The sequence below is a fragment of the Zingiber officinale genome, chromosome 3B (genome assembly GCF_018446385.1).
Source record: "Zingiber officinale cultivar Zhangliang chromosome 3B, Zo_v1.1, whole genome shotgun sequence".
Taxonomy (NCBI): domain Eukaryota; kingdom Viridiplantae; phylum Streptophyta; class Magnoliopsida; order Zingiberales; family Zingiberaceae; genus Zingiber; species Zingiber officinale.
Window position 1 is genome coordinate 72,364,245 of NC_055991.1, and position 72,089 is coordinate 72,436,333.

Here is a 72,089-nt window from a genome sequence, read left to right on the forward strand (position 1 = left end):
TCCTTTCTCAATAAGATGAAGTGATGATCTTATCCCCATTTCTTGCAAATCAAGTCATGATTTGAGATTATCTTTTGATTTTCCTTCTATATTCAGCAATGTCCCACAAATAAATTCACATACATTCTTTTCAATATGCATAGGGTCAAGATTGTGATGTATTACGTTATCTTTCCAATATGGTAAATCAAAAAATATACTCAATTTTTTCCAATTGAATGGTAGAGTTGAATTATCATTAACTGTTTTTCCAAAAGTAAATTTCAAAATTTTCAACTCATTTATCACCATGTCTCCTGATAGTATAGGTGGTGGTCTTCCATGCTCTTCTATGCCATCAAAAAATTGAGCATTTTTTCGAAATACATGATCACTATTTAAAAACCTCCGATGACCCATATAACAAAATTTTCCACCATGTTTTAACCACTGTGAATGTGTAAATTGATGACACACTGGGCATGCAAGTTTTCCTTTAGTACTCCATCCAGATAAGTTTGCATATTCCGGGGAAATCACTTATTGTCCATAGTAATGCAGCATGCAATTGAAAATTTTGTTTAGTTGATACATCATATGTTTGAACTCATATCTCCCATAAATCCTTCAGATCTGCAATAAGAAGTTGCAAGTAGATGTCGATGTTATTCCCTAGAGCGGATGGGCCAGGTATCAATAGTGAAAACATAAAGTATGGTTGCTTCATACACATCCATAGTGGAAGATTATATGGCATTAAAATAACTGGCCACGTACTATGTGTCACAGTCATATTTTTGAATGGATTAAATCCATCTGATGCTAAACCAAGCCTTATGTTCCTAGGATCCTTTGTAAATTCTGGGTGCTTATGGTCAAATGTTTGCCAAGATGGAGAGTCAGCTAGATACCGCATGTAACCATCATTTGTACGGGATTCAAAATGCCATCTCATATGAGATGCTGTTTTGGATGACGTGAACAAACGTTGTAATCTAGGCTTTATTGGAAAATACCATAAAACCTTACGTGCGATTTTTCTCTTCTCACTAGTAGGATCATTTTCAGATGTTTCTCATCTAAGCTCACTACATATTTTGCATTGAATTTTGTCTTTATCCAACCTCCAAAACAAAGTGCAATCATTAGGACAAGCATCAAACTTTTCGTAACCAAGTCCTAATTGCTTCATCAATTTTTCTGTTTCATAGTACGACTTATGCAAATCATCCATTGCATTTGGAAATGCTTCTCTCAATAAATTTAAAAGCATATCAAAAATCTTGTTGGTCATTTTCCCTAGACACTTCAAGTGAAACAAACGAATAATAAATGCAAGTTTTGAGAATTTCTTACAACCTGGATATAATTCTTTTTGTGAATCATCAAATAATTTATAGAATTTCTCTGCCTCTCTAGTTGGAATCTCCTTATCATTTTCAAATGTTAATGTGCTGATAATACTATCATTATGCTCTGGAATCCCAAATGTCTCGTAAACTAATCCTTGCATATCATCTACATCCTTTCGAGATTGGACAAAATCAGAGTTTGTAGATGCACTATATGCTATTTCTCCATGAGCTACCCAGTGAGTATATCCTTTGATAAATCCATCAACCTCCAAATGATCATAAGCAACCTCTCTTGAAACAAATATACCAATCTTACACCGCAAACAAGGGCATAAAATCATTCCATTTATGTTAGCATTAGAAAATGCAAATTGTAAGAAACACTTAACTCCATTTCTATACTCTTCAGTTTGTCTCGGTAAAACCATCCAACTCTTATCCATAACAATTCTAAAAAAAAATTTATTCAAATAAATTTAACATTATATATAAATTGAAATAATTTTATCATGATAGAGGTAATGCAAGTGAAATGCATGTCTAGATAGTATAATCTTTATTTCAAAATGTGCTCTGGAAATATTTTATAAAGCAAGGTATATTGTTAGGGAATAGTATATCCTGTGATGCTCAATAGGAAGAATTCAAGGTGAAGTAAAATTGAAGAACCATACATTTTAAAAAATATAATACATTTCCTAATATAATTACCACAACCAAATGAATCAAAAATAAACATATTAAGCCAACTTGATCACTGATATTACTCAAGCATATTGTTAATAAAGTGATATTTTGCTATTTAATGGTATAAGTAAAACAAAACAAAAAAAATTAAGATATAGAAAACCTAAAACTCTATCAAAGAATTCTTATCCTAATTGTTAGAAAGAGAGGGAGAAACAAGAAAGGATTAGTAATAAATCAATTAATGATTTCATCAAAGGATCCATATAATTTGTCCATGATATCCATAATCCTCAATAGCCAAGAACAAGAGAACAGAATAATGATCTAAATATAGCAAACAGATTCAAACAAAAAACATAAATATGACTTCCGATTGGGTAACAAAGATATCCGAAATACAACAAAAGAAATTATTGTCATAGACACAGGAAGATACCATTCATAGAGATAGTAGGAAAAAGGTCAAAACCAACACAAATCAATGCATTAGAGAAAAAAAATGCAATTAAATCAAGATGTTTATATGCACGAATGCAGGTTAGTTAGAACCAAATTCAGAAGATAATAACATTATGATGGTGGATTTAGAATTCTCCTAAAACAAATGAAAAATAGGAGGTCAAGTCATTGAACATGTTTACCAGAATAGGAGAATGCACAAAGGAAGTAGTAAGAAACATAATCCATCCTAAAGTAGTGCACTTCATCTGCCACCGAGGGACGAATAGGTTGGTCTTTCAATTTGTTCTTTCTATGTCAATTGTTTAGTGGTATGCAGTTCATTCTTGCATCTTTTGACTAAAAATAAGTATTAGCTATGCAAGTGGTGGTTGAAGACCATAATCATATAAGAATCATTGACCACCGTGCAAATCATCCATTAAAAAAGAATTAGTCTTTCTTTGTTGCTTGGTCAAAAGTGAGAACTGAAAGATTCAGATCTTTACTCTACTTAACCATAAAAGTAACATTAAGCAAAACAAAACAAAAAAAAATCTGTAAAACCTAGAAACAACAGAGGATTAGAATATATAAACAAACCTAAGAAGATGAAGGCTGGATTCGACGTGTTCCTGGAAAATGCTGCAGAGGTTTGTGTGAGCGATGACTTGCGGCGTGAGAAAGAAATCCGGCTACTTGCACAAACTAGAAATATTGTGCGTCGTGACCGAGAGGTGTGGCTTAGGGAAAAGAGGAAATCTAAGGACAATGAGGTGGTGTGCGAAAAGCAAAACCTGGCCGTGTATGGTGTGAGGAAGAAAGTCCGACACAGGAGAAAGAGGGTTGTGCGATTGGCGATTTGTGGCGTGCGAAGTAGGGAAAAGAGGAGATCGATCGAAGGAGAGCTCGATCGACTTGATCTGGCCGTGTGCGCGTAACAGAGGCTTTGTGCGAAAAGAAACCTAGCGGCGTGAGAGAAAAGTTTGGGACAAGAAAATAATGGAGAAGGTATACGATAGAGAAAAGATTGGCACAGGGTTTTAATTAATATACGTTAACATAACATATACTTATAAATTAAAGTAATTATTCCTATATCAATAATGACACTTCTTTAAAATGTCATAAGAAAGTGTCTAATTTGTTATTTAATTTTTTTTTTTTTGGTTTTCTGATAAATGTCACTATAAGGTATTTATTATGATACTTATAAATAAATGTCGTTAAGATAATGTCAAAATAGGATAATTTTCTTGTAGTGTTGATATCTCTATATCCATGACTTGTGAGACCAAGTCATCGAGTTGACCTACATGCTAGTCTCATCGTATTAACATTGTCCCTGAATGTTAATACTTGACTAGAAATGATTAAGAATAGTGTTCTCTATATCATCTCATTATCGATTCAACCAATAGATTGATATAGATAAGAAGCTTCTACTCAAAGACGTTACTATACTTAGTTATTTGGCACCAATACAAGTAAGTATAATAACCATAAAGAAATGTCTTTATATATATAGGAATATGATACATCGAGTCCATACAACAATCATCACATGATTGGCTCTAGGGCTCTCACTAAGAATCTCCCACTAGAACTAGTGTCAATCAGGGTAGGCTCCAACACCCAATGACCTAGTGTGACCATAGTGCTTTCTCTGTGCCAAAGCCTTGGTCAAGGGATCAGCGATGTTAGCCTCTATGAACTCTTCCAGCTCACAGCACCACCATTCAAGCAAAACACGAACCCAGACTATGATCTATAATCATCTTGGTCAGTTTAGAAACTAGCATCACTGTAACCCTTTATGTCACGCCCCAGAGGAGTCCCTGTCCAAAGAAATTTCGGCAGCATCTCCCCTGCACGGCGGACAATCTGAAACTTCTACATAACACATATACCTCAGCCACAGGCGGCTGGAATGATAACAATAAATAAAAACAATCACCACGCAGTTTATATAGATATTCAGCCTCTGGCTGTCACAACCACGCAGTTAATAATAGTAATCACGAACAATAATACTCTGACTCGAAATCCACCCTACTCAACTACACTCGTAAAGCTCAAATCCGACGAACTCACCTCTTCTGCCGTCCAGGCAGGCATGTAGTAGAATAAATCCAAATCCAAATCCATCAACATAATAAAATCCATACATGTCCATAAGTAAAATAATCCAAAACATAACAAGATCAAAAGAGTCTAGAACAGAAAAGAAAACCAAAAGAAAACCAATCATATCCTCGAGGTCTTCAGGGACCAGCAACTGGAACTCTCTCCTGACAGCATCAACCTGAAAATATCAACAATGGAGGCGGGGTGAGTCCAACACTCAGCAGGTACAATTGATATACAAAGTAGGGAAATAACACCTAGCACTAATCATGCGTACAGTCTCCTGATAAGAAAGATAAAAATGCATCTGAAGTAAACAGGAGAATACTGTACTAACCAGGTCCTGAGTATAAGGTCAAACAGTCCGAGGGATAGGGAAATCCTGTATGCATGTCAAACATAGGTATCCAAACAATATGCAGCATATAAATGCAGCAAACATAAACACAAGCAATAAATGCATCATGCATATGATGCCAATGATGCGTCCTGGTCACCCCTGACGCCAGTCGATCATCTCACACAATAGTGAGGCCGAGTGGGTGGGGCTGTGACAACCGTGCACTCTGTCGTCACTACTCCTGATGAGTGACCGAGTGGATGGGATGCTGTCGGAGTACACCTATCCTCCTACCCCAAATCATAAATGGGGGAGCGCAATGCTCTCAACTCCCGATACACGATAACGGTGAGGAATCCCTGCCGGATAATACGTTGTGTCACACTACCCATGAGCGGACCAACGATGCCTAACAGAGTTCCTGTTGCAACACACTCTGCCTGAATCGACCACTAACCCATGAGTGGTGGTGTGTGCAGATCTATGTAACTGGTGATGTGCTCAACAATAATGGAGCGGACTATCGCACAGCATGCAATCATGCAAATGGTGCATGGCAATAACCATAAAAACATCCTGACCTAATCCATAAATATAGAAAAGTGCACCCTTGGTCAACGGATCATATCGAATCAAAGGTACACAGAAGGTATAAAAAACCTAGGTCCTGAACATGGTGAAGCATGGTATATCACTACCCCCTATAAGCATGTATAAACAAATAAAGTATACATGGGATGCAAATCAAGCAATCAATCAATCATGTATCAGATAATGGGTCGTGACTAACCGAAAGAAATAAAGGAGATAATTAATGCAACTTGTTAAATTCACTACTATGTATATCAAATGACATAAGTCAAAAGTACCCGCCTCCGATAATAGAAAGGTCCAATCCGACTCCGAGATAATCGTCTCGTGTCAAAATCCTGTAATACCAACAGAGATTTATTTATTTAGCTAAAATTCCAGTGAATTTCTAAATAGAATCCTTAAAACTATCTAGGGCAAAAACCCTAAATCATAAATCAACATACCTAATTCAACATATAAACTTAACTCACATCAACCATCATAATAGTCCAACCAACACAGAATCTACTACAAGAATCTGTTATCCTACACCTTACCTAGATTCCCAGCAGAAATGTTGCTGCCGAAGAAAAGTAGCCGCTGTTAGAAAACTGCCGGACCCAAAACAAACCACAGAACACCACCTTGCTGGAATTCTTCCCACGGAACAGATCAATATGGTATCAAGCAATAATATCCTTGATCAGAACAAGAACAAATATCAAGCCATGTGAATCATAGATCTAAACACCAACCTAATTAACAACCTAACCTTACCTTAATCGATTTGTCTCCGAGAAAAATAAGGTAAGGCCGGCTGAAAAAAAATCAAACCCAGGGCACGGGACTGGTGAGGAAGATCCCTGCGATCGCCGACTGCTCAAGCACGAAACAAGGCAGTGGCCAGCAGTGGCGTCGGAGCCGGCTAGGGCACTCGCGATGGCAGTGATGATGTCGACTAGGCAAAGAAACTTGATCGACTCTGAGTTGCGGCCGGCGGTTGCTCTAGGGCACGGCTGGGCGGAGAAAAAAAAAATGAAGAGGCTTCGGGTGTGTGGCTCGGGAGGAAGAAAACGAAGGAGAAGGGGAAGAACCGCCTTGTGCAGCAGTTAGGGCAAGGGAGGAGAATCGGGCGCGCGGCTTGGTGTCGGGGGAGAAGAAGTGAACGGCGACACAATTAAAAACCGAAGAAAAACAAAATAAATAAAGAAAAAGGAATTAAGAAAATTCAACTTTTCTTCATTTAAATGGGGTAACCTAAACAGGCTTTCCCGGAACCCCGTTTTTATCCCCGTTAACTCGTCCGTACGAGCTCCAAAAAATTCCCGGAAAATTTCCAAAAATTCCGAAAAATTCCCTTGTTAATATTCACCTATTTCCGGTATTTTACATTCTCCCCCACTAATAAAAATTTGGTCGCCAAATTTCGTCATCTACCATCAGCAAGAACTAACAACAGATATAGAGTATAAATGCTGAACGGTAAATTAAATCGCATACCTCACATAAAAAGATGGGGATATCGAGCTCGGATAGTATCCTCGAGCTCCCAAGTAGCCTCCTCGTCCGAATGATGCTACCATCCGACTTTAACCAGCCGGATAGTCTTGTTCCGCAACTGACGCTCTTTCCGGTCGAGAATCCATACCGGAACCTCCTCATAAGAAATGTCAGGCTGAACTGGAACTGGAATATCTGCCAGCACATGCGTCAGATCAGGTACGTATCTCCTCAGCATAGATATGTGAAAAACATCGTGGACGCTTGACAGGGACGGTGGTAGTGCTAGTCGGTAAGCTACCGCTCCGATCCTCTCCAATATCTCGAAAGGGCCAATGTACCGCGGAGCTAGCTTACCTCTGAGGCCAAATCTCTTCACCCCTTTCGTGGGTGAAACTCGCAGAAATACATGGTCGCCAACAGAGAACTCTAGTGGTCTGCGTCTCCGATCAGCATAACTCTTCTGACGGTCCTGCGCCTCTGACATCCTCCGTCTGATAGTACGGACCAACTCTGCATCCTGCTGAACTCTATGAGGTCCCATCAACTGGGTCTCTCCAACCTCATCCCAGAGGATGGGTGTCCGACAAGGTCTACCATACAACGCCTCAAACGGTGCCATCTTGATAGCCGAATGCAAGCTGTTGTTGTAGGCAAACTCTACCAACGGCAGATGGTCCTCCCAACTGCCTCCGAAATCCATAACACATGACCTCAGCAGGTCCTCTAAAGTCTGAATGGTCCACTCTGACTGTCCATCTGTCTGTGGATGGAAGGTTGTACTAAAACGGAGCTGTGTGCCCAAGGCCTGCTGCAGACTCTGCCAGAAACGAGACGTGAACCGTGGATCTCTATCCGAAATGATACTCAGTGGAACACCATATAGTCTGATGATCTCCCTACAATACAGATCTGCCAATCGATCCAGGGGATCAGTCCTCCGAATCGCTAAAAAGTGCGCGGATTTGGTTAATCGATCAACGATTAACCAAATCGCGTCATGGCCTCGTCGTGTCCTCGGCAAACCCACCACAAAGTCCATGGTAATGTGATCCCACTTCCACTCAGGAATAGGAATCCGCTGAAGTAATCCTGCAGGTCTCTGGTGTTCAGCCTTCACCTGCTGACAAACAAGACATCTAGCTACGAAATCCGGAATGTCTTTCTTCATGCCGTTCCACCAGTAGGAACGCCTCAAGTCTCGATACATACGGGTCCCGCCTGGATGGATCGTAAATCGAGAGCGATGAGCCTCCTGAAATAGCTCCTGTAAGACCGGATGAGACTGAGGTACGCATAATCTGCCTCGGAAGTTATAATACCCTCCTCGTCCCGTATAAACTCGGTCTGCTGCCCAGAAGCTGTCTGACTGCTAATGAACTGCAAATACTGATCACCAGCCTGGGCCTCTCTGATCCTCATCCTGATCGACGACTGAGCAACCATGGTAACAAGAATACCCTGCTCTGTTGGTCCCTGCTCCTCAATGTCTAACTCAGAGAAACCCTGAATCAAGTCCATAACTGAAACTCGGTGGCAAGCCAAAGTCCCTCTGGACTTCCTGCTGAGTGCATCGGCAACCACATTAGCTTTACCCGGGTGGTAGCTAATGGTACAATCGTAATCCTTCAGGAACTCCATCCATCTCCTCTGTCGGAGATTAAGCTCCTTCTGAGTGAAAATGTATTTGAGACTCTTATGATCCGTGAGAATCTCAAATGTAATGCCATACAGGTGATGACGCCAAATCTTCAATGCATAAATGATGGCGGCTAACTCCAGGTCATGAACTGGGTAGTTCTTCTCATGCTCCTTCAGCTGACGAGAAGCATAAGAGACTACTCTGCCGTGCTGCATCAGAACAGCGCCCAAACCCTGTAGAGAAGCGTCGGTATAGAGTACAAATCCATCCTCTCCAGAAGGTAAAACCAAAACTGGAGCCGACACTAATCTCCGCTTCAGCTCCTGAAAGCTGGTCTCGCAATCCTCTATCCACATGAACTTCACGTCTTTCCTGGTAAGACGTGTCAATGGCAGAGCAATACGCGAGAAACCCTCGACAAAACGTCGGTAATATCTAGCCAATCCCAGAAAACTGCGGATCTCCTGAACTGACTTCGGCTGCTCCCAACCGGTGACAGCCTCGATCTTCTGAGGATCAACTGAAATACCTCTGCTAGAGACCACGTGTCCCAGAAAACCGATTGAAGATAGCCAGAATGCACACTTGCTGAACTTCGCGTACAGCTGATGCCGTCGAAGAATCTCCATAACTGTAAGAAGATGTTGTGCGTGCTCCTCCTCGGAATGCGAATAGACCAATATGTCATCAATATAAACAATAACAAACTGATCCAGATACTCCAGAAAGATGCGGTTCATCAAGTCCATAAACACCGCTGGAGCATTGGTAAGCCCAAATGGCATTACCAAAAACTCATAATGACCGTATCTAGTACGGAACACTGTCTTCTGAATATCTGAGTCTCTGACTCTCAGCTGATGATATCCGGATCGCAGATCAATCTTAGAATACACTGAAGTACCTCTGAGCTAATCAAACAAATCCTCAATTCGTGGTAATGGATATTTATTTCTGACGGTCACTGAATTCAGCTGCCTGTAGTCAATACATAACCTCATGGTACCGTCTTTCTTCTTGACAAATAATACTGGAGAACCCCATGGTGAAACACTAGGGCGTATAAATCCCCTATCCAAAAGCTCCTGGAGTTGAACCTTCAGCTCGTTCAACTCTTTCGGTGCCATACGATACGGAGCTTTCGATGTCGACGAGGTTCCCGGAATCAGCTCAATAGTGAACTCCACTGGCCTTCTGCGAGGCAAACCAGGAAGCTCCTCAGGGAATACATCTGGATACTCTCGAACTACAGAAATGTCAGAGAGTTGTGAACTGCTGCTGTCTTTAGTACTAATCAGAGATAATAGAAAACCATGACAGCCGTGAGACAGCAGCTTCTGCGCCTGAATCACCGAAATAATCGAGATGCCGTCATCTCTTATGCCAGTGAAACTCCACGAGGGTTGGTTCGGAGGCCGGAAGGTGACCACCCTCGTCTGGCAATCAACGGTAGCATGATATACTAACAGCCAATCCATGCCAAGAATGATATCAAACTCGATCATCTCCAATACTAGAAGATCTACCATAAGTATCATGTTGCCAAAGTCTAACGGGCAACCTCTGATCTCCTGGGTGACGTCTAAAGTATCACCGGACGGTAGGGAGACGGTCAACCGCTGCAGTCTAACAGTAGGTAATCTACCAATCTCCCGCATAAAGGTACGGGATATAAAAGAATGCGAACTACCAGTATCAATCAAAATATCAACGAAAAATGTATAAATGAAAATCGTACCGTGGAAAACCGATCCGTCGGCCCGCTGAGCATCCTCTCTGGTAATCGCATGAACACGACCAGTCTCTGGCGGAGGAGGAGGAGGTAATGCTGCCAGCGGCTGCTGCGGCTGGGCAGAAGCCTGCCACTGAGGCGTTGCTGGACCATGTGCTAGAGAAGACTGAGAGGATGGTGACTAATACTGTGCAGCTGGCTGGAACTGAGTCTGGTACTGCCCCTGAGTCGGATAATAAGGTCCTGGAATAGAACTCTGGGGTGCTATGGAAGCACTGGAGTACTCCTGTCCAAGCATGCCAAATGCTGCTGCTGAGGGAGCTGCTCCCTGCTGACGCTGTGAAGATTGGGCTTTCTGCCCTCCTCGATATGCCCCTGACTGACTAGACTGTCCCCTCTGACCTGACCCTCCGGAAGCCGTGTGCTGAGCCTTCAGCTGACAATCTCGGCTCTGGTGCCCCGGCAGTTTGCAATAAAAGCAAACTGACTGTCCCAGAGAGCAAGCTGGGGTGAGGTGATCTCTGGATCCACATCTGAAACAATGAGTATCACTGGGAGGTGGTTGCCGGTTCTGCTGAGAAAACCGGGAACGTCCTGAAGAAGACCGCCCTGACTTCTGAGGCCTACGAGATACCCCAGAAGAACTCTGACCTGACCGTCTGCGACTACTCTGATGCTGTCCTGTCGCCTGTGTCTGCTGGATCTGCCCTGATGTCTGACCCGTATGCTTCCTTTTCCTGTCCGGATATGCTGTCTGCTGAGCTAACTCTATCATCAAAGCTCGATCCAGTGCATCAGAGTAAGATGTGATCCCTAAACCGGCAAGCCGTACATGCAGATAACCATCCAGTCCCTGAATAAACTGCATCATGCGAGTTCTGTCCTCCGCAACTAACTCTGGACAAAACTTAGCCAACCGGTGGAATTCAGTATTATACTCGGTCACTGAGCGGTTGTTCTGCCTAAGACTCATAAAATCCTGTCGGCGAGCCATCTGATAAGATAGTGGAAAGAAGCGGCTCTCAAAAGCCTCTCTGAACCTGGTCCACGTGACGTTGCGCTCACCAATAATAGAACGCTGAGTAATCCACCAGGCATTAGCTTCATCCCGTAAATGGTAGGCAGCCAGCTCTGCTTTCTCCCACTCGGAGCAAGCCATATAGAAGAAAGTATGCTCCATAGTCTCTATCCATGACAGAGCCATACTCGGATCGAGATCTCCACGGAAAAGAGTGAAACGAGTCTTCATCGACTCAGCCAATGCTGGAATCCTAGCTCGTGCAGCGACAATATCAGTGAGCTGTGTCGGGACGGCTGCAGGAACTAGTGAAAACACTGGAGCTGATACTAAAGGTGGTACCGCGGAATAAACCGGAGGAGGAACTCCCGGTGCTGCTGTATATACTGAAGCATAAGCCGTCGGTGGTACTGCCGGGTGAACATAAGTGGCCGCAGCTGGAGGTACGGTAGGTAATGGTACCAGATATGGTGCAGCTGCTGCTACTGTAGGCAGTGGGGGTACAGGTGCCATTGGTGTCGGGTACATTGTAGATCCAAGTGGCGGTGGTACTGAATACGCTGTAGGCTGCGCTGGAGCAGATGCCGGGTACGCCAATGGTACCTCTGATGGTACCGGAACTACTATAGGGATAGGTACGCTCGGCACAACCGAGGTAGGTACCTCTATAGGAGCCGTCGGGGTCTGAGAGCCCAACGTGCCCGCAGCATACTGAGTCTGTCCCTGACTGACAGGCTCACTAACAGTGGGCATCTCTGGCATATCCAGAGATCCCGTGGTCCTCGCACGTGGTCGTCCAGCACCACATCTCGCAGCAATACGAGTAGATCGTCTCATATCTGTTAAATTAAATTACAGATATTACTACAAGTATAAAAATCATAAAATAAACAGCATACCTATTTGCTATCTGGAGATGTTCCATCTCTGTCCAGTCCCCAACTTCTGACCTCAAAATTCTGAACGAGAAAATCGCCGAAAATCCATATAAATCCGAAACGGAAATCCGAAACATAACCGAAATAGATATCCAAAAATCCAGAACACCAAAAGCAGGTATCATAACCCGCTCTGATACTGATACCAAATAAATTGGTATCAGATAAATCCCGAAAAAAATCCAGAACATATAGCAAGTATCGTAACCTCGCTCTGATACCAAATAAATTGTCATGCCCCAGAGGAGTCCCTGTCCGAAGAAATTTCGGCAGCATCTCCCCTGCACGGCGGACAATCTGAAACTTCTACATAACACATATACCTCAGCCACAGGCGGCTGGAATGATAACAATAAATAAAAACAATCACCACACAGTTTATATAGATATTCAGCCTCTGGCTGTCACAACCACACAGTTAATAATAGTAATCACGAACAATAGTACTCTGACTCGAAATCCACCCTACTCAACTACACTCGTAAAGCTCAAATCCGACGAACTCACCTCTTCTGCCGTCCAGGCAGGCATGTAGTAGAATAAATCCAAATCCATCAACATAATAAAATCCATACATGTCCATAAGTAAAATAATCCAAAACATAACAAGATCAAAGCAGTCTAGAACAGAAAAGAAAACCAATCATATCCTCGAGGTCTTCAGGGACCAGCAACTGGAACTCTCTCCTGACAGCATCAACCTAAAAATATCAACAATGGAGGCGGGGTGAGTCCAACACTCAGCAGGTACAATTGATATACAAAGTAGGGAAATAACACCTAGCACTAATCATGCGTATAGTCTCCTGATAAGATAGATAAAAATGCATCTGAAGTAAACAGGAGAATACTGTACTAACCAGGTCCTGAGTATAAAGTCAAACAGTCCGAGGGATAAGGAAATCCTGTATGCATGTCAAACATAGGTATCCAAACAATATGCAGCATATAAATGCAGCAAACACAAACACAAGCAATAAATGCATCATGCATATGATGCCAATGATGCGTCCTGGTCACCCCTGACGCCAGTCGATCATCTCACACAATAGTGAGGCCGAGTGGGTAGGGCTGTGACAACCGTGCACTCTGTCGTCACTACTCCTGATGAGTGACCTAGTGGACGGGATGCTGTCGGAGTACACCTATCCTCCTACCCCAAATCATAAATGGGGGAGCGCAATGCTCTCAACTCCCGATACATGATAACGGGGAGGAATCCCTGCCGGATAACACGTTGTGTCACACTACCCATGAGCGGACCAACGATGCCTAACAGAGTCCCTGCTGCAACACACTCTGCCTGAATCGACCACTAACCCATGAGTGGTGGTGTGTGCAGATCCATGTAACTGGCGATGTGCTCAACAATAATGGAGCGGACTATCGCACAGCATGCAATCATGCAAATGGTGCATGACAATAACAATAAAAACATCCTGACCTAATCCATAAATATAGAAAAGTGCACCCTAGGTCAACGGATCATATTGAATCAAAGGTACACAGAAGGTATAAAAAACCTAGGTCTTGAACATAGTGAAGCATGGTATATCACTACCCCCTATAAGCATGTATAAACAAATAAAGTATACATGGGATGCAAATCAAGCAATCAATTAATCATTTATCAGATAATGGGTAGTGACTAACCGAAAGAAATAAAGGACATAATTAATGCAACTTGTTAAATTCACTACTAGGTATATCAAATGACATAAGTCAAAAGTACCCGCCTCCGATAATAGAAAGGTCCAATCCGACTCCGAGATAATCGTCTCGTGTCAAAATCCTGTAATACCAATAGAGATTTATTTATTTAGCTAAAATTCCAGTGAATTTCTAAATAGAATCCTTAAAACTATCTAGGGCAAAAACCCTAAATCATAAATCAACATACCTAATTCAACATATAAACTTAACTCACATCTACCATCATAATAGTCCAACCAACACAGAATCTACTACAAGAATCTGTTATCCTACACCTTACCTAGATTCCCAGCAGAAATGTTGCTGCCGAAGAAAAGTAGCCGCTATTAGAAAACTGCCGGACCCAAAACAAACCACAGAACACCACCATGCTGGAATTCTTCCCACGGAACAGATCAATATGGTATCAAGCAATAATATCCTTGATCAGAACAAGAACAAATATCAAGCCATGGGAATCATAGATCTAAACACCAACCTAATTAACAACCTAACCTTACCTTAATCGATTTGTCTCCGAGAAAAATGAGGTAAGGCCGGCTGAAAAAAAATCACACCCAGGGCACGGGACTGGTGAGGAAGATCCCTGCGATCGCCGACTACTCAAGCACGAAACAAGGCAGTGGCCAGCAGTGGCGTCGGAGCCGACTAGGGCACTCGCGATGGCAGTGATGATGTCGACTAGGCAAAGAAACTTGATCGACTCGAGTGGCGGGTTGCGGCACGGCTGGGCGGAGAAAAAAAAATGAAGAGGCTTCGGGTGTGTGGCTCGGGAGGAAGAAAACGAAGGAGAAGGGGAAGAACCGCCTTGTGCAGCAGTTAGGGCAAGGGAGGAGAATCGGGCGCGCGGCTTGGTGTCGGGGGAGAAGAAGTGAACGGCGACACAATTAAAAACCGAAGAAAAACAAAATAAATAAAGAAAAAGGAATTAAGAAAATTCAACTTTTCTTTATTTAAATGGGGTAACCTAAACAGGCTTTCCCAGAACCCCGTTTTTATCCCCGTTAACTCGTCCGTACGAGCTCCGAAAAATTTCCGGAAAATTTTCAAAAATTCCGGAAAATTCCCTTGTTAATATTCGCCTATTTCTGGTATTTTACACTTTACAGCTAGTGTTGGGTTTTTCGGGCCGCGAAAACCGCTTTTTCGCGTCGCGAAAACCCCGAAAGCCCCATCACCGGATCCGTGCGAAGTAAAAATAAAACAAAATTCGAGTACGAGATTACTAAAGCCTAGATCTATACTAGGAGAAGAGCCTTTTACATTTGATGCACGCCCTTCGCGAAACCCGCTCATCCAAGGTGCCGGATCTCAAGATTGTCAAAGTAGACAATCCTCTACACGTATCCACACTAACAAAAGAGGGAGAAAACCAAACTAAAGTGTGCTAGCACCTTAGTAGGGTTCAGCCAAGGTAGGATAAGAGGGAGAGAAGAAAGAGCTCAAGGAGGAAGAAGATAGAATGAATATAATTGAATGAAAAATTCATTCACTTTCATTTTGAGTGGCCGACCACAATTGTAACTCCCTTACAATTAATGTGGCCGGCCACATTAAATGGAAAGGGGTTTGTAACCTCCATGATGTAGCACACACATGTGCTTGCTTTGATGATATGGCACATCATCATTAGTCCTCCTATTGTCAACTCACAAATGAGGTGGAAAATGGTCAAGTCAAACTTGACCTTTCATCTTCCTTCTCAAGTCAAGTCAAACTTGACCAAATCTCTCTCACGGTTGATCTAATCTAACAATTTGATTCAAACCAACTTAATATAATGAATCTAATTCATTTAATTAAATTGATTCAATGAGTCATAATCTAAATTAGACTCATTGAACACATGAATCAACTTGAGTCCAACTCAATTAGCGTAACTTGGATTACTCTTAATCCAATTTGGTTCAATACATGAACCTAATCCTCTTGGTTCATCACTGTAACCCTTTACAGCTAGATCATCATTGCATCCATATATCAAGAAATATTCTTTAGTCCTTCTTAAGTACTTAAGAATATTCTTGACCGCTATCCAGTGACTTTCACCTGGATCTGACTGGTATCTGCTCGTCATGCTCAAAGCATACGAGACATCAGGACGAGTACATAGCATGGCGTACATGATAGATCCTATGGCTGAGGCATAAGGGATCTGATCCATGCGGTCTCTCTCCTCTCTAGAAGAGGGGCCTTGAGTTTTCGAAAGACTCACGCCATGTGACATCGGCAGAAATCCCTTCTTGGAGTTCTGCATGGCAAACCGAAGGAGTACCTTGTCAATATATGTACTCTGACTTAGGCCAAGCAATCTCTTAGATCTATCTCTATATATCTGTATCCCTAGAATGCGGGATGCTTCACCTAAATCCTTCATTGAGAAACATGTCCCTAGCCAAGTCTTGACAGACTGTAGCAAAGGGATGTCTTTCCCAATGAGCAGTATGTCATCCACATACAATATGAGGAAGACAACTATGTCCCCTACAACCTTCTTGTAGACACAAGGCTCATCTTCATTCTTGATGAAATCAAACTGTTTGATTGCATCATTGAATCAAAGATTCCAACTCCGAGAAGCTTGCTTTAGTCCATAAATGGACCTATGCAGTTTGCATACTCTACTAGTATGATGTGGATCTACAAAACCCTCAGGTTGTGACATGTATGTTGGTTGCTACTCGGAAAACCTATAGGTTCCACTGTACAAAAATTTTGCACAAAGATCTGAACCTTTTCCTAGCTACCATGTGTTCTTTTAAATTAAATTTTGGATCGCATGCGGAACTTAACACGTTTGATCCAAAACTTAATCTATTTGTTCTTTTAGGTTTTGACTTGGATCTCCTGCGGAACTTAACACGTTCGACCCAAGTCTCCTTAAGTTATTAATTCCATTAAATATTAATTTCCATAAAAGGTTCCCAGTACTGACGTGGCGAGGCACATGGCCTTCTTGGATATGGGAGCAACCACCACCGACTAGACAAAACCTTTAATAGAAAGATAATATTTAATTTCCTAAAATAACTTTAGGTTAACCAAAGAGAACAATCAAATCACAAGGAAAAGAAAGAAACAAAAGAACACAACATCGAAAAACATATTCGAAATACTAGAACGTAAGCCTCTTGTATTTGGTATTATTTCCATAAATAACTAGTATGATGCGGAAAGAAAAAATACTAGTTATACCTTTTAGAAAGACCTCTTGATCTTCTACCGTATTCCTCTTCTAACCTCGGACGTTGTGTGGGCAACGATCTTCCGAGATGAGAATCCACCAAAGCACCTTCTTCTCCTTTCTTCAAGTTTCGGCCAAGCACAAAGCTTCCAAAAGATGAAGATCTTTTTCCACCAACCAAGCTCCAAGGGATACAAGCTTTCTCTCCTTCTTCTTCTTCTTCTCCAAGTAGTATCCGGCCACCACAAGAGCTCCAAGCAAATAGAGAAGGTTCGGCCACCACCAAGAGGAAGAGAGGAAGAGAGGTTGGCCGGCCACAACACCAAGGAAAAGAGGGAGAGAAATAATAGAGGTTGTTCACCATGAAGCCTTCTCTACCCCCTCTTTTATAATCCTTGGTCTTGGCAAATAAGGAAATTTAATTAAAAACTTCCTTAATTCTTTTGCCATGAAAAGAAAAATTTTATTTAATTAAAAACAATTTTCCTTTCCTCAATTTACATGGCCAGCCACACCAAAGCTACAAACAAGGAGAGTTTTAATTAATTAAAACTTCCTAATTTGTCTCCATAAATTTATAAAATTTCTCCAATAATTTAATCCCTTCATGATTGGTTTATAAAAAGGAAATTTAATAAATTAAAATCTTTCTTTTAAACATGTGGATAAAAAGAAAGTTATCTCTATAAATTAAAATCTCTTTTAATCTACAAATAAGGAAAGATATCAAATCTTTTCTTAATCTTTTGTAGAAACTATTTAATTTTAAACTCTCTTTTAAATCATGAACATAATTAAAAGGAAAGTTTTCTTAAAATTTAAAATCCTCCTTTAATCAACAAATAAGGAAAGATTTCAAATTTTAAACTCTCTTTAAACATGTAGATGATTTACAAATAAAGAAAGTTTTTACCAAAATTAAAACCATCTTTTATACTACAAATAAGGAAAGAGATTAATCTCTTCTCTTAATCTTTGTAGAAAGCTATAAAAGGAAATTTTAATTTTTAAACTCTCTTTTAAAATCATGATATCCACATAAGAAATAATTTTAATAAAAATCCTATTTAATATTCTAGTGGCCGGCCACCTAAGCTTGGGACCCATGCTTTGGCCGGCCACCTACATGGCTCATCCACTTGGACTTGGCCGGCCCTAGCTTGGGTTCCAAGCTAGCTTGGCCGGCCCCATTGGATGGGTAAGAAGGTGGGTATGCGGTGGGTATAAATCTCAATATACTAGAGGCTACGATAGGGACCGAGAGAAGGAATTGGTTTTGGTCTCCCGATGAAATTAAGCATCCTGTGTTCGCCCCGAACACACAACTTAATTTCATCAACAATAATTCATTCCACTAAAGAACTATTATTGAACTACTGCACCAATCCCAAATTACATTTTGGGCTCCTTCTTATTATGAGTGTGTTAGTCTCCCTGTGTTTAAGATAACAAATGTCCACTAATTAAGTAAGTTACTAACAACTCGCTTAATTAATATCTAGCTCCAAGAGTAGTACCACTCAACTTCATCGTCATGTCGGACTAAGTCCACCTACAGGGTTTAACATGACAATCCTTATGAGCTCCTCTTGGGGGCATTCTCAACCTAGATCACTAGGACACAGTTTCCTTCTATAGTCAACAACACACACTATAAGTGATATCATTTCCCAACTTATCGGGCTTATTGATTCATCGAACTAAATCTCACCCATTGATAAATTAAAGAAATAAATATCAAATATATGTGCTTGTTATTATATTAGGATTAAGAGCACACACTTCCATAATAACTGAGGTCTTTGTTTCTTTATAAAGTCAGTATAAAAGAAACGACCTCTAATGGTCCTACTCAATACACTCTAAGTGTACTAGTGTAATTATATAGTTAAGATAAACTAATACCTAATTACACTACGACCTTCCAATGGTTTGTTCCTTTCCATTATGGTCGTGAGCTACTGTTTATAATTTATAAGGTACTGATAGCATGATCCTCTTTGTGTGACACCACACACCATGTTATCTACAATATAAATTAATTGAACAACTACATTTATCATAAATGTAGATATTTGACCAATGTGATTCTTATTTCTAGATAAATGTTTATACCAAAAGCTAGGCTTTTAGTATACACTCTAACAATCTCCCACTTATACTAAAAGACTAAGCTGCCATATCTGCTGCCATACATCTGATTCTCAACCCTTCAACATGTCCATCAAAAGCTCTCGCCTTAAGGACCTTAGTGAAAAGATCTATAGGTCATCATCTGATGCATTCTAGGCGGCAACAACTTCTCCTCGTTTATACGATTTCTCGTATTGGGTGGTACTTGTGCTCTATTGTGTTTACTTTCCTTATAGAATTATGGTTTCTTCGAGTTTGCTACTACACCAACATTATTACAATAAATTTGTAATAATCTTTGGACAAACCAGAAATCATATCTAAGTCTATCTTGAGGTTATTGAGTCATTCAGCTTTTATGACTACCTCAAAGGCTTGCCATATACTAAGCTTCTATGATAGAGTCCAGAAAAACACATATGCTTATCACTCCTCCATAGTTATGACTTTACCTCCTAAAATAAACACAAAACCCCGAGGTTGACTTATTATTGTCCCTATCCGATTGGAAGTCAAAATCCATGCAACCCACAAGGACCAAATTAACTGCCTTGTAAGCTAGCATATAATCTCTAGTACCTCTAAGGTACTTCAATATATGCTTTACTGCAATCCACTGTCCTTGTCCAGGGTTACTTTGATATCTGCTAACTATGCCCTTGGCAAAACAGATTTCTTATCTCGTACATAGCATACATTAGGCTTCCGACAGCCGAAGCATAAAGAACTGCCTTTATTTCCTTTATCTCCTTTGATGTCTACAGAGACATATCTTTAGATAAAGTTACTCCATCCTGAAAAGGTAAGAAACCTTTCTTGGAGTTTTGCATGCTTAAAATGAGCAAGGATTTTTCTGATATATAAAGCTTGGGATAAGTAAAATATTCTTTTCTCACTTATTACTTTGATCTTAAGAATATATACATTCTCCCAAGTCCTTTATATCGAATTGTTTGAACAACTATACCCTTACTTCTGACAACATTTTGATATTGTTTCCAACTACCAAAAATGTTATCTACGTATAGTACAAAAAATACCACCACGCTTTCATCACACCTTTTGTATACACAAGACTTATCCGGTTACTAAATTCATAGATCTGGATTACTTTGATAAACCGGATGTTCCAAGACCTTGAAGCTTTACTTCAGTCCATAGACTGATTGTGTTTGCACACAAGATGCTCTTAGCCCTTTGCAATGAACCCTTCTGGTTGCTTTATATGGATGCTTTCTTCAAGACTTCCATTAAGGAATGCTGTCTTGACATCCACTTGTCAAATAGATAAAAGAATCCGGATAGACTTAAGCATGGCTACCAGTGAAAAAGTTTCCTTTTTCATCAAGCCTTGCTTTGAAAGTTACTACCTTCCTGTCTATCCCTCTTTTCCTATTATAGACCTTTTTACACCCAACGGCTTTTACACCATTTGGTGATTCTACAAGCTTCCAGATTTTATTAGAATACATATATTCTAATTCTGTTATTCATTACTCTTTGCCAAGATGCTGCATCTTTATCTTGGAGTACTTCATCATATGACCGGAGATCAGGTTCATGTCCTCCAGGAATCGAATCCAAAAACTCTCCCAAAACATGAACCTATTTAGGTTGCCTAACAACCCTCCCACTACGACAAGGCACTTTCTTCAATTGTGTATCATTTGTGATACGTGTTGCAGTTTTCTTGTGGTATCTCATCTTGTACAGTTGGTACTAGGTTAGACATGTCCTTTATTATTTCCTTAAGAACAAATTTACTTATGAGCACGTGGTTCATTATATAGTCCTTTTCTAAAAAAATAGTCATTGATGCTAACAATGACCTTCTGATTTTTAAGACTATAAACCTACTTTTGTTTATCTAGGATAACTTACAAACAAGTGAACTCCTATCCAACTTATCATTGTCTCTCTTTAACATATGTGCTGGATTACCCGAATCCGAATATGCTTCAAAATAGGTTTTTACCTATTCAGCAATTCTATATGAGTAGAAAGTTCTAACTTGGAAGGTACTATGTTCACTTTCGTTTTCAGAGTTTATCCTTAAAACAAATTTGGTAATTTTCTTAATAACTCATCATCTATCTAATTATTCCATAAGAGTTCTTTTCCTTCTTTCTACTACACCATTCTGTTGGGGTGTACCAGATGCAGTTAGTTAGGATTGAAATCCAACTTCTGATAAGTGACTCCTAAAATCTCTCAAGAGGTACTTGCCACTACGATCTTCCATAGTGACTTTGTACTTTATTCCTCCGCATCAACCTTGTACTCTTTGAACTAATCAAAGTACTTAGTCTTGCGGTACATTAAGTAAATTTATTTGTATCTTGAATAGTTGTCTATAAATTAGACAAAATATTCAATACTACCTCTTGTCTGGATAGTCATAGGATCACACAAATCAGAATGAACCGATTTCAACATATCTTTGACTCCATACCCCTTGGACTTAAAAGCTTCTTGGTTATTTTCCTTCCAAGTAAGACTCGTAGGTTGGAAAGATTTCCACTACCAATGAACCCAAAAGTTCATCAGCTACCAATGAATCCTACTCAAGTATAACCTAGCTTTAGATGCCAAAGATATAATTGGTTCAATTCCGAAGGTTGCTTTCTCTTAAAATTAGAAGATGTGTTACTAATTTCCATTTGTTGCATCGTGGGAGTTATTGGATTATAAATTGTCAACCATCATACCAGAATAGATAACTTCCCTATTTTTCTTGATAACAACTTTGTTATCAAAATAGACACAATATCTATAATAGTTTAGAAACTGAAATCAGGTTCTTTCTAAACTTGGTACGTAAAGACAATTACTTAAAAACCATATTTTATTCTTATCAAAGGATAAACATCTCCCACTGCAACAGCTACTACTTTTACAGTAGTACCCATGTGGACGGTGATTTACCTTTCATTTAGTTATCGGGTTTCCTGGAACCCTGCAATGAATTGCAGACATAATTAATGGCATCTTGTATCTACACTCCAGGTTCTGGTAGATAACACCACTAGACATGTTTCAACTAATAAATTAAATACACCTAAATTGTTCTTAGTTCTTAGAAGACAGTCTACCTTAATGTCCAAGTTCTATTTCCAATCATTACAATTGGGACTACTAAGTCTTTTCTATAGTATGACTACTGGGGATTGACAAACATCCTAAGAATCACAAAAATATTTGGTCAAGATCAACTCCTTAAAATCTCCATGAATTTTGTGTATACAAAATCGAAGAGGAGATTTTATTCATTAATTTTATTATCTCGTCAACTTTACTTTATGACGAATAAAATTAATAGTTGATCTGTCTTTGATCAAATATTTGGTCAAAAACTCTTTGAATTTAAAATAACATTGATTCCTCAAACAATATTATTTAAATTCACCAACACCTCAAACACCGTGAATTTTGCATGCCACGTTAGTGTGGACGTATACAAATTCAACATTTGTAAAAGGAGGGTTTTACCCATTAACTATCTTGTCAACATATCTTTATGACAAATAAAATTATCTCAAACACCGTTAATTTTGTATGCCACGTTAGTGTGGACGTATACAACATCAATCATTTGTAAGAGGGGTTTTAACCCTTTAATTTTATTATCTTGTCAACCTAGTTTTATGACAAATTAATAGTTGGTTTCATTTGGTCACACAAATAATAGCAGTGACTCCGATGGGGAGGATACTATTAGATGTGTCTAAGTGTATACCATTACTTGACACTAAGTCCATTAATAAGATTATGCCCCTTCCGTTGGGGAAGATCACACGCTCTTAATTAACTTCCTATAGTCATCCAAAATGGAAGTCTGTTCTAGTGATCCACAAACAAGCTCATCCGATATGGAGGAAGGCACTCAGAGCCAACGCAAGCTTGTTTGCATCACTTACAAACCAGTAATGGAGACCATGAGATTTATTTAAAAATCCCTCTCCCACTTAGTTATTTATAAGCGAGGAATTTTAACTATGCTAGCCTACTAGTCATGTATACTAACATGCACACCACAATATAAAAGCAATAAATAGAAAATCTAATTTTCAACTATTATGGCTTTTATCTCTAGTTGTCCTCCGTGTGTTGTCATCCCAAGCTGCTGCCATATTTGGCCACCGCCATCGGGTCTAGCTGTCATCCCTAGTTCCGCTGCGCCTCTGGTCCTTAGAAGGTTCCACGCTTTGCAAGATTCGATCCGCGACATAAATAGAATTTTACATTTTGATCCTATATTCCATAAAAGGAATGTACATGTATCTAGATCAAAAATAAAATCCTAATAAAACTAAATACAGCTCCTGCTGTATTTTAATACAATCATGCACACACAGATAAATGCCCTTGACATGTCCAAGGGTCCAATCACACACATAATAACTAAAAGCCATAATAGTTGGATCCTGCATCCACAAAGTTAGCACATCCTACTATTAACCTGCCTAAATTATGTATGACATGTGCATAATTAAACTAATACCAAATACACAGAGGCAAAACCCTAGCTCTGATACCAATTGTTGGTTGCTACTCGGAAAACCTATAGGTTCCACTGTACAAAAATTTTGCACAAAGATCTGAACCTTTTCCTAGCTACCATGTGTTCTTTTAAATTAAATTTTGGATCGCCTGCGGAACTTAACACGTTTGATCCAAAACTTAATCTATTTGTTCTTTTAGGTTTTGACTTGGATCTCCTGCGGAACTTAACACGTTCGACCCAAGTCTCCTTAAGTTATTAATTTCATTAAATATTAATTTCCATAAAAGGTTCCCAGTACTGACGTGGCGAGGCACATGGCCTTCTTGGATATGGGAGCAACCACCACCGACTAGACAAAACCTTTAATAGAAAGATAATATTTAATTTCCTAAAATAACTTTAGGTTAACCAAAGAGAACAATCAAATCACAAGGAAAAGAAAGAAACAAAAGAACACAACATCGAAAAACATATTCGAAATACTAGAACGTAAGCCTCTTGTATTTGGTATTATTTCCATAAATAACTAGTATGATGCGGAAAGGAAAAATACTAGTTATACCTTTTAGAAAGACCTCTTGATCTTCTACCGTATTCCTCTTCTAACCTCGGACGTTGTGTGGGCAACGATCTTCCGAGATGAGAATCCACCAAAGCACCTTCTTCTCCTTTCTTCAAGTTTCGGCCAAACAAAGCTTCCAAAGATGAAGATCTTTCCACCAACCAAGCTCCAAGGGATACAAGCTTTCTCTCCTTCTTCTTCTTCTTCTCCAAGTAGTATCCGCCACCACAAGAGCTCCAAGCAAATAGAGAAGGTTCGGCCACCACCAAGAGGAAGAGAGGAAGAGAGGTTGGCCGACCACAACACCAAGGAAAAGAGAGAGAGAAATAATAGAGGTTGTTCACCATGAAGCCTTCTCTACCCCTCTTTTATAATCCTTGGTCTTGGCAAATAAGGAAATTTAATTAAAAACTTCCTTAATTCTTTTGCCATGAAAAGGAAAAATTTATTTAATTAAAAACAATTTTCCTTTCCTCAATTTACATGGCCGGCCACACCAAAGCTACAAACAAGGAGAGTTTTAATTAATTAAAACTTCCTAATTTGTCTCCAGAAATTTATAAAATTTCTCCAATAATTTAATCCCTTCATGATTGGTTTATAAAAAGGAAATTTAATAAATTAAAATCTTTCTTTTAAACATGTGGATAAAAAGAAAGTTATCTCTATAAATTAAAATCTCTTTTAATCTACAAATAAGGAAAGATATCAAATCTTTTCTTAATCTTTTGTAGAAACTTATAAAAGAGAATATTTAATTTTAAACTCTCTTTTAAATCATGAACATAATTAAAAAGGAAAGTTTTCTTAAAATTTAAAATCCTCCTTTAATCAACAAATAAATAAAGATTTCAAATTTTAAACTCTCTTTTAAACATGTAGATGATTTACAAATAAAGAAATTTTTTACCAAAAATTAAAACCATCCTTTTATACTACAAATAAGGAAAGAGATTAATCTCTTCTCTTAATCTTTTGTAGAAAGCTATAAAAGGAAATTTTTAATTTTTTAAACTCTCTTTTAAAATCATGATATCCACATAAGAAATAATTTTAATAAAAATCCTTTTTAATATTCTAGTGGTCGGCCACCTAAGCTTGGGACCCATGCTTTGGCCGGCCACCTACATGGCTCATCCACTTGGACTTGGCCGGTCCTAGCTTGGGTTCCAAGCTAGCTTGGCCGGCCCCATTGGATGGGTAAGAAGGTGGGTATGCGGTGGGTATAAATCTCAATATACTAGAGGCTACGATAGGGACCGAGAGGAGGAATTGGTTTTGGTCTCCCGATGAAATTAAGCATCCCGTGTTCGCACCGAACACACAACTTAATTTCATCAACAATAATTCATTCCACTAAAGAACTATTATTGAACTACCGCACCAATCCCAAATTACATTTTGGGCTCCTTTTTATCATGAGTGTGTTAGTCTCCCTGTGTTTAAGATAACAAATGTTCACTAATTAAGTAAGTTACTAACAACTCGCTTAATTAATATCTAGCTCCAAGAGTAGTACCACTCAACTTCATCGTCATGTCGGACTAAGTCCACCTGCAGGGTTTAACATGACAATCCTTATGAGCTCCTCTTGGGGGCATTCTCAACCTAGATCACTAGGACACAGTTTTCTTCTATAGTCAACAACACACACTATAAGTGATATCATTTCCCAACTTATCGGGCTTATTGATTCATCGAACTAAATCTCACCCATTGATAAATTAAAGAAATAAATATCAAATATATGTGCTTGTTATTATATTAGGATTAAGAGCACACACTTCCATAATAACTGAGGTCTTTGTTTCTTTATAAAGTCAGTATAAAAGAAACGACCTCTAATGGTCCTACTCAATACACTCTAAGTGTACTAGTGTAATTATATAGTTAAGATAAACTAATACCTAATTACACTACGACCTTCCAATGGTTTGTTCCTTTCCATTATGGTCGTGAGCTACTGTTTATAATTTATAAGGTACTGATAACATGATCCTCTGTGTGTGACACCACACACCATGTTATCTACAATATAAATTAATTGAACAACTACATTTATCATAAATGTAGATATTTGACCAATGTGATTCTTATTTCTAGATAAATGTTTATACCAAAAGCTAGGCTTTTAGTATACACTCTAACAATGTACACATCCTCGAGCAGGTTTCCATTCAAAAATGCGGTTTTGACATCCATCTGCCATATCTCATAGTCATGGTATGCTGCAATAGCAAGCATGATCCGAATGGACTTAAACATCGCTACTGGAGAAAAGGATTCATCATAGTCAATACCATGAATCTGCTTAAAACCTTTAGCTACCAAGCGACCCTTATAGATAAGTCCATCCATGTCAGTCTTTCTCTTAAAGATCCACTTACACCCTATGGATTTTACCCCTTCAGGTGGATCAACCAAAGTCCATACTTGGTTGGTGTGCATGGATTCCATTTCGGATCTCATAGCCTCTAGCCATTTCTCAGAATCTGGTCTCATCACAGCTTCCTGATAGGTGGTAGGCTCATCCTCTATGAGTACAACGTCATCATGGTCAGACAAGAGAAATGAGTATCTCTCAGGCTGACGACGTACCCTATCAGACCTGCGAAGAGGTATGTCTACTTGAACTGGTTGTTGTTCCTCAACTCTTTGTGGAACAACATCATCCACAACACTTTGTGGTTCCAGTTCAACTTCCATCGAGGCTTCAGTGCTATGGTCCACATCTTGAACTTCTTCAAGATCGAACGTACTCCTACTAGTCTTTCTAGAAACAAAGTCCCTTTCTAGAAAGACCCCAGTCTTTGCCACAACTACCTTGTGCTGACTTGGAATGTAGAAGTAATATCCCTTAGTTTCCTTGGGATATCCAATAAAGTAGCACTTGTCGAAATTGGGTCCTAATTTGTCTGAGACTTGACATCGAACGTAAGCCTCACAACCCCAAATCCTCATGAAAGACACCTGTGCATCTCTCCTAGTCCATATCCTATATGGTGTTCTTATCACGGCCTTGGATAGAACTCGGTTGAGTATAAAAGCTGCCGTGTTTAGAGCATAGCCCCAAAGGAATGTCGGAAGATCTGTGTGACTCATCATAGACCGTACCATATCTAATAGGGTACGATTCCTCCTTTCAGATACACCATTCCACTGTGGTGTTCTAGGAAGAGTGAGTTGGGATAGAATCTCACACTCGGCTAGATAGTCACGAAACTCATGGCTAAGGTATTCCCCACCTCGATCTGATCGAAGTATCTTAATACTCTTGCCAAGCTGGTTTTGTACTTCATTCTTGAATTCTTTGAACTTTTCAAAGGATTCAGACTTATATGTTATCAAGTACTCATAACCATATCTACTGAAGTCATCAGTAAATGTGATGAAGTACCTATAACCGCCTCTAGCAGCGACATTGAAAGGGCCACATACATCACTATGTATAAGTCCTAACAAATCAGTCGCTCTTTCGCTGTGCCCACTAAATAGAGTCTTGGTCATCTTCCCTAGTAGGCATGACTCGCGTGTCTCATAAGATTCAAAATCAAATGAGTCCAGCAAACCATCCTTATGGAGCTGGAATAAGCGCTTATCATTTATATGACCTAGGCGACAGTGCCAAAGATAGGTTTGATTCAAGTCATTTGACTTGAACCTCTTGGTATTTATGTTCTAGATAGGGCTTTCAAGGTCTAGAATGTAGAGTTCATTCATCAGAGGTGCACTACAATAGAACATATCTTTTAAATAAATAGAACAACATTTGTCCTTAATTATAAAAGAGAAACCTTTCTTATCCAAACAAGAAACTGAAATTATATTCTTAGTTAAAGTAGACACATAACAACAATCATCCAACTCTAGTACAAGCCCAGAGGGAAAAGATAGAAAATAAGTCCCTACAGCAACAGCAGCAACCCGTGCTCCATTGCCTACACGTAGGTCCACCTCGCCCTTTGCCAATGCCCTGCTATTTCTCAGCACCTGCACATTAGTACAAATGTGAGAAGCACATCCGGTATCTAATACCCATGATGAAGAAATAGATAGATTAACTTCTATAACATATATACCTGAAGTGGAAGTCAGTTCGCTTCTTCTTAAGATCTTCCAAGTACACCTTACAATTCCTCTTCCAGTGTCCGGTCTGACCGCAGTGGAAGCAGGTAGCATCCTTGACGACCCCTCCTTTAGGCTTCAGTGCCTTGCCTTTACCCTTGGCTTGGGACTTTCCTTTGCCTTTGGGCTTACCTTTGCCCTTGTGTTTCTGAACCATTAGAACAGAGTGGGGCTTAACCTTCTTAAGGTTCAGCTCAGCAGTTCTTAACATGCTAAGCAGTTCGGGCAGTGGCTTGTCAATTTCATTCATGTTGTAGATTAGAATGAATTGACTATAGCTATCCGGCAAGGATTGCAAGATCAGGTCAGTGGCCAGCTCTTGGCCAAGCGGGAATCCCAACCTCTGTAGGTTTTCTATGTACCCAATCATTTTGAGTACATATGGGCCTACGGGAGCCCCATCTGACATCTAGCACTGAAATAGTGTCCTTGAGATCTCAAATCTCTCGTGCCTCGCTTGTCCTTGATACAGTTGACGAAGATGTTCAACCATATCGTAAGCGCCCATCAACTCGTGTTGCTTCTGAAGCTCAGAGTTCATGGTCGTGAGCATTAGACAAGACACATCTAATGCGTCATCTTGATGCTTCTTGTAAGCATCTTTGTTTGCTCGCGTGGCATTGGCAGGAGGAGCCTCCGGAATGGGCTGCTCTAGAACGTACAGTTTATGTTCTTGGGTGAGAACTATTCTCAGATTCCTGTACCAGTCTAGGAAATTTACTCCGTTGAGCTTGTCCTTGTCAAGGACAGAACGCAGAGATAAGGTGTTCATGTTTGACGTCATGGTTATCTACAACAGAAAAATGCAGAAAATAAATATCATATTCTTTTACATCGTTTAATTAAGCCTTTAACTAAATGATGTTCCCACTGAATTTTATATTTCAAGTGGAACAAGATCCACATCATACTAACCCTTGAGTTAGCTTTGGCTAATACGCCCAAGATTTAGTATGATCGGTAGGTAACGATTTACCAATTACATCTCTATGCAACTCTTGTTTATAGGATCATTATCCGCAGTTATATTAAAACTTGAGTTAGCTTTGGCTAATACGCCAAAGAATTAATATAAATGTGATTTATGTCCTATCTTTCCAACCGTTGGAAGAATGCCTATAGTTAAACTCGATTTAACTAGTTGTACTCAATCAAATTGAGTCTCTACTCACCCATGCGTTGATAGGCGGGACCAAGATTGTCCCTCCGTACCCTACCAAGATAATATGTGTTGCTCTGCTTTGGCTGATTCAACAACATATGTGATCGAGGTAGTGATAGGTATCACGGCACGGTAGGCATTGGAGTTGACGCGATTGAGATCTAATCTAATCGAGAGGGTGCATCTTGTACACGATTTAGATCTAATCTAATCGTTAGGCACTAATTAATTACTAATTATGCATCACATACACACAAGCAATCACTACAAGAAAATTAGGTTTTTACAACACTTAAAAGACAACGCTTTTTTTTTAAAAAGCGTTGTCATTTTTTTTTAACAACGCTTTTATTGAAAAGCGTTGTCTATTTCTATATTTTCTTACTAATAGACAACGCTTTTTTTAAAACCGTTGTCTTTTAGTGATTTTTGTGGGTTAATGACAACACTTCTTAAAAAGCGTTGTCTATTACCATTTTTTTAGTGTTGTCCATTGTCAAGTTCTCATCTAAATTAAATCTAGAATGATACACACCGTTGGATGAAGTAAGGAGTTGAAAACCCCCTAGGTTTCACTCGCTCGCACCCACCTATCTTACGAAAACCTCCCGAACCCCTCTCACGACTTCGCATCTCTCGCCTTCTCCATCCAACTCCTCCTCTCACGCCCTCTCCATCCAACTTCTCTCCGGAAAATCCCTCTCCGGCGAACCCCTCTCTGTAAACCTCCCCTCCGAAGTCCTCTCTGTCAACAAGAAGAGGAGCTCCAGGATGCTCAACACGAAGAGGAGCTACACGCAGTACCATCTCGAATTAGGGCAGTCGGACTTCCTCCTCCGCTCCTGCTCCGTCTGCGGGATGATGTACGCCCCCGGGGACGAGTCAGACGAGAAGCTCCACGGGGATTTCCATAAGAAGTACTACGAAGGAATTCGGTTCAAGGTCAATCTGATTGCTTCGATCTGTTCTCTGTTTCCATTTCGTCCTTGTTCTCTAGATTGTTTAATTTCGATGCACAGGGCTGGCGCGATGAGAGAGTTGTCTCGACGCCCAACGGAGGCAATTGCCGCATCCTATTGGTTCTCGACGGTGACTCCCCATCGCACAAGCGAAGGTTGCTGGATTTACAACTTGATCGATCAGTCTTGTTCTTTTTGCCCTAGCGGTCGCAAACTGTTTGTTGAAATGACTGAGTAATTAGAAATGCATGTTCTTAAATTTGATTATGGAAAAGTTTTGACTTTTCAATTCCATAGCTTTGATGGAAGACAGTAACCATGCTTCTAGGATCACAGGTTAAGGAGGTGCTTACGATCATGGAGAAGGAACTTGGGTTCTAAATAGTTCTCTGAGACGTTGCTTTGTTTAATAAGGTACTGAAAGACGCACTTCTTCATAGAACCATACTCAACTTTCTTTCCTATTTTGATATTCCTTGAGCTTAATTGCTAACGCTTAGATTGTAAGCATTAGATCACAAGCAAGATAGCATTCCGTTTCATTCTTTGCTTAAAATATAACTTAAGCATCAATATGCACTACAAGAAATTTTGGATTTAACCACACCTAATAGACAATAGTTTTTCAAGAAATTGTTGTCTTTTTTCCATTTAACAACAGTTTTATTGAAAACTGTTGTTGTTCACCAAAATATTTTTTAAATAACAACAGTTTTTCAAAAAACTGTTGTCTAATATATGTCAAAGACAACGGTTTTAAAAAACTATTGTCTTTTAGTGTTGTTTATATGATAATATACAACAGTTTTATTAAACTGTTGTCTATTGAATGTTGTTGAATCTTAAAAACATAATAGTTTTATTAAACGGTTGTCTATTGAATGTTGTTGAATCTTGAAAACACAACAGTTTTTTTAACTTCATGAAAAGAAACCTAAAACCCACTTCTCCATAACTCTTCAACGAATAAAAACCTATCTCCGACTCCTTCCCGACTCCTCCGCGAAAGACGCTCCTCGTCGCTCTCGCTGGGAACCATTAGGCGATGAGCTATGGGAGGAAGGGCCTAACTTAAATCATTAGTCGAAGGCCACGGGATTTATAGAGTCCAATGCGGCGGGGAGGCGAGCTTTCACTCTCCGATGACTGGGAGAATGGCGCAGGGGAAGGCGGAAGGGGCTGTCGCGATTTGGGTCGTTTTGGTTTGCATCTGGACTTGCGATCCGAATCCGAGCTTCGCTTTTGGTGCTACCGATCCCAACGACGGTGAGTGAGTTGATAGTCTCGTTGAGGGTTTGATGTGTGCTTTCTCCTGGAAAGGGCTTGAACAATTTCTTGACGCTCTTGAATTGCTTTTCTGACTTGGTGTTTTGGTTGATAAGTGTCAAATTCACATGTTTGCAAAAGGTTGATTTATTTTTTTTCCTTCTGCAAATTATGATGCTGATCGATTAGTTTGCTTCATTTAGTTGCCGAAAGAGATTTTTTTTAAGGCTTCCTATTCTTCTTGTGACTCTTGTTTAGCAGATTTATTATTCTAGGTATTCATCCAATAAGTAGAAAACAAGAAAAGAAATGTTTTAAATTTCTGCAGTTATCCCACAAGAACTGCGTGGTCTGAGTTTTACCTATAATACGCCTGGAGAAATTGTTGCTTTATCCAATTCAACTTGATTCTTGTACTCAGTTTTCATCTTCTGCTCTCTATGTTCTGTTCGGGAGTTTGAATTCAACACCACAGCTGTATTAGTGGGGGAGCATATAAGATATCGCAAAATAAATAATAAATATTATTGGACAAAAAATTTTATTGGATTTTTCAAAAAATTTTATAAATTTTTCGGGATTTAAACGGGATTCGTATGACTCATTTTGAGAGGATGAATCAGTGGAATTAGTTGAAGGTTGATTTTGAAAATCCAAATTAATAGGAGTTGATTAGGAATGGATTTAGACTTTAATTAAAGCTAACCTAAGTTGAGATTAAGGTTAGCCTTATAAACGTCGAACTCCTCTTCTCTTCCCCCGATTTTCCCTTCTTCCCCTAGTCATCGCGTCCCGAGCCTCACCACCGGTGATTTCTTCTCTCCGCTTCTTGGTGTCGCCGACGCAGCTGATGGTGGAGCGTTGAGGAGGGAAGGCAAGCTACAAGCGTTCCTCTTCTCCCTCTCCCTCGCGGTTCCCCTTCCTCTCTCGCGCTCTCTCCTCGCCCGATCGCCGGCCGCCGCGAGCCCACCGCCGGCAACAATCTCTTTCTCCAGTGTGTCTCGGCTGAGCCTCCCCCTCCGCTCGCGACTCTGGCCTAGATCGCCGACTGCGCCTCCTCACGCCATCGCCCGACGCTATGCCACAGCAGTCGCCGGTGAAGCTCGGTGTTGCGATTATCCGAGGGTTGGCTTACCATATCTCTCTCTCTCTCTCGATGTATTGGCCGTACCATAGCTCCGATTTGCCGATTGTCGCAGCCCTGATTCTCCGGTCATCGACACCTTGTTGCAGCTTTCTCTTGTGGCCAGCCATCGCGACCAGGTGCGAGCCCTAGTTTTGGTTCATTGCTTTGAGTGCTCATATAACCACCACATAGAGAGTGTGGTATCCATGGCTAGGCAATACATTCACAACATCAAAGCTTCTGTTAAAAAACTAGCATTAATTCTTTCACCATCACATCTCGGGTCTCATGATAACCTTTGCATGCCACACGGAAGCACGGAAGGCGACACACTTGCTCGGTGCATTTCTGAAAGCTACAGGTTTTTAATTCCATAAGCAATTACTTTCTTAAATATGTTTTCGGTCATAATATGGTAGACAGTAGATGAACTTTGAATTGTTTGCACTACATACACCAGTTTAAATCCTGAAGATATTTGTTCTTGTCAAAGTATATATTCTAACAAGTTGAGTCTTGCATGAACTTCTTTTATATGAAAAGGGAAAACCAATGATATTGCATATCTATCTATCCAATCGATTTTCTATAGTAACATTTTCAACTAATTTACATCAAAGATTTGTCTTTTTTCACTTTGGCACGCACAAATGACCAATTGGTCCACTGTCACCATTATGTGCCTCAAGATCTTAACTAATTGAGGGAAAAAGACTTTATTATTCAAACGTAAGTTATATTTCTAGTCGTATTATTCCGTGTTCTTTGCAGCTTCAAATGTTTTCCAATATATATATACACCTGTTCAGAAAAAACTTTTAGTAATTAAATGGTTACTCAAATTTATTTGTCATTTCTAATCATTTATACAAGATCTTCTTTGTGGCATCTGATAATGTAAATGTCCTTGCTACTTTGCACAGGGTTTATTCAGGATCAGAATTGCTTGAATCTTCCACTGATGGCAGTGATTCACTTCTAAAGATGATTTGGCACCACTCAAATGCAATTCTGTGATGTACTACGACGGTTTGCACTTTACCTTTTTCTTTCATTATAGTTAAATTCAGAATCAACTAGCAAGATCACTTTTTCCTCATGATATACTTTCTACTACTGTCTTCTCTATTGTTCCATTTCTGTCATGAACTAATGAGCTAATTTCATGCATAGAAAAGGAATACCCCTTACACATGTTTGAAAATTGAAATCTCATGTCGGACAAATGATCGAAATATATCGGCATAGGTCATAACTATTTAGAAGTAGTGTTCATACTGACCTGAACTAACCAGTTATCACCATAGATTTTATATCTCATCTTCACTTTGTTTTGGATGTCTCCGTTAAACATGGCAAGCGGTGCTTCAATATCTTTGACATACATAGCTTCCGAAAGGGCAATCCCAGGGTATAACCTTTTCCCTTGTTTATTCCAAAGTTTATAATTTGGAATACTTGTTTAGTTCTTGCATCAACTTGCAGATACGGAGGTGGAATGAGCTCAGCAAAAGCTGCATTGGAGAGCGATACAAAAGTAAGTTCAACTCTTCTGTAATTGTTGTATGTGAAATTGATTGTCAAGTCCGGCTAGTGTTTGGAAATATTTAAACCCAAACTATATGGTAGTTCACTCATCTAAGATTATATTTGGCAAAATATAGATTCAATAATTTTGATGTTTTCAGCATTTATTTTTGGATGTAGGTGCTGGCTTTTGAACTGCACTTGCTTGCCACAAAGCATCAGGTAATTATATAATTAGTAACCATTTGGTGATTGTTAGCATACACGATATGAAGACTTTTCTTCAGTTCAATAGACATATTTTTACTCTATATTCCTATGTTCCTTTCTCTGTCCATGCCATGTTTTACATTGATCTTTCAATTGGCATTTGACTCGAGATTTACCCACGTATGAAATTTTGCAGTTTTATATCACTTGATTATAGAAATTTGTTGAAGAGTTGTCCCATTTTTGTTTATTTGATCTATGAATTTGTTTGCATTTGCATTATTTAATGTATGCCTTACTCCTTAGCATCATATGGAGTGTGTGGGAACGTTTGCATTAGATTGTACATTTTAGAATTAATGCTGCTTGATCACTGGGAAAAATAATGTTTGCATGGTTTATAATAGAAGCTTTGTATGCAGTGACATAAAATGAAAATTCTGCTTAATAAGAAATTTAAGAGCCACCATATTGTTTCAAGAGGTTACCATTTATGTTACATAGATAACGTTTTTTGCACTTCTGTTAGTTGACTAGATCAAATGATTTTTATGGTTATGTAACATTTATGCAGTGCAATTAGAATCACGCGTACAATTTAATTTCTAATTTGTAATATATATCTTTATTCGAATAGGTGCCCTCAAGAGTACTGGGAAGAATGCCGACAAACTAAAAAAATGGAGAATTTAATAAATTAAGGAGCACTAGGAGCTGCAGTCCCTCCTCTTCACCGACATCTAAGTAGAAAATCTCGTGTTATATTGTTCTACCTTTGTTTTAATAGTGTTATCATTTTGTTGGTTGCTTATGAAATTTCTTCAGAATGTTATAGATATTATTTTTGAATGTTAGAAAATTGTATATTAAATTTTATTTTAAAATTTTATATTTTGAATGATTTATAATATTGGAAAATTGTGTATTAATTTTTTTTATTTTTTATCTAAAAAAGACAACGATTTTTCACCGTTGTAGTTTAAAACTGTTGTTGAAGACCCTGTTGTTAAAGGTAGACGCTCAAAGACAACGGTAAAAAATTGTTGTCTTTGAAGGAAAAGACAACAGTTTTTCACCGTTGTAAAAATGTTGTCTTTGCCTTCAAAGACAACGGTTAAAAACTGTTGTCTTTGGGTACCCCTTTTAACAACACAGCCTTTAACAACAGTTCAAAATGGGCTACGACAACGGTGAAAAACCGTTGTTGTTAGGCTTTTTTCTTGTAGTGATGTGCTTTCTGCATTGCAATATACATTGTTTCTGTATATGGTTTGTTTTCAACTCTCTGTGCAATTTTCAAACAGAAGTTATTTTTCCTAGATTAGATTTCCTCAAAATAGTGATGCAATTCTTAGAATATGCCCATTAAAATGAGTTTCTCTTTCTAAAAATACAGAATTGAATGTATACTTTAGAATTCGAAGCACATATCCATATTTCATCTATTCAAAATATCATGTGAACCATTCATGGAACCACCAAAAAGTGCAAACACCATTTTATGTCTTTTTTTCTTTTTGCACCTGATTCATTTCTCTGCATTTTCAGGCTGCATATAATATTGGAGGGAAAGTCATTACTGCATGCCAACTGCATTGAGTACTCCATTTTGGGTTGTCGGACATCTCGGATGGGTCGTGTATGATCTTAATTTGTATGATTAGAAATTCAATATTCTTTATCATCAACTTCGTCGTGCCAATAACTTCTAACTGTCATTATTGATCTAATCTGAAATTGTATGTTTGGTCTGATCACTCATTAGCCACATCACTGTCTTCTCTCTTCATCAGTGGCTTGAAACTGTACTCTCAAATGCTACGAGGAAGAAATCTGGGGAAGACAAGCAGCTTATCTGGTCCAAAATGGGTCTCCCTAGTTGCCATCACCTTGTTTTCTTTGCAATCTGCACCGGAGCTTCCTCGGACCCCATTGTAATCATCTTTTTCACTTCGCTCGCTTGCTCATGTCATTCAAGATATAAATTCACACACTCATTCAATCTTGCTGCAGCTAAGAGTCTAAAGTGCCAAGAATGTGACAGAGGAGCTGGAGAAAGCCAAGAAGGAATTCCTTCGATCCCACGTTGTGGTCAAGAAATCTAACAAAGTTTTTCTGCCAAAAGTCCTCGATAGATACGCAAAAGAGATATGCACCAACTGTGACAATTCTACAAGCTTTAATAGATATGCAAGCTTTAAGTCTATCAAGCATGTTAAACTAAAAATTCTACAAGCTTTTCTTAGGAAGTTGGCAATTTTCCACTATTGGTTAAACTGATATTCTAAAGAACGTTTCATTTTAGCTTTCTTTCTGCAAATATTGTATGCATTTTAGAATGAAGAAATACTGTATTGTATGCATTTTACTAGCTTCTCATGTAAATACTAATATTACTTCAATGTCAGAATTCTATTATTTTGGTATGAGTTTGAAATCATTAGCTGAGTTGATTATATGTAAAATTCGAATCTGGACATGGTAAAAGAAAAATAATAGTTTCGTAAATATAAAAATAATGATTTTTAAATAATTTTTATTTTTTTTTTCTTTAAAACGACAACGCTTTTAAAGCGTTGCAAAAAGTATTCTCTTTGCAAAAAACAACAACGCTTTTAAAGCGTTGCAAAAGCGTTGTCTTCGCTACAAACGACAACGCTTTAAAAGCGTTGTTGTTGAGCAGACTTTTAACAACAGTGCTTTTAACAACGCTTTTTCAGGCACATAAACAATGCTTTAAAAGCGTTGTCTATTAGCTTTTTTTCTTGTAGTGAATTAATTAAATTATTTGTGATTAGTCGTGGCCCTACTACGATCTTCTCAAGCCAATGAGAAGATTGGATGGTCAACCTAAGGTCAACAACTTCTCAAGCTCCTCCTTTTGACCACCTTGTGTTGCTCGCGCCCTCCTCATAACTCCGTCTCGAGTGGACCTTCCACCGCTCTAATTTTGTACATTACAATTTTTGAAACTCGAGTTACATTCGAGTCTAAACTAATTTACAACAAGAATATAAAATAGAGAAATGCACGACGTGCAGGTCGCGAATCAAATATACAACACGCACATCACATGACGGCACGCAGGCCGTATTATGAATTACAACACATTTCCAATCAAATTGGGTATTTTGGGCCATGACTATCACAAAATGATACATAATTCTAAATTATGTATTTTCTATAATTTCATGTAATTTTTACTTTAATTTTTACAATTTTTATGAGTAAAATTCCCGGCGGTTCCGTTTAGTGGGTTTTCGGGCGCAATCGCGGAACGAATTCCATTGCGGGGCCAGGGGCAGCGCCCCTACTCGCGATCTAACCATCGCGAGTGTTCCTTAGCGATCCTACAGCGCCTTAGCCCGCTGTCCCAAAAAGATTTACGGCGAAACCTTGCCGTTTCGGAAAAATCTTCTCGGTAGTCGAAGCCTACAAGTGTCGAAACACTTGTGCTTCGCTTCTACGAGAAAAATACCCATAAAAACTATAAAAATAGGAAATTTACAGAATATTACAGAACTTCTATTTTTCATAAAATACAAAATAAACTCGTACAAGACTTCGTACATGGCTCTGATACCACTGTTGGGTTTTTCGGGCCGCGAAAAATGCTTTTTCGCGTCGCGGAAACCCCGAAAGCCCCGTCACCAGATCCGTGCGAAGTAAAAATAAAACAATTTTCGAGTACGAGTTTACTAAAACCTAGATCTATACTAGGAGAAGAGCCTTTTACCCTTGATGCACGCCCTTCGCGAATCCCGCTCGTCCAAGGTGCCGGATCTCAAGATTGTCAAAGTAGACAATCCTCTACACGTATCCACACAAACAAAAGAGGGAGAAAACCAAACTAAAGTGCGCTAGCACCTTAGTAGGGTTCGGCCAAGGTAGGATGAGAGGGAGAGAAGAAAGAGCTCAAGGAGGAAGAAGATAGAATCAATGCCTTGAATGAAAAAATTCAATCTCATTCATTTTGAGTGGCTGGCCACAATTGTAACTCCCTTACAATTAATGTGGTCGGCCACATTAAATGGAAAGGGGTTTGTAACCTCCATGATGTGGCACATACATGTGCTAGCTTTGATGATGTGGCACATCATCATTAGTCCTCCTATTGTCAACTCACAAATGAGGTGGCAAATGGTCAAGTCAAACTTGACCTTTCATATTCCTTCTCAAGTCAAGTTAAACTTGACCAAATCTCTCTCATGGGTGATCTAATCTAACCATTTGATTCAAACCAACTTAATATAATGAATCTAATTCATTTAATTAAATTGATTCAATGAGTCATAATCTAAATTAGACTCATTGAACACATGAATCAACTTGAGTCCAACTCAATTAGCCTAACTTGGATTACTCTTAATCCAATTTGGTTCAATACATGAACCTAATCCTCTTGGTTCATTATATGAACCTAATCTCCATCTAATTGTCCTTAGTGTGTGACCCTATAGGTTCTTGTAACGTTGGCAATGCCCTTAAACCTATTTAGGAGCATATGTAATGAGCGGTATCTAGCAACACATCATTACTACCCAAGTTACAAGAATGTTGAGATCCAACATCACCTTGTGACTACTAATTGTGACTCCTCACAATATATGACAAATGTTCTTTATATCCTAGACATCTAGATTGATCAATGTGAGGCATAGACCATGTCATCCTCTGACCAATCTAAATCTTGAACTCCAAGTAGACTCACTAAATAAAATGAGCTCAATATCTCATATTGACTCATTTGGGCATGGCCATGCACTTCGTGGTCTCACTCTATCAAGAATATTGATGTCACTCCCGTCATATAGGAGGGATAGATCCCATCTACATCACTCAAATCCCTCCGCATAATTTGTTACATACCCAGTAATCGCCTTTATAGTCCACGCAGTTACGGATGACGTTTGATGAAACCAAAGTACATAACTCCTTATGTAGGGATCCATGGTGACTTCAGGTCTAAGGACTAGTAGTCATACTAATAGCCACATGAGAAAGTATATGACACTCATATAACGACCCATGATACTTTCTCATGGCGAGTCATTCAGTATACATTCTCCAATGCATACCCATGTGTCAACTTGATATCTCTATATCCATGACTTGTGAGATCAAGTCATCGAGTTGACCTACATGCTAGTCTTATTGCATTTACATTGACCCTGAATGTTAATACTCGACTAGGAATGATTAAGAGTAATGTTCCCTATATCATCTCACTATCGATTCAACCAATCAATTGATATAGGTAAGAACCTTCTACTCAAGGACGCTATTATACTAAGTTTATTTGGCACCAATACAAGTAAGTATAATAACCAAAACAAATGCCTTTATTTATATAAGAATATGATACAATAAGTCCATAATAAAATCATCAAATGATTGGCTCTGGGGCTCTAACTAACAGCTAGCTCTCCATCACCTCCAAATATCAAGAAATATTCTTTAGTCCTTATCAAGTACTTAAGAATATTCTTGACCGCTATCCAGTGACGCTCACCTGGATCTGACTAGAATCTGCTCGTCATGCTCAAAGCATATGAAACATCAGGACTAGTACATAGCATGGCGTACATGATAGATCCTTTGGCTGAAGCATAAGGGATCTTATCCATGCGGTCTCTCTCCTCTCTAGAAGAGGGACTTTGAGTCTTTGAAAGACTCACACCATGTAACATCGGCAGAAATCCTTTCTTGGAATTCTGCATGGCAAACCATAGTAATACCGTGTCAATATATGTACTTTGACTTAAGCCAAGCAATCTCTTAGATCTATCTCTATAGATCTTTATGCCTAAAATATAGGCTGCTTCACCACAGGCCTTCATTGAGAAACAATTCCCCAGCCAAGTCTTTATAGACTGCAGCAAAGGGATGTCATTTCCAATGAGTAGTATGTCATCCACATACAATACAAAGAAGACAACTGTGTTTCCAATTAGCTTCTTGTAGACACAGGGTTCATCTTCATTCTTGATGAAACCAAACTATTTGATCGCATCATCGAATCGAAGATTCCAGCTCCGAGAAGCTTGCTTTAGTCTATAAATGGACTTATGCAGCTTCCATACTCTGTCAGTATGTAGTGGATCTATAAAACCCTCAGGTTGTGTCATGTACACATCCTCGAGCAATTTTCCATTCAGAAATGCGGTTTTGACATCCATCTGCCAGATCTCATAATCGTGGTATGCTGCAACAGCAAGCATGATCTGAATGGACTTAAACATTGTAGGGTTTTTCGGGCCACGAAAACCGCTTTTCGCGTCGCGGAAACTCCGAATCACCCAAAAGCCGTAAATCCGTGCAAGAAAAACCGAATGAAATTACGAGTATGAGTTTAAAAATTTTAGATCTACTCCTAGATCTACATGTAAAGAATTTTACCCTTGAAGCGTGCCCTCGCAAATCCCGCTCGTCCAACGGTACGCCGGATCTCGAGAGTGTCAACGTAGACACTCCTCTAATGATATCCACACGAACAAGGAGTGTCTCTCACACTCAAAGGATGGAGAAGAGAGCCCTAAGTGTGCTAGCACTTTCTAGAGCTCTCGAATGGGATTGGAAAGGAAGAAAAGAAGAAAGGTATAAAAAGAAATCTTATACACTCACTAGTAGTAACCTTCCTTTGTGACCTTCACTCTTCCTTTGCTCTTGGATTCACTCAACCACCTTCTCCTCACCATAGAAGTCACGGCAACAGCAGCCAAGAGAGGGAAGAAGCAAGGAAGAAGAAGATCTCATTACCACCCATCAATTACACACTAAATGAAAACCTTTCATCCTTTAGTGTGGCCGGCCACACACATAACTCCCTCATTTAATGTGGCCGGCCACATTAAATGGAATGGGAGGTGTTGTAACCTCCATGAGGTGGCATGTGATGTGGCAAGGATGAGTCATCCTTATGATGTGGCAATACATCAAGTCAAACTTGATGTTTCAACTTCTACTTGGTCAAGTCAAACTTGACCAATTGTCTTCCTTGTTGAGTTAAATCCAACATTTGATTCAAGTCAATTTCAATTTAATGAATCTCAATTCATTAATATAATTTGACTCAATGAATCAAATTTAAATTAGACTCATTCAACAATTGAATCTAATTAAGTCTAACTCAATAAGTCTAATTTGAATCCAATCTTTGGTGCATCATATGAACCTAATCCAATCGGTTCATCATATGAATCTAATCTCCATCCACTTGTTCTTTGTGTGTGACCCAATAGGTTCTTGTAACGTTGGCAATAAACTCCTTTAGAAACATAAGCAATCAGCGGCATCTAGCAATACATCATTGCTACCCAAGTTACAAGAAATGTCGAGATCCAACATCACCTTGTGACTACTAATTGTGACTCCTCACAATATGTGACATTGTCCTTCTATCCTAGACATCTACATTGATCAATATGAGGCATAGACCGTGTCATCCTCTAATCAATCTAAATCTTGAACTCCAAGTAGACTCACTCGATCAAATGAGCTCAACATCTAATGTTGACTCATTTGGGCATGGCCATGCACTTCGTGGTCTAACTCTATCAAGAATATTGATGTCGCTCCCGTCATATGGGAGGGATAGATCCCATCTACATCACTCACATCCCTCTGCATAATTTGTTACATACCCAGTAATCGCCTTTATAGTCCACCCTGTTACGGGTGACGTTTGACGAAACCAAAGTACATAACTCCTTATGTAGGGATCCATGGTGACTTCAGGTCCAAGGACTAATAGTCATACTAATAGCCATATGAGAAAGTATATGACACTCATATAACGATCCATGATACTTTCTCATGGCGGGTCATTCAGTATACATTCTCCAATGCATACACATGTGTCAACTTGATATCTCCATATCCATGACTTGTGAGATCAAGTCATCGAGTTGACCTACATGCTAGTCTTATTGCATTAACATTGTCCCTGAATGTTAATACTCGACTAGGAATGATTTAGAATAGTGTTCTCTATATCATCTCACTATCGATTCAACTAATCGATTGATATAGGTATGAACCTTCTACTCAAGGACGCTATTATACTTAGTCTATTTGGCACTAATACAAATAAGTATAATAACCAAACAAATGCCTTTATTAATATACAAGAATATGATACAATGAGTCCATACAATCATCTAATGATTGGCTCTAGGGCTCTAACTAACAATCTCTCACTAGCACTAGTGCCAATCAGTATAGGCTCTAAGGCCTAATGACCTAGTGTGACCATCATGCTTCCTCTGTGCCAAAACCTTGGTCAAGGGATCTGCGATGTTAGCCTCTGTAGGTACTCTGCAAATCTTCACATCTCCTCTATCGATAATCTCTCGAATGAGATGGAAGCGCCGTAGTATATGCTTGGTCCGCTGGTGTGAGTGAGGTTCTTTCGCTTGTGCTATAGCTCCATTGTTGTCACAATAGAGCTCAATGGGGTCAGTAATGCTGGGAACCACCCCAAGTTCAGTGATGAACTTGCGGATCCAAACTGCCTCCTTTACTGCCTCTGATGCAGCAATGTACTCGGCTTCTGTTGTAGAATCACCATCGTATCCTCGCTTGAACTCTTCCACCGACAAGACCACCATTAATGCAAAATACGAACCCATTGCGATCTATAGTCATCACGGTCGGTCTGGAAGCTAGCATCACCGTAACCCTTCAGTTAGCTCATCATTGCCTCCATATATCAAGAAATATTCTTTAGTCCTTCGTAAGTACTTAAGAATATTCTTGACCGCTATCCAGTGACTTTCACCTGGATCTGACTGGTATCTGCTCGTCATGCTCAAAGCATACGAGACATCAGGTCAAGTACATAGCATGGCATACATGATCGATCCTATGGCTGAGGCATAAGGGATCTGATCCATGCGATCTCTCTCCTCTCTAGAAGAGGGACCTTGAGTCTTCGAAAGACTCACGCCATGTATCATCGGCAGAAATCCCTTCTTGGAATTCTGCATGGCAAACCGAAGGAGTACCTTGTCAATGTATGTACTTTGACTTAGGCCAAGCAATATCTTAGATCTATCTCTATAGATCTGTATCCCTAGAATACGGGATGTCTCACCTAAGGCCTTCATTGAGAAGCAACTCCCTAGCCAGGTCTTGACAGACTGAAGCATAGGGATGTCCTTCCCAATGAGTAGTATGTCATCCACATACAATATGAGGAAGACAACTATGTCCCCTTCAACCTTCTTGTAGACACAAGGCTCATCTTCGTTCTTGATGAAACCAAACTGTTTGAACGCATCATCGAATCGAAGATTCCAGCTTCGAAAAGCTTGCTTTAGTTCATAAATGGACCTATGCAGCTTGCATACTCTGCTAGTATGCTGTGGATCTACAAAACCCTCAGGTTGTGTCATGTACACATCCTCGAGCAGGTTTCCATTCAGAAACGCAGTTTTGACCTCCATCTGCCATATCTCATAGTCATGGTAGGCTGCAATAGCAAGCATGATCCGAATGGACTTAAACATCGCTACTGGAGAAAAGGTTTCATCATAGTCAATACCATGAATCTGCTTGAAACCTTTAGCTACCAAGCGACCCTTATACATAAGTCCATCCATGTCAGTCTTTCTCTTAAAGACCCACATACACCCAATGGGTTTTACCCCTTCAGGTGGATCAACCAAAGTCCATACTTGGTTGGTGTACATGGATTCCATTTCGGATCTCATGGCTTCTAGCCATTTCTCGAAATCTGGTCTCATCACAGCTTTCTGATTGGTGGTAGGCTCATCCTCTATGAGCATAACGTCATCATGGTCAGACAAGAGAATTGAGTATCTCTCAGGCTGACGACGTACCCTATCAGACCTGCGAGAGGTATGTCTACTTGAACCGGTTGTTGTTCCTCAACTCCTTGTGGAACAACATCATCCACAACACTTTGTGGTTCCAGTTCAATTTCCATCGAGGCATCAGTGCTATTGTTTGCATCTTGAACTTCTTCAAGATCGAACGCGCTCCCACTAGTCTTTCTAGAAACAAAGTCCCTTTCTAGAAAGACCCCAGTCTTTGCCACAACTACCTTGTGCTGACTGGGAATGTAGAAGTAATATCCCTTTGTTTCCTTGGGATATCCGATGAAATAGCACTTGTCGGATTTGGGTCCTAACTTGTCTGAGACTTGACGTCGTACGTAAGCCTCACAACCCCAAATCCTCATGAAAGACACCTGGGCATCTCTCCCAGTCCATATCTTATATGGTGTCTTTATCACGGCCTTGGATGAAACTCGGTTGAGAATGAAAGCTGCCGTGTCTAGATCATATCCCCATAGATATGTCGGAAGATCTGTGTGACTCATCATAGATCGTACCATATCTAATAAGGTACGATTCCTCCTTTCGGATACACCATTCCACTGTGGTGTTCCATGAGGAGTGAGTTGAGATAAAATCCCACACTCAGCTAAGTAGTCACGAAACTCATGGCTTAAGTATTCTCCACCTCGATCTGATCGAAGTACCTTAATACTCTTGCCAAGCTGGTTCTGTACTTCATTCTTGAATTCTTTGAACTTTTCAAAGGATTCAGATTTATGTGTCATCAAATACACATAACCATATCTACTGAAGTCATCAGTAAATGTGATGAAGTACCTATAACCGCCTCTAGCTGCAACATTGAAAGGGCCACATACATCACTATGTATGAGTCCTAACAAATCAGTCACTCTCTCACTGTGCCCACAAAAGGGAGTCTTGGTCATCTTGCCTCGTAGGCATGACTCGCATATCTCATATGATTCAAAATCAAATGAGTCCAGCAAACCATCCTTATGGAGCTGGGATAAGCGCTTGTCATTTATATGACCTAAGCGACAGTGCCAGAGATAGGTTTGGTTCAGGTCATTTGACTTGAACCTCTTGGTATTTATGTTATAGATAGGGCTCTCAAGGTCTAGAATATAGAGTCTGTTTATCAGAGGTGCACTATAATAGAACTTTTCGTTTAAATAGACGGAACAACATTTGTTCTTTATTATAAACGAGAAACCTTTCTTGCCCAAACAAGAAACTGATATAATGTTCTTAGTCAAGGCAGGCACATAACAACAATCATCTAATTCTAGTACAAGCCCAGAGGGAAGAGATAGATGATAAGTTCCTACAGCAATAGCAGCAACTCGTGCTCCATTGCCTACTCGTAGGTCTATCTCACCCTTCATCAATGCCCTGCTATTCCTCAGCGCTTGTACATTAGTACAAATGTGCGAAGCACATCCGGTATCTAATACCCACGATGAAGAAATAGAGAGGTTGACTTCTATAACATGTATACCTGAAGTAGAAATCTTATTTCTCTTCTTCTTAAGATCTTCCAGGTATTCTTTGGAGTTCCTCTTCCAGTGCCTTGCTTGTCCTTGATATAGGTGACAAAGATGCTCAACCATATCGTAAGGGCCCATCAACTCATGTTGCTTCTGAAGCTCAGAGTTCATGGTCGCGAGCATAAGACATGACACATCTAATGCGTCATCTTGATGCTTCTTGTAAGCATCTCGGTCTGCTCGCCGCTGCAGTGGCAGTGGAGGAGCCTCGGATGGGCTGCTCCAGAACATATAGTTTACGTTCCCGAGTGAGAACAATTCTCGGTTCCTGCATGCATCCGGAAATTTGCTCCATTGAGCTTGTCCTTCTTAAGGACAGAACGCAGGGAGAAAGAGTTCGTATTCGATGTCATGGTTATCTACAACAGAAAATTTGCAGAAATAAATATCATATTCTTAAAATCATTTAATTAGGCCTTTAATTAAATGATGCTCCCACTGAATTCTATAATTCTTGTGGGACAAGATCCACATCATACTAACCCTTGAGTTAGCTTTGGCTAATACGCCCAAGGCTTAGTATGATCGGTAGGTAACGATTACCAATTACATCTCTATGCAACTCTTGTTTATAGAATCAATATCCGCATTTATATTAAAACTCGAGTTAGCTTTGGCTAATACGCCCAGAGTTAATATAAACGTGATTTTGTCCTACCTTTCCAACTATTGGAAGAATGCCTATAGTTGACTCGATCCAACCGAGTAACTAGGAATACTCAATCTAATTTAGTTTGTATTCACCCATGCGTTGATAGGCGGGACCAAGATTGTCCCTCCGTACCCGACCAAGATAATATGTATTGCTCTGCTTTGACAGATTCAACAATACATGTGATCGAGGTAGTGATAGGTATCACGGCACGGTTAGGCATTAGAGTTGAGTCGATTGAGATCTAATCTAATCGAAAGGGATGCATCTTGTGCACGACATAGATCTAATCTAATCGCAAGGGTGCATCATGTGCATGACTTAGATCTAATCTAATCGTAAGGCACTAATTAATTAACTACTTTTTAATCTATTTGTGATTTAGTCATGGCCCTACTACGATCTTCTCAAGCCAATGAGAAGATCAATTGGTCAACCTAGGGTCAATAGCTTCTCCAAGCTCCTCCCTTTGACCACCTTGTGTTGCTCGTGCCCGCCTCGGAACTCCGTCTCGTGTGGACCCTCCACCGCTCCAATTTGTACATTACAATTTGAAACTCGAGTTACATTCGAGTCTAAATCTAATTTACAACAAGAATATAAGAGAAGGCACGACGCGCAGGTCGCGAATATAATACAACACTCGCAAACACGTAACGGCACGCAGGCCGTATTATGAATTACAACACAACCAATCATATTGGGTTTTGGGCCATGACTATCACAAAATTAATATATAATTCAAAATTATATATTTTCATAATTTTCTATAATTTTAAAAATAATTTTTACAATTTTTACGAGTAAAATTTTCCGGCGGTCCCGTTTAGCGGTTTCGGGCGCAATCGTGGAACGGATCCCCTTGCGGGGCCAGGGGCAGCGCCCCTACCTGCGATCTAACCATTGCGAGGGTTCCTTTGCGATCCAACAGCGCCCAAACCCGCTGTCCCAAAACGATTTGGGCCGAGACATTGCCGTTTCGGAAAAATCTTCCCGGCGGGTTCGTTTTTAGCGATTTCGGGTGCAATCGAGGAGCAAATCCCCTTGCGGGGTTAGGGGCAGTACCCCTACCCACGATCTAACCATCGTTAGTTGCTCCTTTGCGATCTAATGGCACCCAAGCCCGCTGTCCCAAATGGATTTGGGGCAAAACGAAGCCGTTTTGGAAAAATCTTTCCGGTAGCCGAAGCCTACAAGTGCCGAGACACTTGTGCTTCGCTTCTACGGAAAAATTACCCATAAAAACTATAAAATCATAATTTTACAGAAAATTACAGAAACTTTAGTTTTCATAAAACCAAAAATTAAACTCGTACAAGCCTTGCACGTGGCTCTGATACCACTGTTGGATTTTTCGGGCCACGAAAACCGCTTTTCGCGTCGCGGAAACCCCGAATCACCCAAAAGCCGTAGATCCGTGCAAGAAAAACCGAATGAAATTACGAGTACGAGTTTAAAAATTTTAGATCTACTCCTAGATCTACATGTAAAAAATTTTACCCTTGAAGCATGCCCTCGCAAATCCCGCTCGTCCAACGGTACGCCGGATCTCGAGAGTGTCAACGTAGACACTCCTCTAATGATATCCACACGAAAAAGGAGTGTCTCTCACACTCAAAAGATGGAGAAGAGAGCCCCAAGTGTGCTAGCACTTTCTAGAGCTCTCGAATGGGATTGGAAAGGAAGAAAAGAAGAAAGGTATAAAAAGAAATCTTATACACTCACTAGTAGTAACCTTCCTTTGTGACCTTCACTCTTCCTTTGCTCTTGGATTCACTCAACCACCTTCTCCTCACCATAGAATTCACGGCAACAGCAGCCAAGAGAGGGAAGAAGCAAGGAAGAAGAAGATCTCATTACCACCCATCAATTACACACTAAATGAAAACCTTTCATCCTTTAGTGTGGCCGGCCACACACATAACTCCCTCATTTAATGTGACCGGCCACATTAAATGGAATGGGAGGTGTTGTAACCTCCATGAGGTGGCATGTGATATGGCAAGGATGAGTCATCCTTATGATGTGGCAATACATCAAGTCAAACTTGATGTTTCAACTTCTACTTGGTCAAGTCAAACTTGACCAATTGTCTTCCTTGTTGAGTTAAATCCAACATTTGATTCAAGTCAATTTCAATTTAATGAATATCAATTCATTAATATAATTTGACTCAATGAATCAAATTTGAATTAGACTCATTCAACAATTGAATCTAATTAAGTCTAACTCAATAAGTCTAATTTGAATCCAATCTTTGGTGCATCATATGAACCTAATCCAATTTGTTCATCATATGAACCTAATCTCCATCCACTTGTTCTTTGTGTGTGACCCAATAGGTTCTTGTAACGTTGGCAATGTTTTTTAACTCCTTTAGAAACATAAGCAATGAGCGGCATCTAGCAATACATCATTGCTACCCAAGTTACAAGAAATGTCGAGATCCAACATCATCTTGTGACTACTAATTGTGACTCCTCACAATAGGTGACATTATCCTTCTATCCTAAACATCTAGATTGATCAATATGAGGCATAGACCGTGTCATCCTCTAATCAATCTAAATCTTGAACTCTAAGTAGACTCACTCGATCAAATGAGCTCAACATCTAATGTTGACTCATTTGGGCATGGCCATGCACTTCGTGGTCTAACTCTATCAAGAATATTGATGTCGCTCTCTTCATATGGGAGGGATAGATCCCATCTACATCACTCACATCCCTCTGCATAATTTGTTACATACCCAGTAATCGCCTTTATAGTCCACCCTGTTACGGGTGACGTTTGACGAAACCAAAGTACATAACTCCTTATGTAGGGATCCATGGTGACTTCAGGTCCAAGGACTAATAGTCATACTAATAGCCATATGAGAAAGTATATGACACTCATATAACGATCCATGATACTTTGTCATGGCGGGTCATTCAGTATACATTCTCCAATGCATACCCATGTGTCAACTTGATATCTCCATATCCATGACTTGTGAGATCAAGTCATCGAGTTGACCTACATGCTAGTCTTATTGCATTAACATTGTCCCTAAATGTTAATACTCGACTAGGAATGATTTAGAGTAGTGTTCCCTATATCATCTCACTATCGATTCAACTAATCAATTGATATAGGTATGAACCTTCTACTCAAGGACGCTATTATACTTAGTCTATTTGGCACTAATACAAATAAGTATAATAACCAAACAAATGCCTTTATTAATATACAAGAATATGATACAATGAGTCCATAAAATCATCAAATGATTGGCTCTAGGGCTCTAACTAACAAACATCGCTACTGGAGAAAAGGTTTCATCATAGTCAATACCATGAATTTTCCTGAAACCTTTAGCTACCAAACGACACTTATAGGTATGCAAATGTCCATCCATGTCAGTCTTTCGCTTAAAGACCCACTCACACCCAATTGATTTGACGTCTTCAGGTGGATCAACCAAAGTCCATACTTGGTTGGTGTACATGGATTCCATCTCGGATCTCATGGCCTCTAGCCATTTCTCAGAATCTGGTCTCATCACAGCTTCCTGATAGGAGGTAGGCTCATTCTCAACGAGCATAACGTCATCATGGTTAGTCAAGAGAAATGAGTATCTCTCAGGCTGACGACGTACCCTGTCAGACCTACGAAGAGGTAGGTCTACTTGAACTGGTTGTTGCTCCTCAACTCCTTGAACAACAATCTCATCATCCACAACATCTTGTGGTTCCAGTTCAACTTCCATCAAGGCTTCAGTGCTATGGTCTATATCTTGAACTTCTTCAAGATCGAACGTACTCCCACTAGTTTTTCTAGAAACAAAGTCCTTTTCTAGAAATACCCCAGTCTTAACCACAAACACTTTGTGTTGACTGGGAATGTAGAAGTAATATCCCCTTGTTTCCTTGGGATATCCTATAAAATAGCACTTATCGGATTTGGATCCCAGTTTGTCCGAGACTTGACGTCGAACGTAAGCCTCACAACCCCAAATCCTCATAAAAGACATCTGGGCATCTTTCCCAATCCATATCTTATATGGTGTCTTTATCACAGCTTTGGATGGAACATGGTTAAGTGTGAAGGTTGCTGTGTCTAGAGCATATCCCCAAAAAGATATAGGAAGATCTGTGTGACTCATCATAGATCCTACCATATCGATTAGGCTACGATTGTTCCTTTCGGATATACCATTCACTGTGGTGTTCTAGGAGGAGTGAGTTGGGATAGAATCCCACACTCAGCTAGATAGTCACGAAACTCATGGCTAAGGTATTCACCACCTCGATCTGATCGAAGTGTTTTAATACTCTTGCCTAGCTGGTTTTGTACTTCATTCTTGAATTCTTTGAACTTTTCAAAGGATTGTGACTTATGTGTCATCAGATACACATAACCATATCTACTGAAGTCATCAGTAAATGTAATGAAGTACTTATAACCACCTCTGGCAGTGGCATTGAAAGAGCCACATACATCACTATGTATAAGTCCTAACAAGTCAGTTGCTCTTTCGCTGTGTCCACTAAAGGGAGTCTTGGTCATCTTGCCCAGTAGGCATGACTCGCATGTCTCATATGATTCAAAATCAAATGAGTCCAGCAAACCATCTTTATGGAGCTGGGATAAGCGATTCTCATTTATATGACCTAAGCGACAATGCCAGAGATAGATTCGGTTCATTTAATTTGACTTGAACCTTTTGGTACTTATGTTATAGATGGGGTTCTCTAAGTCTAGAATGTAGAGTCCGTTCATCAGAGGTGCAATACAATAGAACATATCTTTCAAATAAACGGAACAATATTTGTTCTTTATTATAAAAGACAAGCCTTTCTTGTCTAAACAAGAAATTGAAATGATGTTCTTTGTGAGAGTAGACACATAACAACATTCATCTAATTCTAGTACAAGCCCAGAAAGCAGAGATAGAAAGTAAGTTCCTACAGCAACAGCAGCAACCCGTGCTCCATTGCCTACTCGTAGGTCCACCTCGCCCTTCATCAATGTCCTGTTATTTCTCTGTTGGGTTTTTTGGGCCGCTTAAATCGCGTTTTCGCGTCGCGGAAACCCCAAATCACCCTAGCCAACGGATCTCGTGCGAAGAAAAGATTTCAAAACAAAATTATGAGTACGAGTTTCTACTTAGATCTACTCCTAGATCTACATGAAAAGAGTTATACCTTCGGTGTGTGCCCTTTGCGTATCCCGCTCGTTCAAAATGCCGGATCGCAAGAGTATCAAGATAGATACTCCTCTAGAAGTATCCACACGGACTCGTAGGTGGAGAAAAACACACAAAGAGGTGTGCTAGCACCTATGTGTGGTTCGGCCAAGTTGAGGAGGAAAGGGAGAGGGAGAAAGCTCCAAGAGGAAGAAGAAGGAATAATGCACTTGAATGAGGAAAATCAATACCATTCCCATTCAAAAGTGGCCGGCCACTTTCAAAGTGTAACTCCCAAAAATTGCATTAAGTGCAATTAATGTGAAGCTATTAAAGAAAATGGCTTTGTAACTTCCATGAGGTGGCACCTATGATGATGTGGAATAACATCATTGGTCCACATCAATGCCAACTCACCAATGAGGTGGCATAAAGTCAAGTCATACTTGACTTTTTATCTTCCTCTCAAGTCAAGTCAAACTTGACCAAATCTCTTCCATGGTTGATCTAATCTAACCATTTGATTCAAGCCAACTTAATATAATGAATCTAATTCGTTAAATTAAGTTGATTTAATGAGTCATAATCTAAATTAGACTCATTGAATAAATGAATCCACTTGAGTCCAACTCAAGTTAGCCCAATTAGGATTACTCTTAATCCAATTTGATTCATCAAATGAATTTAATCCTCTTGGTTCATCATATGAACCTAATCTCCATCTAATTGTCCTGTGTGTGTGACCCTATAGGTTCTTGTAAGCATAAGTAATGAGCGGTATCTAGCAACACATCATTACTACCCAAGTTACAAGAATGTTGAGATCCAACATCACCTTGTGACTACTAATTGTGACTCCTCACAATATATGACAAATGTTCTTTATATCCTAGACATCTAGATTGATCAATGTGAGGCATAGACCATGTCATCCTCTGACCAATCTAAATCTTGAACTCCAAGTAGACTCACTAAATCAAATGAGCTCAATATCTCATATTGACTCATTTGGGCATGGCCATGCACTTCGTGGTCTCACTTTATCAAGAATATCGATGTCGCTCCCGTCATATAGGAGGGATAGATCTCATCTACATCACTCACATCCCTCTGCATAATTTGTTATATACCCAGTAATCGCCTTAATAGTCCACCCAGTTACGGGTGACGTTTGACGAAACCAAAGTACATAACTCCTTATGTAGGGATCTATGGTGACTTCAGGTCTGAGGACTAGTAGTCATACTAATAGCCACATGAGAAAGTATATGACACTCATATAACGATCCATGATACTTTATCATGGCGGGTCATTCAGTATACATTCTCTAATGTATACCCATGTGTCAACTTGATATCTCTATATCCATGACTTGTGAGATCAAGTCATCGAGTTGACCTATATGCTAGTCTTATTACATTAACATTGTCCCTGAATGTTAATACTCGACTAGGAATGATTAAGAGTAGTGTTCCCTATATCATCTCACTATCGGTTCAACTAACCGATTGATATAGGTGAGAACCGTCTACTCAAGGATATTATTATACTTAGTTTATTTGGCACCAATACAAGTAAGTATAATAACCAAAATCCAAAGTCTTTATTTATATAGAATATGATACAATAAGTCCAAAATACAATCATCAAATGATTGGCTCTAGGGCTCTAGCTAACAATCTCCCACTAGCACTAGTGCCAATCAGTGTAGGCTCTAAGCCCCAATGACCTAGTGTGACCATCATGCTTCCTCTGTGCCAAAGCCTTGGTCAAGGGATCTGCGATGTTAGCCTCTGTAGGTACTCTGCAAATCTTCACATCTCCTCTCTCGATGATCTCTCGAATGAGATGGAAGAGCCGTAGTATGTGTTTAGTCCGCTGGTGTGAGCGAGGTTCCTTCGCCTGTGCTATAGCTCCATTGTTGTCACAATAGAGCTCAATGGGGTCAGCAATGCTAGGAACCACCCCAAGTTCAGTGATGAACTCATGGATCCAAATCGCCTCCCGCCTCGATGCAAGAATGTACTGCCTGTTGTAGAATCACCATCGTATCCGCTTGAACTCTTCCATGAAACACCACCATTAATGCAAAATCTAACCCATTGCGATCTATAGTCATCGTCGGTCTGGAAGCTAGCATCACTATAACCCTTTACAGCTAGCTCATCATCGCCTCCATATATCAATAAATATTCTTTAGATCTTCTTAAGTACTTAAGAATATTCTTGACCGCTATCCGGACTTTCACCGGATCGACGGTATCTCGTCGTCATGCTCAAAGCATACGAGACATCAGGTCGAGTACATAGCATGGCGTACATGATCGATGGCTGAGGCATAAGGGATCCGATCCATGCGGTCTCTCCTCTCTATAAGAGGGACCTTGAGTCTTGAAAGACTCACGCCATGTGACATCGACATAAATCCCTTGGAGTTTTGCATGGAAAACCATAGGAGTACCTTCAATCGCATGTACCGACTTAGGCCAGCAATCTCTTAGATCTATCTCTATAGATCCGTATCCCTAGAATGCGGATGCCTCACCTAAGTCCTTCATTGAGAAGCAACTCCCTAGTCAGGTCTTGATAGATAAGCATAGGGATGCCCTTCCCAATGAGTAGTATGTCATCCACATACAATATGAGGAAGACAACTATACCCTACAACCTTCTTGTAGACACAAGGCTCATCTTCGTTCTTGATGAAACCTTGATCAGATCATCGAATTGAAGATTCCGTTCGAGCTTGCTTTAGTCCATAAATGGACTATGCACTGTGATACCGCTAGTATCTTGTGGATCTACAAAACCTCGTGTTGTGTCATGTACACATCCTAGTATGTTTCCATTCAGAAACGTGGTTTTGACATCCATCTGCCATATCTCATAGTCATGGTAGGCTGCAATAGCAAGCATGATCAGAATGGACTTAAACATCGCTACTGGAGAAAATGTTTCATCATAGTCAATACCATGAATCTGCTTGAAACCTTAAACTACCAAGCAACCCTTATAGATAAGTCCATCCATGTCAATTTTTCTCTTATTACACCCAATGGGTTTTACCCCTTCAGGTGGATCAACCAAAGTTCATACTTGGTTGGTGTACATGGATTCCATTTCGGATCTCATGGCCTCTAGCCATTTCTCGGTCTCATCACAGCTTCCGATAGGTGGTAGGCTCATCCTCTATGAGCATAACGTCATCATGGTCGACAAGAGAAATGAGTATCTCAGCCGACGACGCATCTCATCGACTGCCAAGAGGTTTGTTGAATTGAATGTTGTGTTGTTCCTCAACTCGCTGTGCATCCACAATCCTGTGTTTGGTTTCCGGTTCCAATTTCCATTCATCTAACATCGGTGTTATTACATCTTGAACTTCCTGATCAGTAGTCATACTAATAGCCACATGAGAAAGTATATGACACTCATATAACAATCCATGATACTTTCTCATGGCGGGTCACTCAGTATACATTCTCTAATACATACCCATGTGTCAACTTGATATCTCTATATCCATGACTTGTGAGATCAAGTCATCGAGTTGACCTACATGCTAGTCTTTTTACATTAACATTGGCCTTGAATGATAATACTAGACTATGAATGATTAAGAGTAGTGTTCCCTATATCATTTCACTATCGATTCAACCAATCGATTGATATAGGTAAGAACCTTCTACTCAAGGACGTTATTATACTTAGTTTATTTGGCACCAATACAAGTAAGTATAATAAGTAAAAACCAAATGCCTTTGTTTATATAGAATATGATACAACAAGTCCAAAATACAATCATCAAATAATTGGCTCTAGGGCTCTAGCTAACACCCGATTAGCGATTTTCGGGCGCGATCGTGAGACAATGCCCCTTGCAAGGTTAGGGGTGTTAGTTAGAGCTCTAGAGCCAATCATTTGATGATTGTTGTATGAACTCATTGTATCATATTTCTATGTATATAAAGGCATTTATATTGGTAATTATACTTACTTGTATTGGTGCCAAATATCTAAGTATAATAGCGTCCTTGAGTAGAAGGTTCTTATCTATATCAATCGATTGGTTGAATCGATAGTGAGATGATATAGAGAACACTACTCTTAATCATTCTTGGTCAAATATTAACATTCAGGGATAATGTTAATGCGACGAGACTAGTATGTAGGTAAACTCGATAACTTGATCTCACAAGTCATGGATATAGAGATATCAAGTTGACACATGGGTATGCATTGGAGAATATATACTAAATGACCCGCCATGAGAAAGTATCATGGATCGTTATATGAGTGTTATATACTTTCTCATGTGGCTATTAGTATGACTTTTAGTCCTTGGACCTGAAGTCACAATGGTTCCCTACATAAGGAGTTGCATACTTTGGCTTCGTCAAACATCACCTGTAACTGGGTGGACTATAAAGGCGATTACTGGATATGTAACAAATTATGCGGAGGGATGTGAGTGATGTAGATGGGATCTATCCCTCCTATATAACGGAAGTGACATCGTTATTCTTGATACAGTGAGACCACTAAGTGCATGGTCATACCCAAATGAGTCAATATGAGATATTGAGCTCATTTGATTATAGTGAGTCTACTTGGAGTTCAAGATTTAGATTGATCAGAGGATGACACCGTCTATGCCTCAAATTGAACAATCTAGATGTCTAGCATAGAAGGACATTTGTCATATATTGTGAAGAGTCACAATTAGTAGTCACAAAGGTGATGTTAGATCTCAACATTCTTGTAACTTGGGTAGTAATGATGTGTTGCTAGATACCGCTCATTACTTATGCTTCTAAATGGGTTTAGGAGCATTGCCAACATTACAAGAACCTATTGGGTCACTCACAAAGGGCAATTAGATGGAGATTAGGTTCATTTAATGAACCAAGAGGATTAGGTTCATGTGATGAACCAAGTTGGATTAAGAGTAATCAAAATTAGACTAATTTAGTTGGACTCAATTTGATTCATGTGTTGAATGAGTCTAATTTAGATTATGACTCATTGAATCAATTTAATTCAATTAATATAGATTCATTAAATTAAGTTGGCTTGAATCAAATGGTTGGATTTAATCAACCATGGGAGGTAAGAGGTCATGTTTGACTTGACTTGAGAAGGAAGATTAAGAGTCATGTTTGACTTGACCTTGACTTGACCATATGCCTTCATTAGATGACTTGGCATGAGTGCCGGCCAATAATGATGTGCCACATCATCAAGACTACTTTATGGTATGCCACCTCATGAGGGAGACCAAGAGTTGTGACCCTTGGTATCCCATGGAGGTTACAAACCACCATGAAGTGGCCGGCCACTTAAAAGGTGAAATTAGTGCATTTGTGTGCTAATTCAAGGCAATTGATTTTCATCTTCTTCCTCCTCTCTTCTTGTTCTCCCTCTCCTCCACCTTGGTCGAAACCTCCTTGAGTGACAACACACTTAAGAGGTTTTTCTCCACCTAATTGTTCGTGTGGATACACATAGAGGGGTGTTCACTTGACACCCTTGAAATCCGGCATCTTCTTGGACGAGCGAGATAAGCGAAGGGCTTCGCATCAATGGTATAAATCTCTACCATGTAGATCTAGAGTAGATCTAGGTTAGAAAACATGTACACGAAATTTTTATCTTCGCACGATCCGGTGGCATGGGACTTCGGGGTTTCCGCAATGCAAAAAGTGGTTTTTGCGGCTCGAAAGTCCCAACAGTGGTATCAGAGCCACGTGCGAAGCGTGTACGTATTTTTATTTTGATTTTTATGAAAAACTACAGATCTATAAGTTTCTGTATATTTACTATTTTTATGTATTTTATGGGTATTTTTCTCGTAGAAGCGAAGCAACAAGTGTTTGGTCACTTGTAGGCTTCGACTACCGAGAAACACCTTCCGAAACGGCAAGGTCTCACCCAAAATATTTTGGGATAGTGGCTTAGGGCGCTGTAAGATCATTTTGGGACACTCGTGAGACTCATTTCACGAGAAGGGGTACTGCCCCTAACTCCGCAAGGGGTATTGTCCCGCGATCGCACCCAAAAATTGCTAAACGGGACCGCCGGGAAGTTGTAACTCATAAAATTGTAAAAATAGTATAAAAATTATAGAAATTTATGGAAATTATATAATTTAGAATTATTTATAATTTTTGTGATGGTCATGGCCAAATTACCCAATAAGATTGGACAAAATGTGTTGTAATTCATATCATGGCCTGCGCGCCATTTTGTGTGATGTGCGTGTTATATTTGCTATGCGATATGCGCATCGTGCCTTTCTCTATTTTAATATTCCTGTTGTAAAATAGTTTTAGACTCGAATGTAACTTGAGTTTCAAATTTGTAATGTACAAAATTGGAGCGGTGGAAGGTCCACTCGAGGAGGAGTTACGAGGAGGGTGCGAGCAACACATGGCGGTCAAAGGGAGGAGCTTGGAGAAGCTGTTGACCCTAGGTTGACCATCCGATCTTCTCATTGGCTTGAGAAGATCGTAGTAGGGTCAAGACTAATCACAATTTAATTAATTGCTTGTGTGTGTGTATGTGATGCATGCTAGAGTAGAGTAATTAATTAGTGCCTTAACGATTAGATTAGATCTAAATCGCGTATATGATGCACCACGATTAGATTAGATCTAAATCGCGTATATGATACACATCAATGATTAGATTAGATCTTAATCGCGTCAACTCAAAATGTCTACCATGCCGTGATACCCATCACTACCTCGATCACATGTTGTTGAATCTGCCAAAGCAGCACAACGCATATTATCTTAGTAGGGTGCGGAGGGACAATCTTGGTCCCGCCTATCAATGCCTGGGTGAGTACAAACTCAATCAGATTAAGTAAAAACTAGTTAAACTCAATTAGATCGGGTTTAACTATAGGTATTTTCCAATGGTTGGTAGATAGGTCAAAATCACATTTATATTAACTCTTGGGCGATTTAGCCAAAGGTAACTCAAGTTTTAATATACATGCGGATCTTGGCCCTATAAACAAGAGTTGCATAGAGATGTAATTGGTAATTAGTTATCTACCGATCATACTAAGTCTTGGGCGATTTAGCCAAAACTAACTCAAGGCGTAGTATGATGTGGATCTTGTCCCGCAAGAATTATAGCTAGTTGGTTAGAATCTAGTAGGTGTGGCTTGACCACATCCATGACTTGATTCTACAAAAGTTCTATAATTCAGTGAGAGCATCATTTAGTTAAAGGCCTAATTAAATGATTAGTGAAATATGATATTTATTTTTTATATTTTCTGTTGTAGATTGCCATGTCGTCAAACACGAACACCTTCTCCCTGCATTCTGTCCTTGATAAGGACAAGCTCAATGGAGCTAATTTCCTGGACTGGTATAGGAACCTGAGAATTGTTCTCACTCAGGAAAGGAAACTATACGTCCTGGAGACGCCTATTCCCGAGGCACCTCCAGCCACTGTCACGCGAGCTGATCGTGATGCTTATAAGAAGCATCAAAATAACGCATTAGATGTGTCCTGTCTCATGCTTGTAACCATGAACTCTGAGCTTCAGAAGCAACACGAGTTGATGGGTGCTTATGATATGGTTGAACATCTTCGTCAATTATATCAAGGACAAGCTAGGCACGAGAGATTCGAGATCTCTAAGGCACTGTTTCAGTGCAAGATGCAAGACGGGACTCCCGTAGGTCCATATGTACTCAAGATGATTGGGTACATAGAAAACCTACAGAGGCTGGGATTTCCCCTTGGCCAAGAGCAGGCCACTGACTTGATCTTGCAATCCTTGCCGAAGAGCTACAGCCAATTTTTCATGAATTACAACATGAACAAAATTGACAAGCCACTGCCCGAGCTGCTTAGCATGTTGAGAACTACTGAGCTCAACCTTAAAAAGGTTAAGCCCAACTCCATTTTGATGGTACAAAAAAATAAGGGCAACGACAAGCCTAAAGGTAAGGGAAAGTCCCAAGCCAAGGGCAAAGGCAAGACACTGAAACCCAAAGGAGGAGTTGCCAAGGATGCTACCTGCTTCCACTGTGGTCAGACCGGGCACTGGAAGAGGAACTGCAAAGTGTACCTGGAAGATCTTAAAAAGAAGAGAAGTGAGACTTCTACTTCAGGTATATATGTTATAGAAGTTATTCTCTCTATGTCTTCATCATGGGTATTAGATACCAGATGTGTGTTGGGTTCTTCGGGCCGCGAAAACCGCTTTTTCGCGTCGCGGAAACCCCGAAGGACCCAAAGCCGTAGATCCGTGCAAAGATTCGTATACAAAATTCGAAAAACTATTTCTTGTACGAGTTCAAAAACTGATCTACTACTTAGATCTACGAGAAAAATGTTTACCCTTGTAGCGATGCCCTTCGCGTTCCCGCTCGTCCAAATGATGTCGGATCTCAAGACCGTCAAGCGCCGGTCCTCTAGAAGTATCCACACGGACACACTAGATGGAGATGACCAAAAACCAAGGTGTGCTAGCACCTATGTGGTTCGGCCAAGGGAGGAGGAGAGGGAGAGGGAGAGTTTGAGAGGAAGAACACAAGGAAGAAGAAGAAGTTACACCACTTGAATGGGAAAAAAATGAAATTCACACCCAAAAACCAAGTGGCCGGCCACTTTCAAAAACTCACCAATTAATTGAATTAATTGCAATTAATATGAAACCATTAAGAGAGTGGCTTTGTAACTTCCATGAGGTGGCACCCATGATGATGTGGAACATCATTATTGGTCCACCTAATGCCAACTCACTAATGAGGTGGCAAAAGGTCAAGTCAAAATTGACCTTTGGTCTTCCTTCTCAAGTCAAGTCAAACTTGACTCAATCTCTACCATGGTGGATCTAATCCAACCATTTGATTCGAGTCAACTTAATATAATGAATCTAATTCATTAAATTGAATTGATTCAATGAGTCAAAATCTAAATTAGACTCATTTAACACATGAATCAACTTGAGTCGAACTCAAGTTAGCCTAATTAGGATTACTCTTAATCCAATTTGATTCATCAAATGAATCTAATCCTCTTGGTTCATCAAATGAACCTAATCTCCACCTAATTGTCCTAAGTGTGTGACCCTATAGGTTCTTGTAACGTTGGCAATGCCCTAAACCCATTTAGGAGCATAAGTAATGAGCGGTATCTAGCAACACATCATTACTACCCAAGTTACAAGAATGTCGAGATCCGACATCACCTTGTGACTACCAATTGTGACTACTCACAAAATAATGACAAGTGTCCTTCTATCCTAGACATCTAGATTGATCAATGTGAGGTATAGACCGTGTCATCCTCTAATCAATCTAAATCTTGAACTCCAAGTAGACTCACTCGATCAAATGAGCTCAACATCTAATGTTGACTCATTTGGGCATGGCCATGCACTTAGTGGTCTCACTCTATCAAGAATACCGATGTCGCTCCCGTCATATGGGAGGGATAGATCCCATCTACATCACTCACATCCCTCTACATAATTCGTTATATACCCAGTAATCGCCTTTATAGTCCACCCAGTTACGGGTGACGTTTGACGAAACTAAAGTACATAACTCCTTATGTAGGGATCCATGGTGACTTCAGGTCTAAGGACTAATAGTCATACTAATAGCCACATGAGAAAGTATATGACACTCATATAACGATCCATGATACTTTCTCATGGCGGGTCATTCAGTATACATTCTCTAATGCATACCCATGTGTCAGCTTGATATCTCTATATCCATGACTTGTGAGATCAAGTCATCGAGCTGACCTACATGCTAGTCTTATTGCATTAACATTGTCCCTGAATGTTAATACTCGACTAGGAATGATTTAGAGTAGTGTTCCCTATATCATCTCACTATCGATTCAACTAATCGATTGATATAGGTATGAACCTTCTACTCAAGGACGCTATTATACTTAGTTTATTTGACACTAATACAATTAAGTATAATAACCAAACAAATGTCTTTATTAATATACAAGAATATGATATACATGAGTCCATACAATCATCAAATGATTGGCTCTAGGGCTCTAACTAACAATCTCCCACTAGCACTAATGCCAATCAGTATAAGCTCTAAAGCCTAAAGACCTAGTGTGACCATCATGCTTTCTCTGTGCCAAAGCCTTGGTCAAGGGATCTGCAATGTTAGCCTCTGTAGGTACTCCGCAAATCTTCACATCTCCTCTATCGATAATCTCTCGAATGAGATGGAAACGTTGTAGAACTACTCTGCCAGCTCATAGCACTACCATTCAAGCAAAACACGAACCTCATTGCGATTTTTAATCATCCAGGTGGTCTGGAAGCTAGCATCAACGTAACTCTTCTGACTAGCTCATCATCGCTCCTATCAAGAAATATTCTTTAGTCCTTCTCAAGTACTTAAGAATATTCTTGACCGCTATCCAGTGACTTTCACCGGATCTCGTGGTATCTGCTCGTCATGCTCATGGCATCGAGACATCGGTCAGTACATAACATGACATACATGATAGATCCTATGGTTGTGGAACTACAAAACCCTCGGGTTGTGTTATGTACACATCCTCGAGTATGTTCATTCGAAACGCGATTTTTGATATCCATCCGCCATATCTCGGAATCTGGTCTCATCACGACTTCGATAGGTGTTAGGCTCATCCTCTATGAGCACAGCGTCATCATGGTCCGACACGAGAAATGAATATCTCTCGGTGACGGCGTACCCTATCGGACTGCGAAGAGGTATGTCTACTTAGCGTTGTTGTTCCTCAACTCCTTGTGGAACAACATCATCCTAACACTTTGTGGTTCCGGTTCAACTTCCATCGAGGCTCCAGTGCTATCGTTAGCATCTTGAACTTCTTCAAGATCAAAGGTACTCCACTAGTCTTTCTAGAAACAAAGTCCCTTTCTAGACCCAGTCCTTGCCACAACTACCTTGTCTTGACCGGGAATGTAGAAGTAATATCCCTTAGTTTCCTTGGGATATCCAATGAAATAACACTTGTCGGATTTGGGTCCTAACTTGTCTGAGACTTGACGCGTAAGCCTCACACCCCAAATCCCCATGAAAGACACCTGCATCTCCCGGTCCATAACCTATATGGTGTCTTCATCACGGCCTTTGATGGAACTCGGTTGAGTATGAAAGTGCGCTGTGTCTAGAGCATATCCCCATAGAGATGTCGGAAGATCCATGTGACTCATCATAGATCGTACCATATATAATAAGGTGCGATCTCCTTTCGGACACACCATTCCATTGTGGTGTTCCAGGAGGAGTGACTGGATAGAATCCCACACTCGGCTAAATAGTCACGAAACTCATGGCTTAAGTATTCTCCACCTCGATCGGATCGAAGTATCTTAATACTCTTGCCAAGCTGGTTCTGTACTTCATTCTTGAATTCTTTGAACTTTTCAAAGGATTCCGACTATATGTCATCAAGTACACATAACCGTATCTACTGAAATCATCGATAAATGTGATGAAGTACCTATAACCGCCTCTAGCGAAACATTGAAAGGGCCACATACATCACTATGTATGAGTCTAACAAATCGGTTGCTCTCGCTATGTCCACTAAAGGCGTCTTGGTCATCTTGCCTCGTAGGCATGACTCGCATATCTCATATGATTCTAAATCAAATGAGTCCAGCAAACCATCCTTATGAGTTGGGATAAGCGCTTGTCATTTATATGACCTAAGCAATAGTGCCGAGGTAGGTTTGGTTCATGTCATTTGACTTGAACCTCTTGGTACTAATGTTATAGATAGGGCTCTCAAGGTCTAGAATATAGAGTCCGTTTATTAGTGGTTAATAGAACATATCTTTTAAATAAGCAGAAACAACATTTGTCTTTTATTATAAAGAGTATCCTTTCTTGTCTAAACAAGAAACTGAAACTATGTTCTTAGTAAGAGCAGGCACATAACAACAATCATCTAAATCTAGTACAAGCCGAGAGGGAAGAGATAGGTCCCTACAACAACAGAAGCAACCCGTGCTCCATTGCCTACTCGTAGGTCCACCGCCTTTGCCAATGCTCGCTATTTCTCGGCAGCACATCGACAAATGTGAGAAGCACATCCATATCTAATACCCATGATGTAGAAATAGATAGATTGACTTCTATAACATATATACCAAGTGGAAGTCTCACTGCTTCTTCTTTAGATCCTCCAAGTATACCTTGGTTCCTCTTCGGTGCGTCTCGACCGCGGTGGGCGGTAGCATCCTTGGCGACCCTCCTTGAGGCTTCATTGCCTTGCCTTTGCCCTTGGTTTGGGACTTTCCCTTACCTTTGGGCTTGCCCTTGCCCTTGTGCTTGAACCATCAGAATGGGCTTAACCTTCTTAAGGTTAATCTCAGCAGTTCGTAACATACTAAGGAGCTCAGGCAGTGGCTTGTCAATCTCGTTCATGTTATAGTTCAGAACGAATTGACTATAGCTATCCGACAAGGATTGCAAGATTAAGTCAGTGGCCAGCTCTTGCCCAAGTGGGAATCCCAGTCTTTGTAGGTTCTCTATGTACCCAATCATCTTGAGTACATAAGAACCTACAGGAGCCCCGTCGACATCTTGCACTGAAACAGATCTCAAATCTCTCATGCCTTGCTTGTCCCGATATAGTTGGCGAAGATGCTCAACCATAACAAAAGCGCCCATCAACTCATGTTGCTTACGAAGCTCCGAGTTCATGGTCGCGAGCATTAGACAGGACACATCTAATCGTCGTCTTGATGCTTCTTGTAAGCTTTGTCGGCTCATGGGGCATTGGCGGGAGGAGCCTCGGAATGGGCTGCTCAACGTCAGACTTCGCTCCGGGTGAGAACTATTCTCAAGTTCTGTACCGGTCCGGTAAAGAATTCGCTCCGTTGAGCTTGTCCTTCTCAGGGACGGATCGCAGGGAGAAGGAATTCGTGTTCGACGTCATGGTTATCTACAACAGAAAATTTGCAGAAATAAATATCATATTCTTTAAAAATCATTTAATTAGGCCTTTAATCAAATGAAGCTACCACCGAATTCTATACTTCTTGTGGGACACGATCCACATCATACTACCCCTTGAGTTAGCTTTGGCTAATACGCCCAAGGCTTAGTATGATCGGTAGGTAACGATTACCAATTACATCTCTATGCAACTCTTGTTTATAGAATCAATATCCGCATTTATATTAAAACTCGAGTTAGCTTTGGCTAATACGCCCGAGTGTTAATATAGATGTGATTTTGACCTATCTTTTCCAACCGTTGGAATAATGCCTATAGTTGACTCGATCCAACCGAGTAACTAGGAATACTCAATCTAATTGAGTTTGTATTCACCCATGCGTTGATAGGCGGGACCAAGATTGTCCCTCCGTACCCTACCAAGATAATATGTATTGCTCTGCTTTGGCAGATTCAACAATACATGTGATCGAGGTAGTGATAGGTATCACGGCACGGTTAGGCATTTAGAGTTGGTTCGATCTAGATCTAATCTAATCGAGAAGGATGCATCTTGTGCATGACTTAGATCTAATCTAATCGCAAGGGTGCATCATGTGCATGACTTAGATCTAATCTAATCGTTAAGGCACTAATTAATTAATTAACTATTAAACATGCATCAGATACATAATAATTAATTAATTAATCTATTTGTGATTTAGTCATGGCCCTACTACGATCTTCTCAAGCCAATGAGAAGATCGAATGGTCAACCTAGGGTCAACAGCTTCTCCAAGCTCCTCCCTTTGACCACCTTGTGTTGCTCGTGCCTGCCTCGGAACTCCGTCTCGTGTGGACCCTCCACCGCTCCAATTTGTACATTACAATTTGAAACTCGAGTTACATTCGAGTCTAAATCTAATTTACAACGAGAATAAAAGACGAGGCACGACGCGCAGGTCGCGAATAATAAAATAAATACAACACGCGAAAACACATCACGGCACACAGGCCGTATTATGAATTACAACACAACCAATCATATTGGGTTTTGGGCCATGACTATCACAAAATTAATATATAATTCAAAATTATATATTTTCTTATTTTCTGTAATTTTAAAAATATTTTTTTTTTACAATTTTACAAGTAAAATTTCGGGTCCCGTTTAGCGGTTTGGCGCAATCGTGAACGGATCCCTGCGGGCCCAGGGCAGCCTACCTGCGATCTAACCATCGAGGGTTCCTTTGCGATCCAACAGCACCTAAACCCGCTGTCCCAAAACGATTTGGGCGAGACATTACCGTTCGGAAAAATCTTCCCAGTTCGTTTAGCGATTTCGGGTGCGATCGTGAGCAAATCCTTGCGGGGTTAGGGGCAGCCCCCCCACGATCTAACCATCGTGAGTTGCTCCGTTGCGATCTAAAGGCACCCGAGTCCGCTGTCCCAAAAGATTTTGGGTCGAAACGAAGCCGTTTGGGAAAATTCTTCCCGATAGCCGAAGCCTAGAAGTGCCGAGACACTTGTGCTTCGCCTATAAGGAAAAATTACCCATAAAAACATAAAAATTGAATTTGTTTTCCAAAACCAAAACTAACTCGTACAAGTCTTTGCATGTGGCTCTGATACCACTGTTGGGTTCTTCGGGCCGCGAAAATCGCTTTTTCGCGTCGCGGAAACCCCGAAGGACCCAAAGCCGTAGATCCGTGCAAAGATTCGTATACAAAATTCGAAAAATTGTTTCTTGTACCAGTTCAAAAACTGATCTACTACTTAGATCTACGAGAAAAATGTTTACCCTTGTAGCGATGCCCTTCGCGTTCCCGCTCGTCCAAATGATGCCAGATCTCAAGACCGTCAAGCACCGGTCCTCTAGAAGTATCCACACGGACACACTAGATGGAGATGACCAAAAACCAAGGTGTGCTAGCACCTATGTGGTTCGGCCAAGTGAGGAGGAGAGGGAGAGGGAGAGTTTGAGAGGAAGAACACAAGGAAGAAGAAGAAGTTACACCACTTGAATGGGAAAAAAATGAAATTCACACCCAAAAACCAAGTGGCCGGCCACTTTCAAAAACTCACCAATTAATTGCATTAATTGCAATTAATATGAAACCATTAAGAGAGTGGCTTTGTAACTTCCATGAGGTGGCACCCATGATGATGTGGAACATCATTATTGGTCCACCTAATGCCAACTCACCAATGAGGTGGCAAAAGGTCAAGTCAAAATTGACCTTTGGTCTTCCTTCTCAAGTCAAGTCAAACTTGACTCAATCTCTACCATGGTGGATCTAATCCAACCATTTGATTCGAGCCAACTTAATATAATGAATCTAATTCATTAAATTGAATTGATTCAATGAGTCAAAATCTAAATTAGACTCATTTAACACATGAATCAACTTGAGTCGAACTCAAGTTAGCCCAATTAGGATTACTCTTAATCCAATTTGATTCATCAAATGAATCTAATCCTCTTGGTTCATCAAATGAACCTAATCTCCACCTAATTGTCCTAAGTGTGTGACCCTATAGGTTCTTGTAACGTTGGCAATGCCCTAAACCCATTTAGGAGTATAAGTAATGAGCGGTATCTAGCAACACATCATTACTACCCAAGTTACAAGAATGTCGAGATCCGACATCACCTTGTGACTACCAATTGTGACTACTCACAAAATAATGACAAGTGTCATTCTATCCTAGACATCTAGATTGATCAATGTGAGGCATAGACCGTGTCATCCTCTAATCAATCTAAATCTTGAACTCCAAGTAGACTCACTCGATCAAATGATCTCAACATCTAATGTTGACTCATTTGGGCATGGCCATGCACTTAGTGGTCTCACTCTATCAAGAATACCGATGTCGCTCCCGTCATATGGGAGGGATAGATCCCATATACATCACTCACATCCCTCTACATAATTCGTTATATACCCAGTAATCGCCTTTATAGTCCACCCAGTTACGGGTGACGTTTGACGAAACTAAAGTACATAACTCCTTATGTAGGGATTCATGGTGACTTCAGGTCTAAGGACTAATAGTCATACTAATAGCCACATGAGAAAATATATGACACTCATATAACGATCCATGATACTTTCTCATGGCGGGTCATTCAGTATACATTCTCTAATGCATACCCATGTGTCAGCTTGATATCTCTATATCCATGACTTGTGAGATCAAGTCATCGAGCTGACCTACATGCTAGTCTTATTGCATTAACATTGTCCCTGAATGTTAATACTCGACTAGGAATGATTTAGAGTAGTGTTCCCTATATCATCTCACTATCGATTCAACTAATCGTTTGATATAGGTATGAACCTTCTACTCAAGGACGCTATTATACTTAGTTTATTTGACACTAATACAATTAAGTATAATAACCAAACAAATGCCTTTATTAATATACAAGAATATAATATACATGAGTCTATACAATCATCAAATGATTGACTCTAGGGCTCTAACTAACAATGTGCTTCTCACATTTGTACTAATGTGCAGGTGTTGAGAAATAGTAGGACATTGACGAAGGGCGAGGTGGACCTAGGAGTAGGCAATGGAGCACAGGTTGCTACTGTTGCTATAGGGACTTACTATCTATCTCTACCCTCTAGGCTTGTACTAGAACTAGATGAATGTTGTTATGTGTCTGCTCTTACTAAGAACATAATTTCAGTTTCTTGTTTGGACAAGAAAGGTTTTTCATTTATAATAAAGAACAAATGTTGTTTAGTTAATTTAAATGATATGTTCTATTGTTGTGCACCTCTGATGAATGGACTCTACATTCTAGACTTAGAGAACCCCATCTATAACATAAATACCAAGAGGTTCAAATCAAATGAAATGAACCAAACCTATCTCTGGCACTATCGCTTAGATCATATAAATGACAAACGTTTATCCCAGCTCCATAAAGATGGTTTGCTGGACTCATTTGATTTTGAATCATATGATACATGCGAGTCATGCCTATTGGGCAAGATGACCAAGACTCCCTTTAGTAGACACAGCGAAAGAGCGACTGACTTGTTAGGACTTATACATAGTGATGTATGTGGCCCTTTCAATGTCGCTGCTAGAGGTGGTTATAGGTACTTCATTACATTTACTGATGACTTCAGTAGATATGGTTATGTGTATCTGATGACACATAAATCAGAATCCTTTGAAAAGTTCAAAGAATTCAAGAATGAAGTGCAAAACTAGCTTGGTAAGAGTATTAAGATACTTCGATCAGATCTAGGTGGTGAATACCTTAGCCATGAGTTTCGTAACTATCTAGCTGAGTGTGGGATTCTATCCCAACTCACTCCTCCTAGAGCACCACAGTGGAATGGTGTATCCGAAAGGAGGAATCATAACCTATTAGATATAGTACGGTCTATGATGAGTCACACAGATCTTCCTATCTCACTTTGGGGCTATGCTCTGGACACAGCAGCCTTCATACTCAACCGTGTTCCATCCAAGGCTGTGATAAAGACATCATATAGGATATGGACTAGGAGAGATGCCCAAGTGTCTTTTATGAGGATTTGGGGTTGTGATGCTTACGTTTGACATCAGGTCTCGGACAAATTGGGACCCAAATCCGATAAGTGCTATTTTATTGGATATCCCAAGGAAACAAAGGGATATTACTTCTACATTCCCAGTCAACACAAGGTAGTTGTGGCTAAGACTGGGGTATTTCTAGAAAGGGACTTTGTATCTAGAAAAACTAGTGAGAGTACGTTCAATCTTCAAGAAGTTCAAGATATGGACCATAGCACTGAAGCCTTGATGGAAGTTGAACTGGAACCACAAAGTGTTGTGGATGATGAGATTGTTACACAAGGAGTTGAGGAACAACAACCAGTTCAGGTAGACCTACCTCTTCGCAGGTCTAATAGGGTACGTCGTCAGCCTAAGAGATACTCATTTCTCTTATCTGACCATGATGACGTTGTGTTCATTGAGGATGAGCCTACCTCTTATCAGGAAGCCGTGATGAGACCAGATTCTGAGAAATGGCTAGAGGCCATGAGATCCGAAATGGAATTCATGTACACCAACCAAGTATGGACTTTGGTTGATCCACCTGAAGGGATAAAACCTATTGGGTGTAAGTGGGTCTTTAAGAGAAAAACTGACATGGATGGACTGATATATAAGGGTCGTCTGGTAGCTAAAGGTTTCAAACAAATTCATGGTATTGACTATGATGAAACATTTTCTCTAGTAGCGATGTTTAAGTCCATTCGGATCATGCTTGCTATTGCAGCATACCATGATTATGAGATCTAGCAAATGGGTGTCAAAACTATATTTCTGAATGGAAATTTGCTCGAGGATGTGTACATGACACAACCTGAGGGTTTTGTAGATCCACAGCATACTGGCAGAGTATGCAAGCTGCATAAGTCCATTTATGGACTAAAGCAAGCTTCTCGGAGCTGAAATCTTCGATTTGATGATGCGATCAAACAGTTTGATTTTATCAAAAATGAAGATGAACCCTGTGTCTACAAGAAAGTTGTAGGGAACACAGTTGTCTTCCTTGTATTGTATGTGGATGACATACTACTCATTGGGAACGACATCCCTTTGCTGCAGTCTGTAAAGACTTGGCTAGGGAATTGTTTCTCAATGAAGGACTTAGGTGAAGCAGCCCGTATTCTAGGCATACAGATCTATAGAGATAGATCTAAGAGATTGCTTGGCCTAAGTCATAGTATATATATTGACAAGGTATTACTACGGTTTCCCATGGAAAACTCCAAGAAGGGCTTTCTGCCGATGTCACATGGTGTGAGTCTTTCGAAGACTCAAAGTCTCTCTTCTAGAGAGGAGAGAGACCGCATGGATACGATCCCTTATGCCTCAGCCATAGGATCTATCAAGTACGCCATGCTATGTACTCATCCTGATGTTTCGTATGCTTTGAGCATGACGAGCAGATACCAGTCAGATCTAGGTGAATGTCACTGGATAGCAGTCAAGAATATTCATAAGTACTTAAGAAGGACTAAAGAATACTTCTTTATATATGGAGCCGATGATGAGCTAGCTATAAATGGTTACAGTGATGCCAGCTTCCAAACTGACCAGGATGATTATAGATCACAGTCTAGGTTCGTGTTTTGCTTAAATGGTGGTGTTGTTAGCTGAAAGAGTTTGAAGTAGGACACAGTTGTTGATTCTACAACAGAGGCCGAGTATATTGCTGCATCAGAAGCAGCAAAGGAGGCAGTTTGGATCCGCAAGTTCATTACTGAGCTTGGGGTGGTTCCTAGCATAGCCGATCCGATAGAGCTCTATTGTGACAACAATGGAGCAATTGCACAAGCTAAGGAACCTCGCTCACACCAGCGGACCAAACACATACTACGACGCTTCCATCTCATTCGAGAGATCATCGATAGAGGAGATGTGAAGATTTGTAGAGTTCCCACAGAGGCTAACATCGCTGATCCCTTGACCAAGGCTTTAGCACAGAGAAAGCATGATGGTCACACTAGGTCATTGGGCCTTAGAGCCTATACTGATTGCCACTAGTGCTAGTGGGAGATTGTTAGTTAGAGCCCTAGAGTCAATCATTTGATGATTATTGTATGGACTCATTGTATCATATTCCTATGTATATAAAGTCATTTATTTTGGTAATTATACTTACTTGTATTGGTGCCAAATAACTAAGTATAATAGCATCTTTGAGTAAAAGGTTCTTATTTATATCAATCGATTGGTTGAATCGATAGTGAGATGATATAGAGAACACTACTCTTAATCATTCCTGGTCAAGTATTAAAACAATGTTAATACGATGAGACTAGCATGTAGGTCAATTCGATGACTTGATCTCACAAGTCATGGATATAGAGATATCAAATTGACACATGGGTATGCATTGGAGAATGTATACTGAATGACCCACCATGAGAAAGTATCATAGATCGTTATATGAGTGTCATATACTTTCTTATGTGGCTATTAGTATGACTATTAGTCCTTGGACCTGAAGTCACCATGGTTCCCTACATAAGGAGTTGCATACTTTGGCTTCGTCAAACGTCACCCGTAACTGGGTGGACTATAAAGTCGATTACTGGGTATGTAACAAATTATGCGGAGAGAT

The 72,089-nt window shown here is 40.0% G+C and overlaps 1 protein-coding gene and 1 long non-coding RNA gene across 2 annotated transcripts; both read left to right on the forward strand.

The window, feature by feature from the left end:
• The first annotated feature begins 33,268 nt into the window (after positions 1-33,268).
• Positions 33,269-34,096, forward strand: LOC121968352 (homeobox-leucine zipper protein ATHB-15-like). Its single transcript, XM_042518775.1, has 2 exons — positions 33,269-33,427; positions 33,990-34,096. Exons 1-2 carry the CDS (start codon positions 33,273-33,275, stop codon positions 34,081-34,083), a joined length of 249 nt encoding a protein of 82 aa, XP_042374709.1. The 5' UTR covers positions 33,269-33,272; the 3' UTR covers positions 34,084-34,096.
• Positions 34,097-34,194: 98 nt separating this feature from the next.
• LOC121968353 lies at positions 34,195-35,491 on the forward strand. The gene is made up of 4 exons (XR_006108086.1): positions 34,195-34,477; positions 34,552-34,603; positions 34,774-34,815; positions 35,441-35,491. It is a non-coding gene; the product is annotated as an uncharacterized LOC121968353 (long non-coding RNA).
• The last annotated feature ends 36,598 nt before the right edge of the window (positions 35,492-72,089 follow it).

Coding starts and splice junctions, on each gene's coding strand:
- LOC121968352 (XM_042518775.1), top strand. CDS start 33,273: ATGGCTAGGCAATACATTCACAACATCAAAGCTTCTGTTAAAAAACTA. Junction 33,428..33,989: donor TGCATTTCTGAAAGCTACAG/GTTTTTAATTCC, acceptor TACTTTGCACAG/GGTTTATTCAGGATCAGAAT.